Genomic DNA, 72,089 nt, shown 5'->3' with positions numbered 1-72,089 from the left:
TCCAACCTTGTATAAACAAATTTAATAACTCTTCACCCCCTATAAGTTTATAAACAGGTATCTCTCCATCTCATAACCCATCCCTTATCTATAAGCAAATCCATAAAACATCACTTTTCAATCCTGGTGTCAGCAAAAAGTCCATAAAGGGTTGCCAGAACTTTGCAAGAAAAATGTCCTATTTTAACCTTGGTCAAATAAACCAATTTTATATTCCTTACTTTTACTTCTTACAGTCTTAATCTTTAGTTCATTCAAATATTGTAGGATTTGATTTCTCTTCAATTCTTCCTTATCCCATTGCACAGGTTTCTTCAAGGCTTTAACAAGCCTCTTTTGTAGATACAATAAGAAAATATTTTCCAGATCATTCTTTCAGTTTATCATTATATTTCCCTTTTAATTTTTAAAACTTCAGCCAGTTTTTCTGAATATCCAGTAAAGCGTCCTTTTTCAAATTATTTTCTTGCCCTGTCATTTGTAGTTCCACATTCTGTATTTTCTCGTCTTGTCAGATAAAGTTTGTTCCTCATATGTCACTCCTTTATTAACATCTTTTAGACATAGTCTATCCATAGAAGCAGACATCATTACTGACAGTGTTGATAACTAATTTCTGGCTCCATTCTTCAAAGATCTCCTTTAATATTTCTGATGTTATAACATTTTGTGTCATTTTGTAATTCCCAGTATTAACAGACATCAAGAACAGGCTTGTACTTTTTTACTTCTGCTTAGAATCTTTAGTCCCCTCTAGTGTCCAGTTTCTAAAATCATCACTTATCTTTGTTATGACTTACAATAGCCAGGATAGCCAAAACAAATCTGTTTCACATGAGAAGCTGTTTATTTTTTATAATTAATTCCAAAATCTTACAGTAGAAGTCAATATTCCAAATTTATCTGGATCCTTAATCCATTTATAACTTTCTTAGATCAAAATCTTATTTAGCTTTTTGCTGTTTATTTCAAATAATCTTTAAATTCTTAAGCTTATAATTAATTTTTCTTTTGTTCAGAGTTGAAAATAAACTCACCAGATGAAGACTGTTCAGACTGGTCATTCCGAAGGTCTATATTAGCTTTAAGAGGGTAAATAGACTATTCTGGAAAGTGATTAGAAAGTGAGGTTTGCAAACTCAGTGTCCTTTAAAAGGCTCCACTATGGTTGCGAGCAAGATGGCTGATCCTGTTGTCTCCTGGCCCTCAGACCTGTGGAAAACCACTGTCCTGCAGTCTCCTTGTGAGAAGTAGCCATCCAAAGCACATGTGGGCAATCTCCTGTCCTCTCCTTATCCAGAGAGGTTCCAAGGAACTGTCTACTCACTGGTTCCTTGGTCTTTGCCTCAGTCTTTGCTTTCAAGGAGCTGTCTTCACTTTGCAATACCTCCCACAGAAGTCCGCCGAATTGAAAAGTCTACCTGAGAGTGACTCAAGCAAGATGGCTAACCTATCCCAGTAAGCTGAGTATCTCTTTTGGAGTTCCACTTTTTTTTAAAAAAAAGGTATCCTGTAAGGCAGTGTTTCTCATCCTCAGCAACCTTAAGAGATGTGGACTTCAACTCCCAGTATTCCCCAGCCAGCACTTAAAGTTGCTGAGGTTGAGAAACACTGCTATAAGGCATTCCTATACTTAGGAATTTTAAAAAGAGGAAAGGTTTCCAACAAAGCACATGCTTTGTGTTTGAAAGGTCATGAGTTCAAACATGGCAGACATTTTAAATTACAACTTGGTGGACTTTTGGAGGGACCCTGGCGTTAAACATAGCTGATGCTGTAAAATGAATGACTACATGCAGTTTTGCTGTTCTTATCTCTAAATGCAGCATTGCACAGATGAGCCACAGAAACAGCTCCACTTTCACATCAGACCTGATAATCAGATTGGAAGGTTTTTCACATGTTGCATTGAGCATGCTTAGGGGATGGAAATAGAATCATATCTGCCGGCACTGTCCTGTTCCTCCCTTGGGCATTACCTGCCAACCAAGGCAACACAAAGCTTTGTGCCTGGTTTGGAAGAATTGCTTTGGAACATGTGAGAGCATAAACACTGCATCTCTCTGTGACTTGTTAAAGCCACACGCCTTAGGATAGCATGATGGCATTGGAGAGGCTTCAGCAGAGCCAGGCACATGCTGTAATGAATTGCAAACAAGTGCTGCCTTTGTGCTCCTGTGCATTTCAGAGAATCTCTTCCAAACTGAGTCTGAAGTATTGACCAGCCCTCTTGCTAATACGCATTCAACATATATGCAAACATAAATTGTGCAGACTATCAGCAACAGTCGAACAACTCTAGTCTTGCACACAGTATCTTTCATGCATGGTGATGAATGCCTAAGAAATAGGGAATGCAACCAGCAAGTATAAGCAGGTGAGATCATCACATGTAAATCGCTTCTTATCAGAGATTCTCATCACCCAGAAATGGAGAATACTTGAGAAGGAAACCTAACAAAATCTGGATTCAATCATTACTTCTTTCTGATAAAAAGGGCCACTTTGAGTAAGGCTAGTATTTGTCCTGACAAATGATTTATACCTGTGGGTTCCTACAATTCCCATAAGCTCTTTTCATATATAAAATAAATACCTTCTGAAAAATATTTATACTGTTAACTCTTCACACTAGCCCCTATGAGTCTTCTGTCCATTTTCATACCCCCTTAATTTATAGGGCAGATTATGCAGCTCTTAATCATTTTCTACAACTCAGGAATTATCAACTCTAAGAGAACGATGTTCTTGGTATTCTTTCCTTTTGGTTCACAGATTATGGTCGGCATCTTTTTTCTCAAAACTTGGGTTGATTTCAGAATTTTAGAACCAGTTTTGGTGCTAGACCTGCAGTCAAGGTCCATAGATTTTAATTGTTACTTTTCTCTGATTGTTAACACATTTAATGCCAAGTGAATTTATTTTTTAACCAAATAGCACACTAAGCCATAGATGAACAAATCAGATTATGGCTAACCATTTTGTTCAAATCTAATCAGTATGGGATCTCACTCTTTGTATGTTCCATGTTCATATCCATGTTTTAAAAAAATCTGTAATAGTGGAGCCCCTTCCATTTGTGAGGCTACATTTCCAGACTGCAACAGCTTCTCAACAGGCTTAGGATAAACCAATGCAGAACAATCTAGAAACATGATTGGTGGATTTCTGTGGTTTCCTTTTCCTTCCTACCAAGCATCACCTGCTGGCAGAGGGATAACCACCAATCATTCTCCCTAATGTGGGGTAGAGCTGAGTTCTGCAAGTCCAGACAGCATGTTTAGCCACCTGTCAAGTTGTCCAAGTGACAAGTGTGAAAAGTAAGAAAGAATCTGACCATTAAAAAAGCAAAGGACAGATGGAAACAAACCAGCCCACTCAAATGAAGGACCCAAGTATTCTGTTAGACAGGGCAGAATGAAAAATGGCACGTAAAAAGGTCTGAATCTTGTCTTTACGTATAGGGCTAGTTTTTAATTAACTGCAGTTGCTGAAATTCTTTTGATTATGGATTCCCACCTTTCTTCAATAAATATTACAGTACTTCCCAGTTCTTGGATTTTCTTATCTAAGTAGTTCTATCTCAGCTTTGGTTGATGAAGCCTAATAAAAGTTGAAGTCAGGCTATTTCTGAACATGAGTCTAACACTCTTCTGAAAGAGTGCTAGACCCATGCCCCAAAACTGTAAACTATGACACAGGAGGAGGAGGGACACAGAGGAGGGACACTGGGGGAAGTGGAACGGACAACTGGTAACGTGCTTCCATCCTATACTAATGCTGAAAAAAGTGCCCATGCTGGCAGCAAATGACCAAGGAATCTAGTTCTCATCTTATGGCTAGCACCACTCAGAAAAAGCCAATAGGTGGCCATGGAGAATATGCAGTTGTAATTGGCCCATGCATACTAACCATACCTAGGTAGGTAAAATGCTGCTACCTGATCCAAAACAATACAAACAGGAGAAAGTATCTTGTCAGCAGAAGCAGTGAAAAACCTGTAATGCATCCAATAATGCAGAACTAGGAACACACAGCTGGAAGAACCTGGGCTTCTTTTCCAGTTTAAATTGACCTTCTTTGCAGCATAGGACTAGCATTCTTCCAAAATAGCATTAAACCCATTTTTAACACCCATTTTTTTTTTAATGCTAAAAGAATACTAAACTGTTTTTTATTAGGAGCCAATGTAAGACTTAACAAGCATTGTAAAAAGCACTAGTCAGATATTACATGGGCAGATGCTTTCGCAGATGCCAAGTGTCCAGTCTCAAAATGGCCAAGGAGAAAAGACCTCAGTGACTGGAAGGGGAAGGCATGCCTGCAGAAGGCTGAAGTGGCTAGTGGGAGCTGGGCATTCCTAAGCCTTGACCACCTTAGCAGTGGCATCATCAGTGTTAATCAGCTCTGCCATCAAAGAGAACAATAGTGTGGGAACATCAGGGAACAGGTTATCCCAAGTTAGCACAAAATGATTTTGTGAAGATGCTCTGAGTCTGAAAGCAGATCAGGGCAGAGTTGAATCCAACAGACAGTACTGTATATCATTTACAATTCTCAACTGCCTACTGGAACCCTAGATTAACAATTGACATTTCCTGATCCTTCCCAATTACTAGCCCTTCATGGTAGGCCAGATCAAGAAACCAACACTGCAGGGATTCCGGGAATGCTACTTTATTGTCGTAGGGTATAATACTAGAATCTTAAAAGCCTGACCAAGTTTCTCTCTGTCTCATCTTATACTAAATAGAATCAGGGTGGGGTTATTGTGACGTTCTCATGCTTGCTTCAAACTCTGGACTATGCCATCTTTTCTGCAAGTCCCTCCTTAATAGTTCTTTCATATTTTCCCCAAGATCATCTCCAAATTCCTTTACACTCAGTGACTCCTGGTATTATACAACTAAGGCTAACTAGATGTATGCAATTTGGTGTTATTCCCTGCCAGTACAATGCAATGGTGTTCCAACACTAAGAACATCCATACCATATGTGCTTTGAAATTGCAAGTATGGATGAAAATATTTTAGTTCAAAACTACCTCTCTTCTACAGATTGAGTGAGAAGACAAGTAGTTCCTTAGATCAAGATAGTGTAGGGTAGCTTTCTCCAGTGTAGGGACCATCCAGGTGTCCCAATTTCAATATTTAACAATATTTAGATTCGCTGAAGAATTCTGGGAGCTGAAGTTCTCACATCTTCAGGCTGGCCAAATTGAGCAAGATTTGTGTAGATCCAAAAGGCAACTGATTAGTCAGAACTAACTAAGCAATTTTTACCAGGTTTTTTAGATCCAAAATTGTGTGAGTGATGGAACATAGGTTTTATTGGTTAGCAATAGTAAATTTCCATACAGATGAAGAGCCAACAATATTATTGGGCAGGCTTCTAAGATTCTGTTATTATTTATGTATTTGTTGTTTATAAGACTTCATTAACATTTAATTAAATTAAGAATAATTGTGATATTTTGTCAGAAACAGAACCTGTAAATGTGGACACCAATTTTCCACAAATCCTATTTTTCGGATTGTACTTCATTTTTTGTGTCAAGTCTAAGAAAAGTTAACTTCATTGTACTTGCTAGTGGCTGATGGATTGATATGTATATAAAACATATAATAATTTCCTCACTAATGATTTATAGGATCTTGTAGCATCACCCAAACATCACTATGGTGCTATTATATTTGCACAGAGATGGCTAGATGACATTATAGGACACTATAAATTACTAGTGAAGAAATTGCCTATATCTAGTCCATGGAAGTATTGGAAACATTCAGCATTCAGTCTGTTCCACAAAATTTCTGCAAAACAAATTTCTGTTTTAAAAGCCACAAAAAAAGATGCATTGGTTTACACATGTAACTTTCTCTGATATACTTACTTTCAATCCATCTTTCCCTAATATATTTTATGTATGTATTTATTTATTTATTTATCAAATTTTATCACTGCCCATCTCCCCCCACAAAAGGAGGAACTCTGGACAGTTTACAATAAAAACAAAGTTAAAATTCAATACAATTATAAATACAATAAATACAAATGTAAATAAACAATAAAAATAAAAAAGTGATAAAATCCAGATGGCTGAAGGTTGTCTATAAGTCTGAGTATAAAGGGCCATTCTAGGGCACTAGCCATCCCCAGGAGTGGCTATTCCCCTTCCCGCTCCAGGCCTGCTGGCAAAACCAGGTTTTTAGTTTTTTACAGAAGTCCAGGAGCGAGGGGGCTTGTCTCACCTCCGGGGAAAGAATGGTCCAGAGGGCAGGAGCTACTGTAGAGAAGGCCCACTTCCGAGACCCCGCCAGATGGAATTTTCTTACAGATGGGGTCCGTAATATGCACTCTCTGCATGACTGGGTGGGACATTTTGTACCTAGTTTTCTTTATAATATACATGCTAAGATACAGCACCTCTTATTTATCTTTTTGTATGCAATTATCTCTAATATACATTTGTCTGCATGCAACTTTCCCAAACATATGTTTTGAGTATGCCATTTTTAAGCTGAAAATTGACTGAGTTGATAAATATTTTGTAACAGATACTAGTGAATTCCTTGAATTTTTTGCCAGGTTGTGCCTCTCTCTACATATACATATACATATACATATACATATACATATACATATACATATACATATACATATACATATACATATACATATACATATACATATACATATACTTGTAATGGTCCCCTCATTATTCAAAAATTCTCCTTAGTTTTTGTGATATAAAGAGTTGCTGGTGGCTCACAGTATCTGTATACTTGATCAAATAGCAGCTAGTATTCTAACTAAAAATTACTTCGTTTCCCACTTGCAGAGGATAGTTTGGCTTAAACTAAGCCTATTTATAGTTAAATAATTGCCTTGAGGTTCCAATACATATGTTGCTTAAAATGCCACACCACAGTGCCCTCTGCTGGTACAGAGAAGCTAAATTGAACACAATCAATGAAATTAGCTATATTTTTAAGCAAACCTGTCCTACAAAACCTAATATTTTACAGCAATCTATTCCTAATCACATAATTAATGTTTCCCACCACTTGGGGAAATTACATCTCCTCTTGTACTGAAAATACAAAGGCACTTGTGCAAGAGCTTTGCTGTTTAAGTATTTGAAAAGCACTATGCCAGTTGAGAATCATTCTTTTCACCTTTACAGCAGAATCCTGTAGAGGATTCATTTCCAAATATGCAAACAAAACAGCAGTAGGCATTTAATGTCAAAGTCAGTATTCTTGGTACTGAGGGAAAACTCCAGGGGACAAATGACATGTGAGTTATGACCTCATCATGCAAATGACACAATTTACATTTTGCATCAGACACAGCACACAACTGTATTATTTGCAGGTGATGTCATGACACACATGTTGTCCTTTTGACATCACAGAGGCTTGCTACAGTTGCCTAGATTGCTACTGCAGTCTTTATTCATGCAAGGGAGAGAAAGTTTCATTTATTTGTTTACCAAAAATACCCCCAAATGTAATTTCCTGCCATTCAGTCAAGTCACAGTGGCCAGAGAAGCTCACAATAAGAAATAACAATAGAAACTTCAGTATTAAACACTAAAACAACTGCAGACCAGGAGACAGGGTCAGCAGTTTCTCAATAAAAGTAAATGAACTATCATATAAGTAAACAAAACTTTTTTTTTCCTGTCACAAAAAGGGGTTAATGACCTACAGCGCAGCATGCCTCTCTAGAAAGAAAGTTTCTGGTGCTACCCCTGAGAAGTCTCTTCCTCTGGCCACTATCCATCTCACCTCAGAACAAGGGGACCAGGTAATAGAATTAATTATGTGTTTGTGCCCTAGCATGTGCACTTAAGTTAAGGAAAACCCAGAAGCTCTAGCTTTTTATGTATTGCCTTGTCTCAAGAGGAACCAAATTTATCAGAAAGAACCTAGGGAGTTAGATATTCCCTAGGGGGAAGAGCAGTTTAGTCCAATATGTGAAAACGTGTATCTAAGTGCTGGATTCAATCTTAAACCAGCCTTGCAACATAGGATTGCATTTGAAACTGAACATGGGACTTGGAATAAAGTCCTGAGGAATTTAGTCTGTACTCTTTCCAAAGGGGCATAAGAACAGTATGAGCTCATCTAAGCACCAAATAATAATTATGCCCAAACATGGGCTGGATGCACTTGAAGTATGCAGAAATATACGATGCCCCTGCTTCTCTGCCACTTTTGGGAGATGATGTGCAAGGTTATTAATCCTGGCAACTATAGGATTGATATAATAATTAAATTATGATGGTGCTAGAATGCATCCCTGCTCTGTTAACAGGGATCTCCTTAGTATAATGGCTTTGGGAGTTACATCTGACCTTTATAGTTGAGTTGTCATATAATTTATAGATAAGCCGAAGGAGCCTTCTGTTTACAGTGGAATCTTGCTGCTAATGCTGAGGAGATGACAGGGCAGTAGTTAACTGGAAGATTCTGATTATCTTTCTTGCGAATATGAACTATGAGGGCAAGGCCCTGATCTTGGGGAATGATCACTGTCTGATCAATGTATGTAAACAGGGAGGCTAATACTGGAATCCACCAGTCCAAATTACTTTGGAGAAACTCAGAAAATCTTTGCCTAGCAGAAATCAAGATATGTTATATCCTCAACCTCTTAAGGAAATTACCTAATAAAAATTAAGATCCTGTTAACCTGGCTGCTTGTGATCTTGAAAACTCTATGCTGTCTTATGATAATTGCAATAAATCCTTGGATTTAACAAACAAAATCTGCTGATAGGGAATGTGCTGCACTGGGGCAGATCTGCTGCTTGCTTATGGATAATAATATACATCTTTTTGATTTGGCAGGTGACAATAGACATCAACAATTGTATTGCTCTTATTCATTCCTCTACTTACTTTAACATAGATATTATTTATTACATTGGGAAGCTCATTCTCTTGAATGTTTGAGGGGTGAATACTTTTAACATAGAGTGTAGCTCTTCCTTTTATATTACCTCTGCTCCTTTTGGAAAAAAATGTATTATTCACTTCCTATGCAGGTAGTCTTCGCTTAACAACCATTCATTTAGTGGTGGTTTGGACTTACAACGGTGCTGGAAAAAGTGACTTGCAACGGTCCTCACATGTACGACTGTTGCAGCATCCCTGCATTCACGTGATCACAATTTGGACATTTGGCAACCGGTTCGCATTTATAACCGTTGCAGCATCACATGGCCATGTGATCGCCATTTTCGACCTTCCTGGCCAGCTTCTGGCAAGCAAAATCAATGGGGGACTGCGTGATTTGCTTAATGCCCACATGGTTTGCTTAACGCCTATGGTGATTCACTTAACAACCAACACAAAGAGTTGTAAAATTGAGTCAGATTCGCTTAATGACCGATTCACTTAGCAACTGAAATTCCAGTCCCAATTGTGCTCATTAAGAGAGGACTACCTGTATTCCTGTCATGGCATATCTAGTAAATCAAGTTGGTCTTCCTAAACTGAGAGTTCAAGATCATTTTCTTGCCATACTCTTGGGCATTCGTGTATACACAATAAAGGCCAAAATCCTTGTACTCAGTATTTCTGATTTTTCTTCAGATATTTTAAGGGTGCATTACAACAACACTGCCTCTTTTTACAGTGCACAATTGCTTATCTGAAATCCTAACATGGGTTTTGTCTCCATTCCTGATCAAGTTCACCGTGCTTGAGCTAAACATACTTTTTATGGTTGTTGTGAGGTGCAGCTCATCTCAGGGAAGCAATCCAGCAATTGGAAAACACATGTTTTCCAAACTTCCTTGAGAAGAAGTGGCTCTTAAGATGTAGAGTGAATCATTCACTCCACATCTCAAAAGCTGCTTCTTCTCAGGAGAGTTTGAATGATTCCATATCAAAGTGACATAAGAAGTGATCTTTTACCAGGCCAGGTGATTTATCTATGTCATCCTTTTGATCATTTTGCAGTAGCTCTCAAGCTCTAAAGCAGAGGTCTTTCTATCATCCACTACTAATCCTTTCTCCAACTACAGATGTACACTGGCATCCTTTGTATGTACTCCACACTCACTTTCCAAAATGTCTGGAGAGATGCCTGCATTCCAAAGTAACATCAAATCTCATGTTCGGGCAGCTTCAGCCTCTAAGTAAGAGATGTGCCATTTCCTTTGGCTCCATGGCTGTAGCAGACCTTGCCCTCATGTTCAGGCCTGCATTCCACAAACAGTGGAAACAGACGCCAGAGGGGACCAGATTTGGGAGGACTGTGGCCTTTAAGGGTTGAACAGGATCTGTTAAGCTTCTACAGGTAGTCCTTGGTTAACAACAGTAATTGGGACTGGGATCTCCATCACTAAGCAACACAGTCGTAAAGTACAATGTCACATGATTGTGCCAACCTACAACGGCAGTTCCGGCGGTTCCAGTCACAGTTGTTAGGCGAACCCCATGCAGTTCTTTAGCATGATGTCACATGATCACCATTTGCGACCTCCTTCCAGCTTCCCTATTGACTTTGCTTGTCAGAAGCTGGCAATGAAGGCCACAAATGGGAATCATGTGACTAAAGGACACTGCGACCATCATAATTGCAAGCCAGTTGCCAAGCACTCGAATTGCAATCATGTGACCTCAGGGACACTGTGATGGCTGCAACTTTGAGGTCCGTCCGTAAGTCTCCTCATTCAGTGCCATCATAACATCAGTCACTGAATGAATTAACTGTTAACTGAAGACTACCTCTACAATAGTCACCCCATTAAAACAGAATAAAAGTTTGGGCTTTCCCAACTTGGGGGAACACTGGAAGCTGCAAAATGGGTGCTGATAGACACAATTGTTGCTCCCCTGCTGTTTTCAAAGCCATTCACCTTGAGACATACCCTGGCACCTTCTTCCCAAATAGCTTGCCATCTCTCACAAGCAAACTGCTCAAACATGTGGTTATAACATCTAGGCTCTCAAGATGACTACATTTGCTATACTCAAGGTTATATATAGTTCTGAAAATTCTTTCTTCATAAATACAACTTTAGTTGGTAAACCTAAAGAAGGCTTTGAAGTAGAGTGTCAGGGAAAGCAGGCATGGGGTAGGGTAGGGGAGGTATTTATATGATGCTGCACATAATTGTTCCTGATTTGAAGGTGGGTTATTCTTTATAGACACTAGCATAAGCCAATTGTGCTTTCATTGTTGTTGTTTTCTATACCAGCTACTCTTTTACTATACTTTATGGAGCTCAAAGAGGCATGATAATGAGCAGGAATGTTGCAACTGTGCCAGATTCATTAAAAAAGGATTTTGGCTCATGAGTAAGACTTGCTTTGGGACTGAAATAGGCAAGGGGAGGTCCCTCCTCCTCCATTTATTTAATTTGCATTGCAACATTTATTTATTTAAAATTATCTTCCTGCTGTGCCTTCTACATGAAGAAACACCTGTGCAGTTAGAGGGCTGACTGACTTATCCAAAAATAATTTTCCTGTGTGGCTGCAACCACTTAAAAATATGTTATTCCTGGGCGAGCTGAATTCATAAGGGAGACATTCCAGATCTTTTAATAAACAGACGTATTAGATGGCTTAAGAGACTGGCAACAGGTGGCAATATTTTTTAACCTCTTGTGATGTCAGTTCAGATATAGTGCACTTCATATACATTATAGCAGTGTTTCTCAACCTTGGCGACTTCAAGCTGTGTGGACTTCAACTCCCAGAATTCCTCAGCCAGCTTTGGCATGTCTGGCATGTCTGGACAATTCAGCTTTGGCTTCCGCCAACAAAACTGGAACATCAATAACACACTTTTTACCTGCCCAAGATACCAAAACATTTTGCTAAGTGAACAACCACTGATAGTCTTATTTGTTTATTTATTTATTCATTCATTCAATTTCTAAAGCCGCCCATCTCAACAAGTGACTCTGGGTGGCTTACAACAATAAAAACCATAAAACAATTACAATTAAAACAATTACAATAAAAAAATTAATATACATGGCTGCCAAGTAAACAATGTAAGATGTTAATACAACCAAGAAACGGGACCATTACCACACTTGGGTAACAGTGAAAGGGTTACCATCACGAAGTAATCAGGACACAACTGCCCAGGAATGGTCAGTTGGGTGATTTATTATTAGTAGTAGAGCTTGTGACTTGCAAGAAAAAGTCTCGAGTTTAACCTACAACATTTCCAAGTACAAGCTGGGGATTAGTAGGTATGACCCCCCCATCAGTGAACTCATGGCTGACATTTATGTTTCCACACACGGTCACGTAGAAAATCACATCCAGGGTTTTTCTCCTAATGAAAGTTTAGAATTGTTTATTAGAGTATGTTCTGCATCCAGGCACATTTGTGTATTTTTCTTGCACCCATGATATTCCACAGTCACGTACCATGACATTTGCAAGCCCACCAAAGGGAGCAAGTCATCATAGAATGGAGGATTTGACCACCCCAGTGTAAAAGAAGGAAGTAGCTAAATCAAGCTCAGGACACTTTATTTCCCCCCAAATATTTTCAAGATTTAACTTCTGATCACAATATGCCAATTTGCAGTAGAGCAGCCTAGAAATAATACTAAACAATAAATAATCTAGTAGAGAGTCTTGCAATAGTTAAAGAAGCCTCTTTTACCTGCTGCTTTCACAAGTGGCAGATTCAGTTGTTCCCACCTCCTGCCCAACTTCTCCTCCTCTTTGCCTGGCCCTGCACAAGAAGGTCCAAATGCTGAGAATGTCAACTATAGCATTATGAAGTTCAGTTCAAATCGCATTACATCACTTAAAAGTGCTGTTTCCTGAGAGGCACACGGGTGAAGGGCTGTGATGCTCAGTGCAGGAGAGACACCAGGGGAGAGAATGAGGGGATCAATACTTTCCCACAGGGAAATCAGACAAACTCATCCCTCCACCTCAAAGATCCCCTATTTCCCCAGTGGAGAGAAATTTACTCTCAAAATTAGATTCTTCACCACTTGGGTTCTTTATTTTTACTTCTATTTATATTATTTTTACTGTATTTTATTCTTTGTATTTATTGTGATGGTTTTAATCGATTGTTGTAAACCGCCCAGAGTCCTCCGACGGGAGGAGATGGGCGGGGATAAATTAGATAAATAAAATAAAAATAGATTTTTAAAAATGTTCATTTGATTCCTTCAGTACTAGCACTTCTGCAGTGGAAGTGAAGAAGAATAAACCTTTTAATTTGTGTGTGTGTGTGTGTGTGTGTGTGTGTAAGCACAGATTTTTAAAAATTGGGTGCTTATTTCAGAAAAATTGTAAAGTCATATTTTTGCTTTAAAAGTCATACTTTTTGCTTTAACTGGTCATATTTAAGTGGTTTTAAGGTCATAAATGCTAGCATATTTCTAACATTTTTAGGTCATAGAAATCCTCACCCTAGTTATCACCTTTAAAGCCCTACATGGCATGCATCCAGGTTGCCTGAGGGACCGTCTCACCCCCATTATATTGACACATCCCACCTGGTCAGGCAGGGAAGGCATGCTGCAGACCCATCTATAAAAGAATGTCGATTGGCATGGCCCAGGAAGAGAGCCTTCTCTGCCATTGCCCCTGCCCTATGGAATACTCTTCCCCCAGAGGTGAGGTGGGTCCCCGCTCTCGCGTCCTTCTGGAAAGGGGTGAAAACCTGGCTCGGCCAACTCGTGTGGAGTGTGAGAAGGAATAAGCAACCCTGGGGGTGGTTAGCACCCTGAAGATGCTCCTGTAAATTAAGAACTTTTTAACATTTATACCTTGGTCTATATTACTTATTTAAGAATATTGTTTTATTGTATTTTAATTGTCAATGAAGATTCTCAGTCATCCAGGTGGAATTGTCTGTAGGTTGAGTCATGGCAACTGGATTTCTTTCTTTTTGGTTGAAATGTTTCACTGCTTGTCCAAGCAGCTTCTTCAGTATTTTAAGTGTTTTTTTTTTATTTTAAACCACCCAAAGAGTCACTCTTTGAGTGAGATGGGCAGTGACTAAATTTGAAATATAAATAAATAAATAAATATAAACTGAACACTTAGCAAATGTTTAAGTAAGGAGTCAAACAAAGATATGTGATATCCCCTTCATTGTTTAACATAGTTATGCATAATTGTATAAGGAATGCTTGTAGTAACATTAGATATGTGTGAGTTGGAGATGTGGATGTATGTATATTTTTGTATGCAGACAATGCCATGTTTCTGGCTAAGAACTGGAATCATTTGCAGCAAATGTTACCTGGATTATACAAAGCAACATGAAGCATGAATCTGAAAATTAATATATCAAAGATACATTGTTGTTTGATTTAACAGGAAAAATGGAATGAATGACTGCAAGTTACACATAAATTGTAAAGAAGTAGAGCAAGTAGATGAACGTGTGTACCTTGATAGAATTTTACTAAAGATGGGGAAATGAATGGAGAAATTTAAAGATTTGAAAATGCTGGTTCAAAGGTAGGGGGATATTATGAAGTCTATTGCAAGGAACAAATGCTTGTCAACAGAAGCAAAAATGGCTTTGTATGAGTGGGCTTCAGCCACTTTGTTGTGTGGAAGTGAGAGTTGAATATGTCTGAAGAAACATAAAAGTAAGTTGAATGCAAGAGGAATACATACTTGGAGAATGTGTGTGATAAAATAGAAAGAGACTGGATCAAGAATGAAGGGGTGTTGAATGAATGTGGATTGGATATGAAATTAAGTGACCAATATGAGAAAAGTCAACTGAGGTGGTTTGGTCATATGGAGAGGATGGATGAAGATCAAATTGCAAAACAAATACAGTATATGAAGGAAGAGTAAATGGAATGAGAGGAACGAAAAGGCTAAGAAAGTTGTGGTTGGATGGTGTTACTGAGATCTTGAAAAAGAGAGAGGAGATGTTTAGAGAACAAAAGGCAATGAATGAATGACTGCAAGTTACACATAAATTCAGTATATCAATGTGATAGAAGCAAAGATACGGACACACATATTTCAAATCAAGGAACATAATATGACTATGCAAAGTCCCCGTGTTGTTGTTCTTTAACTTGTTGATCCTATTTTATGCTACATTGTCAAGTTGGCATGCACCTGCTTTCTGCACCTATAAACCAATTGCCCATGATGAGCCATAGCTGTAGAGATGGTCAGCAGAGGGATTCTGCACTTAGATGTCCTTTCCTTGTCTAAAAGCCTTAATTTTGCATGTGTTTGGATAAGATGCCTCCTACTGGTAAGACTGATACTGTGAAAACTTTCATCACTTCTTTCCCTTCTCAACTCAATTCTCCTGAGAACAGACTGTAAGCTCTTAGCTATCAATAGACTTAAGTAACTCAGGTTTTCATATCACTGAGCTATTTCGTAAGTACAGCTTATCTTCCATTTCTTCCATGCATCATTTCATCATTTCATCTTATCATTCATATTGTGTGATTTGTTGCTGTTGATATTTGTATACTACACAGAGTTTAATGGTGATTTTCAGGTTTTTAAATTATATAGTATCTCTAATCTGTTACTAGAATATTGGAAAATCATAATTTTAACACATTTGTAAATCCTTTGTTTATTCACCTGATTCTATTCCTTCATCTGTTGTTGTTTTTCTCTTTTCCTTCTGTGTGTATGTGTGTGTGTGTGTGTATTTTTTTCCCCCAGAATGCTCAATAAAATATATATTAAGAAAATGGCAACCAAGACCGTATTATTTTCAAACTGCTTGGACAGATAATCTGAATGAGGAATGAGGCCACAGAAGAGCAGTGCTTGCAGAATGTATGGTTCTCTCTGGTCATTCCATTTATTAAGCTACAACGTAGCTAAATTTTCCACTATGGTATATTTGATAGGCAGGTCTTGCTTATACTGACTCCATCTAACAAGAACATCTGTATGAGTCTCAAATTTGCAAGTCCCTATTTGTTTCATTCATACATGAGATTTTGAATCTTAACGGTACATTTAAAAACACAATGCATACAAATCTGAGTTTGTATACAGTAGGAGTGCGAAACATTTTTTCTCATTTTTTTTCCTCACATGTCCTCAGGGTTACTTGGTGGGGCCTGTGTATTGGCAGTGAATGGAGGTAATGTTAGGAGTGGGTAGAGCAAAACCAAGAAGTGGGTGTGATGCTTTGTCTGTCTTTTTCTGGTCATCCTCTTCACTCAGTAGGCTGCCAGGGAAAGGTCAGATAATTCCTCCTAGGCACCACAACTGACTGCTTCTAGGGGACTTCTGGTACCGACTGGACACTGCATGTTGTCCAACCCTGTTTCAGAGGCTTTGCAACCAACAGTAGTATCAAAAGAAGTTTTTGTCCATAGTTCTGTTGCTTCAGCTGTGCACCTGTTATGACCCTACTGGACCTGGTGATGGTACTTCATGGATTGATTATTGTAATGTGCTTTACATGGGGCTGTCTAAAACTGCAACTGGTACAAAATGCTACAGCCACACGGCTGGTGGGACAATCCTGCACACTGTAAAGTTGCTGTATTGCTTACCAGTATTCCTCCAAGCTTAAAGCAAAGTACAGGCTGTTACCTTTAAAGCCTTATGTAGTGCTTTCTTGTGCTTTCTGGTTCACAAGTTCACAAGTTAGAATCCATTAGGGGCAGACTACAGATGTTTGTTTGTTTTTATCCCACCTTTATTATTTTTATAAATAACTCAAGACAGCAAACATACCTAATACTCCCTCCTCCTCCTGTTTTCCCCACGACCACCACCCTGTGAGGTGAGTTGGGCTGAGAGAGAGTGACTGGCCCAAGGTCACCCAGCTGGCTTTCAGGCCTAAGGCGGGACTAGAACTCCCAGTCTTCTGGTTTCTAGCCCAGCGCCTTAACCACTAGACCAAATATTGTTTATTTTATATCTCAAATTTGTACTACTGCCCATCTCCCCCCAAGGAGGGACTCTGAGCAGTACTTACTTATTGTTAAATAAGTAAGTAAGTAAATAAATAAATAAATAAATGTGGTTGGAGCACCTTGCTCAATGCAGGCCAGAAACTGGATTAAAGGGGAGCAGGTGTTACTTTGCTAGTGCCAAGGTCTACTGCATTTTTAAAAGCCACTTGAAAAGTTGCCAGAGACATATTTGATTCAAGCATTCCTTAAGCTCCTAGAGCTAAACCAACAAGTGCCCCCTTTTCCACATCTGATATATTTTGAGACAAAATGGTTTTTTCAGGGTTTTCCTGAGCCTTCAGGCTCCTCCTGATCCTTTTTCAAATTACCGCAATGACAGTAAACCAGGGAGAATTATGATTAGGTTAAATTCTCTGCAGCTGCAGAGGATGAATGTAAATTTTTCACTTGAAGAACCATAACTTCTGGACTGAATTTTCCTACATGACACTATGACCTAAAGAGAGGAGAGGAGAAGCCTTGGAGCAACATCAGATGCTATTGAGTTTCTTCCACAGGATCAGCCCCTGAGAAATCTGCAACTGCCCTGCCCAATTCATCTGCCATCAGAGGACAGAAATTTTATAGGAGCCTTGAGATAGGGAGGAAACAAAATGGAACAGCACACAAAAGAATCTAAAGCAAGCTTTCATTTTATTATTTTGGGTACCAAAAGGATTGTAAAACTGCCTTATAGCCAAAGGACTGCAGACTTCACTTTTTAAAAAAAGCTGACTAATATCTCTTGGCAACAACTCATTAATTTTCTGTCATTCTTCAAAGAGACAGTGATTCTTCACTGAATGTGTGAATACTTCCTTGAATTACTAGTCAAACACAACACAGAGTGTTTCTTTTCTGTCACTTTTGCAAACAAAATCTATATAATAATGGGCATATACCAAGGAAAGCCATTTAGACCTTGAAGATGACATGCATAGAGGGGCATCACACATACCAAGGGACACAGATATGAAATAGGAAGACAAAGAGTCTGGTACCACCTTCAAGACTAACCAAATTTATTAGGGCATAAGCTTTGTGAGCAGAAGGACCTCATGAAGCAAGCTGCTACTCACAAAAGCTTATGTCCTAATAAAGTTGTTTAATCTTCAAGGTGCTGGCAGACTCCATGTCTGCTCTGTTGCACAGACTGACACAGCTTTTCTCCCCTTCTCCATTATGAAATAGGTAGTAGTACTTTTGCTGTTATGAAGGAAAACAGATACTACGTACTTGACAGGAAAAAAATCATGAGAGTTTGTATAAACATTTCTTATATTCTTTATTCGGTTTCCACATGTAAACAGAAATGAGATCTATAAATCCATTCATAAAATATAATTGTGGCAGGAGCACTTGAATTGTCATGGAGCAAGTAGAACCAGATGGGGGATATCTATGTTGGGATAAAAATGAACCTCAATTTTATGCATGCAGATTATGAAAGATTTGGCACAGCACAAGGTGTTGTGTTAGTCCATCTGCTGAATAACTGGGGAATGGCCAGAACTCTGGGTGCATGTCACTGTTTGAGCCAAACACATGATTAACTAATCTATTATTTAGAGCATGCTAAATTTTTTGGCCGGTAAGTGGCAGTGTTGCCTGCAACTCAAGTTTGTTTGCAAATACTGTAATGTTCTCCCATAAATAAAAGCGGGTATATGAAATTTGCAAACACCTTGGTACCTCGGGAAAAAAGGTGAGAGAACCAAAGAGAAAAATAAAATCGCATCTATTAAAATTATGACTGCAAAGGCAGAGAAATAATTGCCTTTAAAACCAGTCATTTATTAGTTGTACTGGATCCTGTAGTACAGCTCCTGCATAAACGTGCCATAGCAGATAGATCTTGAATGAAAATTATACTGTCAAGTATTAACTTAAGCATTTTTTTGAACCCCACTGAGCTCAATGAAGCTTAAGAAGACTTGGTTACGCTGCACTTCTCTCCCCCAAATGAAGGGGAATAAAATGAAAGAAAGTGCAAATATGAAATCTGCTAAAGAATTTAGCCTTCTGTTAAAATTAACCACCGCTGAAACGCAAGCCGGTAAATTATCGAAGTCTCAAAGCCAAAAAGTTGGAAACAACCACATATAAAAGCAATTAAAATAAAAAGATATTACTAGTATTTTATAACTGCCTTTCATGAACAGCTAAATGACTTTCCTTTTCGTGACTGCTAGAAAACATTCGCACCGCTGTTTCCGCGGCCTGTTTAATGTGACGTCAGTCCGCTAGAGTTGCAACGCAAGGCGACTACATCAGTCGTGCCGGGAAAAAGTGTCTTCGTGTTCTGTAGTCGTGGCCGAGTGGTTAAGGCGATGGACTAGAAATCCATTGGGGTCTCCCCGCGCAGGTTCGAATCCTGCCGACTACGGAAGGAAAATGCTCTTTCAGAACATTTATTTTGACACGAAATTGCCGTTCAGACCGATTTTCGGGAAACAATGAAAATCGCCCACGGTTCCCCCTTGTGCTTCACTTTATTAACCAGGTTCTGGGAGAGGCCAGGCCGAGGGGGCGTGGCCAGCATGCGCGCGGCTTTCCTCCCTGCCTACCATCCGTTACCGTGGCAACGGGAGAGCGAGCGCGCGAGCCGCGGAGACGGGCTAAGATGGCGGACGACTTGGATGCGTTGCTGGACGAGGTAGAGAACAAGTTTTGTCGTCTCTCGAGGCGGGACTGCTCGGAGCGGCTCCGAGCCAGCCAGGGGCGGAAAAGGGACCGCCTCCTTGAGAAAGAAGAAGAGGCGGAGGCTGAGGCGGCCGCGGCGGGGGAGAGGGCCAGGTGAGCAGTGCGCATGCTCTTGCCTTCCTCCTCTCTCCCCACCTCCTCGGCCGCTGAGGCTGAGAGGAAAGGCAGGTTGCAGGAGACTGGAACGACACTTCCGGTGCCGCAGCGATGCTGTCCCCAACCTGGCGCCCTCCAGGTGGGTTCGCCTAACATTTTCAGTCAGCTCAGGGAGGGCCCAGGCAACGGAAAGAGGGCTTCCCTTTTTAAGCCTTTTGTTCTAAACTTTGTAAGCTGCAGTCATAAGCACACGTAGGGGTGAGTCTCTGAACCCTTGGAGAGTTCCTTCCGAGTAATGGTTGCTTTAAAAGACTCACTAGTTCTTTAGTTTTGGAAAAGGCCATCAACAGCTGTTCTATTTACTGATGCTCTGGACTAGCATATGACAGTGCTCAATCGGGAACCAAAAGTGGGGACATACATAATTCTATGGTTTCCCCCTTATCTTTTTGGATTTTCTCCCAAACCGCCATACTTCTTTCTGTGCAATTATTGCTACCCTTTTTAGTTCTGCTCCATGCTAATAATATTCAGAAACAGCATCTTTCTCCCTTTCCTGCCTGCTTCAGGCAATTTCCCACCCCACCTCCAATCTACTATTGCCCCTATTAAATAAGATCCAGGGATCATGCACCCATCATGACAGCTGATCCAGGACAGCCCTCATATATGCATTAGTACTCACACAGCAAAAACTCTGCATTTCTGGACACTGCCTTTGGTCATGATGCATGCCATATATACAGTATTACTTATATTTGTTCATAAAGAGGTGTGGGTTTTCTTGGTAGGGTTTTTTTTTAAATGTGAAGCCTTTCATAGGGGAATAATTGACTTAATATTTCCTGCAGACATATTCTACATCAGTTATCCTTGGTCCTACCAGTAACTGGCAGCTGCTATTCATCACCTGATTTTATTTTTTGATGAACTTTTGTCACATCTCCTTTCATGTTTAGCACATCCCAATATACATATTCCAATGCTTAACAAACATCACTTATCACAACTGCCAGCTCTTTTCTAAGGTTCGTCTTGGATCACAACGTTGGCAGAAGCAATCTTTATGTGTTGATTACTGCCAGACTGAAAAAGTGGGATAGCACTGCTAACCTCAGTGCACCCATGTAACACCACTACTGCACAGGCTGAACTGGTTACCAGAAGGCTTCCAGGTGCGATTCAAAGTGGTGGTGATCACCTATTACGCCCAATTTGGCATGGGGCCAGAATATCTGGGACCATCTATCCCCATTTTTCTCTGCCTGCTCAAGATCAGGCAGAGAAAACAAAATCAGACGGAGTTGGCATGCTTCAGATCCCATCTATCAGACAGCATCATCTTATGGGATCCAGGAAGCATACCTTCCCAGTCACTGAACGTGCCCTGTGGAACAGCCAAGATTCAGATGATGCCAATCCTGCTGGCTTCTAGAAGAACCTCATTCTTCTCACTGGCATTGGGCCAGATGCTCTGTGAATTGTTAGTATGTAACATGTTATCCCTAGCACTATATGCGTCTTTGCTGGGTTTTATGTATTCTGACATTTTTAACCCTTGTTAGCTGATTAGAATTGCTTGGTGAGTGAACAGCCATATAAATTTAATACATAAATATACAGAAAAATATATTATGACAGCCTTGTAATATAATTTAGCTTTATTGTTACTATAAAGAAGTTCAGCAAGACAAATAGACTAATATTAAAAGAAAAGACTTCAACAACCTTATCTTACAGGCCAGTTCTTATCTGTTTTGTATATGGAAGTCATGAAGCTGAAAGAAATGTACTTCTGAAGTCCTCAGAGTTGTTATCCTCACGTAGTGTGGAAAAGGGTCATGCATAATGACTTAGATTCCAAATAATATTAGAAACTGATACAAGGAGGAAAGTATTCCTGTAGTCTTCTTATTTCTGTAAAATAAATCACATACATTTATAAGCTCAACCTGCCTGCCCACTGCAAGCTTTTTTTATAGTAATTTTATTAAAGATTATAATTACAACAGTAAAAACTAATACAAACTAAAAAAATGATAAAAGAATAAAAAGAAAGAGTAGAAGGTACAGAAAAGAAAGAAAAAAGGAAAGAAATAGAAATAGAAAAGTAAGAATATAGTAAAGAAAAAGAAAAGAAATAAAGAAGTGACTTCCCACCTTCCTCACAAGTATAAACAATTTTAGTAATTTATTACCTCCTCTTAAAATAAAACAAATGATCTCTTCTTCCCATATCCCATCTCTTGTTTTTTGTTGTTTATTCGTTTAGTCGCTTCCAACTCTTCGTGACTTCATGGACCAGCCCACGCCAGAGCTTCCTGTCGGTCGTCAACACCCCCAGCTCCCCCAGGGACGAGTCCATCACCTCTAGAATATCATCCATCCATCTTGCCCTTGGTCGGCCCCTCTTCCTTTTGCCCTCCACTCTCCCTAGCATCAGCATCTTCTCCAGGGTGTCCTGTCTTCTCATTGTGTGGCCAAAGTATTTCAGTTTTGCCTTTAATATCATTCCCTCAAGTGAGCAGTCTGGCTTTATTTCCTGGAAGATGAACTGGTTGGATCTTCTTGCAGTCCAAGGCACTCTGAGAATTTTCCTCCAACACCACAGTTCAAAAGCATCGATCTTCCTTCGCTCAGCCTTCCTTATGGTCCAGCTCTCGCAGCCATATGTTACTACAGGGAACACCATTGCTTTAACTATGCGGGCCTTTGTTGTCAGTGTGATGTCTCTGCTCTTAACTATTTTATCGAGATTTGTCATTGCTCTTCTTCCAAGGATTAAGCGTCTTCTGATTTCCTGACTGCAGTCAGCATCTGCAGGAATCTTTGCACCTAGGAATACAAAGTCTTTCACTGCTTCTACATTTTCTCCCTCTATTTGCCAGTTATCAATCAAGCTGGTTGCCATAATCTTGGTTTTTTTGAGGTTTAGCTGCAAGCTAGCTTTTGCACTTTCTTCTTTCACCTTCATCATAAGGCTCCTCAGTTCCTCTTCACTTTCAGCCATCAATCTCTTATCTATAAACAAATCCATAAAGCATCATCATTTCAGTCCTGGTGTCAGTAAAAGTCCATTAAGGGTTACCAGAAATAACAAGACATCTATTTTAACCTTGATCAAATAAACCAACTTTATATTCCTTTCTTTTACTTCTAACAATCTTAATCTTTAGTCCATTCAAATAATGCATAGAACTTGATTTTTTTCTTTCTTTTTCTTTTTCTTTTTTTTTTTGTGTCCCTTATCATGAGATTCTTCAAAATTTTAACAAGACTCTTTTGTAAATCCAATATGGGAAAATTATCCAGGTCACTCTCTTGGTTTATTGTTTGTATACCCCTTTTAATTATTAAAACATCAGCCAGTTTCTTTTGTATGTTACATCTTTTTCTATATCATTCTTGTAGCCTGTCATTGTAAATCCACTTTCAACTCATTCCCAGTCCTGTCAGGTAAAACTTGTTCCTTTTCCATAATCTTTTAGACACAGTCTCTCCATAGAGGCAGATGTCTCTGTTGACACTATTAATTTCTGAGTTCATTTTTCAAAAATATCCTTCAATATGTCCAATGTTAGAATATTTTGTTTATTCTGTAATTGTAAGTTGAGTTTATGTGTTCTTCTCCTTTAATTGTAATCTTTAGTTCTTTCTAGTGTCCATATTTAAAATTTCATCTTATTATGTGATAAAAAATAATTCAAAACAAAAGCATTTTCCCATGGGAAGGATTCTATATAATTAATTCCAAAATCTTATTTCAAATTTATCTGGACCCTTAGTCTGTTTGTAATTTTCAAAACTCAAAGTTTTAATCACCCTTTTGCTGTTTATTTAAAAAAAATTAAGTCCTTAAACTTGTATTTAAAACTTGTTTCATTGAGGATTGAAGGAAGCTCACCCGGTGTTGTAAACCTTGTTGATCCAAAGGTTCCTAAGAGCTGAAAAGCAGTTAACAAGCAATTTCCAAAAATGATTAGAAAAGGAAGTATGTGAACTTAGTGTCCTTTCAAAGGCACCAACCACAGTTTGAACAAGATGGTAATTCACTCATCCCCCAGAGGTCTAAACCCACCAGAGGGTGCTGTCTTTTGTGGATTTGTGGGTTGTTATTGTTTTTTTTGACAGAACAATATGACTACATTTTTTACCAAGTGATTCTTCTCTTCTGTTTCTTAGATTTACCAAAATATTGACAAAAGGAGCCAATGAAGAAGAGGACATAGATGAAATAATTAAAGATATAGATGAAAATACTTACGCCAGAAATTTCACAGTAAGTAAATCTCTGAGAAAAGAAAGACACACAGGTCAATCAGAAGGGGGGGGCTGTTACTATTGTGTTTTTTCCCTAAGCCATCACCTTATAATTATACAGCTGGTTAACTTGACCTTTGTTCTCTTTCTTTTTGTTAGAAACAGACTCCTGGATCATTAAGCTCGGCATCTGAAAATAACAATACCGCCACTCAAACCCATGGTAAGAAGTAAGTAAGATAGATTTACATCTAAATAAATGTTTAATAAATGGCTAACTTCAATTTCATTGCATTGGCAGTCAGTCAACAAAGGGCTCTTGGGTTGTCCAGAATTTTTGCACCTATTTTGCAACAATTGTGTGCATAAGCACTCAAAACTGAAGGTTGAGATAAGCAAAACAACACAGTGTGGAAGGAACTGAAAGCAGGGAAAAGATGTGGTTATTTCAGCTATACATACTTAGGCTAAGTTACAGTCACTCCATCTTCCCATAAGCATGCTGGCTAAGAATCTAGAGAATAGGGTGACTGATTGGATGGATGGATGGACTGATAACATAATTTTGTACATGGAAATAAATTCTATTATGATTAGTGGAATTTCCACTATAAAATACTGTATACCTGTCTTTACAAAAGTAAGTTCGATTTTGTTCAGTGGAACTCATTCCCAGGTAAGTATGCAGCCTTAGTTACAGCAGACTAGAGAACATAGATCCCAACCCTTCAGGGCCATTTGGAATTTTGAAACTGTGTTATCAGCACTTTCACAGAATAGTTGCCATTGTGGCTACATCCAGCCTTACAATGCCCATGTAAGGGAAAGGATTAGAATGTAGCCACTCACCATTTTATTTTCTAAGTGTGCTTCTAGGTTTTATGTGGGGCCTAGAGGCATTGTGAAAATACAAGCTGAGGATAGGATTTAGGTTTATAGCACCCTAGCTTCCTATTCATATTTTTAAAATTAAGGGCATCATAAACATTTAATTAAGGAAAACAGGGGATTCAGTGAACATAAAGTGAGCATAAAGCCCCATCTCTCCTGACCTTCTGTAAGATACTGAAGACCTGGGTCTGCCATGTTGCTTGGGGCAGGAAGGGGGGTAGTCATTCTTGGGGATGGCTGGCGCCCTAAAATGGCCCTCATATACTCATGAACTGAATTAGAACTTTTATTGCCATCTGGATTTTATTTTATATTTTTATCTTGTATTTATATTTTATGTATTATTTATGGTTTTATTGTATTTCAAATCTTTTACCTTTGTTGTAAACCGCCCAGAGTCCTTCCTCTGAAGGGAGATGGGCAGTGGCAAAATTTGACGAATAAATAAAATAAAATAAAATAAAGTGCTGGCAGATATGCTTTTTTCCTTCAGATGCCAACTGGGGAGCCAGATGACAAATAGATCAAGAACTACTGGTAGATTTTTGGATGATCTCAAATGGATCTGTAAATTTGTTTTTTTTTTAAAAACTGATTCCTAATTGTTGAAATCATGGCAACAACAAAATGTCTCAACTTCCCCCGAAATTATACAATTAAATGTATACAATGAAAAAGGGGAGAAACAAAGGATTTTGTCTGGAAGGGTACTATGAATTTAGTTCAGTTCTAATATTCAAAATGTATTACTGGGCCTTAATTCTAAATAATAAATAATTATACCTCATTCTGATAAATCTCAGAGTTCTAGAACATTCCCATATTCCCATAAGTTAATATTCTGACCACCCCAAAGGTTGGTCAAGGTCTACAGAAAATATGAGTTTTGTAGCATGAAGGCAATAAGAGAGGCTCTGCAACTTAGGTTTTCAGGGCAACGGTTCCAAACATATGAGCCAGCAAAGGTCACAATTAGCACTTTAGCAGCCGACCTAATCTGGATCCAGCTCTCTGTCTCTGACAGTTTTCTAAGTACTAGCATCAATTATTATTTCAACTGAGTTTGATATTTTATGACTAGTAGTTTAAGTTCATAATTTAATCTTCTATAGTGTTATTTGTTGATTAACAGGCACTTTTTTGCTTTTGGTTAATACATATAAACTTGTTCTGATTTGCCATGCTTTATCATTCTTCCAGGAGCATAGGTTTGTTGAAAAGCTTCCCCTGTTAACTATGATAATAAAGCCTAAGAAATCAGATGTTTATAAGGAGACTGTGGTTTTTAAAAGACTCCCAATTTTAATTCTTGTAGATGTTGCCCGGTATACCTTGGTGGAAGTACAGCACCATATGGTATTGGAACAAATATTTCACAAAGGTATGATTTCTTTTTAATCAATCGTGTTAATTATATCTCACAATATGAAGGAATGTAGGATGCTGCCTTCTACTGAGTTTGAACATTAACTGTCTAATATAATCTAGAGCAGGGGTGGACAGGCTTTGAGAGGTCAGGGTTGCAACACTGGAAAACCCCAGAACTAGTCCCAAATGCTGCCTTAGCAGGGCTTGTTTAGGATTTCATGGCATCCATGATAATTACAGGTCTGTCTCAAACAGTCACCATTCCCATGCATACAGTGGGGGACACCCTTAACTTAGGTTTTGCCTCAGCTTGAAGAGATGTGGCCTGGGTATTAGGGAACTTATAGTTACTCCAGTGTCATGGCTAGACCACCTTGTGGTGAAGTTTAGATCCAAAGGCTCTTACTAACTACCACACAGTCACAAATAGCCAGAGAATGGTGTCTGCAGTGTAGGTATCCCTGACAGAGACCAATTATTTTCATGCTTGGCTGTCTCAATTCAGGACCTGGTTTTGGGATAGAATCGTGTATGATTATCCTGATAGATTACTTCCTGTGGGAAAGGAATAGATCTTGCTTGACCTCCCAGTAGCTTTTGATGCTTATTGGCCATAATATTCTCCTGGACCATCTCCGTAAGTTGGGAATAAGGGGCACTATGTTACAGTGGTTCTGCTTCTTCTTTGAAGGGTGGTCTCAGAAAGTAGTGTTGAGTGATAGTCCCTCTCTGGAGGCAGTCATCAGGGGTTTTCAAGCTGAATGTCACCAATATGTAGATGACACTCATCTCTATTTATCCATAAAAATCTGAATCAGGAGAGGCTGTGCCCATCCTGAACCAATACCTGGCTACAGATAGTGGTAAATGTAGATTGTTGTAATGTGCCATATGTGGGAATACCGTTTCCTTGGTCTGGTAGCTGCAGCTGGTGCAGAATAGAGCAGCCAAGTTGCCAAGAGAAGAATCTGGCTATACATTTTTTACGTCTTTGTTGAAACAATTGCGCTGGTTACCAGTTAGCTCCTAAATCAGATTGTTTATATTCATAGTTATATTTCATAATTAAAAGGCCCTAAACAACTTGGAACCAGGATACCTTCAGATTGCATGTAAAGTCCTGTTACATGTACAGAGAACAACTGAATGCCAAATGACAGCTGCTCTCAGGTCGTCTCCTCTTTGGTGATTTCAGCACCCTGGAATGCTCTTCCCCTTGAAATCCAGGAGATATCTAGTACTTTAGGCACCTGCTAAAAACGGACTTCTTCATCCAGACCTTCCCAGTGTGAATCTTGGAAGAATGTTGTTGTCCCCATCACCACCACTTCAATGAATGTGCTTTACTGAGTAGTTTTTGTATTGTTCTAATGTATTCCTTTTATACGAATTTTACTATAAACCACTTCATTATGTTTCACTGTAGGAAGCAATATATAAATATCTTGCAGGAGGAGGTTATACTTGTCCCCATAAGGCTAAGTTACATCCAGTCCTGACCTGCCCAGCGTCTTTACTAAATTGATTTATCGGTGAGAAAAGGACCCCCAGTTAATCGAACAACAGTTGTTGAACATTTTAACATTTCAAATAATTGCAATTTAATTGGGGGCAGGGGGGTCATATTCATTCTGTTTAAATAAACCAAGTGACATTTCTCCCTTTCTTTCAATAGAACTTGTGATCAGTTACGTTGTACTGCATGTGACTTCCGTGTTTTGCATTATAATGACTATCAGTGGGATAAATCATGTGATTACCTTTTTTTTAGGTATGTATTATGGACAATATTATCAAGAGTTCTAAGTGTATTCCCACTGGAAGTTTATTGGTGTTTTTTGATATGACAGATATTTCCCCTTCTCCCAAAGCTATTTGTGGGCAAGATAAATGAAAATTTTGATTGTGGTTCTCATTCATGTCAAGTTTGTTTCTGGCTGTTTGCAATCCTAAACACATCTACTAGAGACTAAATTCCATCAAGCCAAGAGAGAAAGAGAGAGATTTTTAAGTGTATGGGATTATGATTAAATAATAAATACATAGAAAAGCTGTTCCTATAATATAGTATCAAAATTATGCCTGTACAATGGCATGGGGTTACTTTTTAACTTTTTTTATAGGCAGCACCTATAAATAGCTGAACTTTCCCACTTTCAGAATATCTGGTATAAAATATTGATTCAGTGGTTTTCCATTGAAAGAACAAGGGAAGGATTTCGGTCTTCATCAGGGTGATGAAACTGTTGGCCACTGTTGTGAGTTGCAGTTCAGCAACAGCTAGAGGTCTCTTCTGCCTTGCAAAAAAGAGCAGGTTCCTTTGCCGCTTCTTTGCGTGCATAAACACACACTTATGCAACCGGTACTATTTCTGAACAGTGACAATCTTTCCAGAATCAACTTACTGTAGTATTCAGAAGTTGACAGAAACTGGAGATTCACATCCTTTGTGTGAATGAAAGTGCTTCTACTCAGTGGCTCTCTTATTCTAAGCAGTGAAGCAATGATACTTTAAAACCATTCCAGAACCTCAGTTGAAATAAAATGTTCTTAATTCTTAGGAATAACATGCCTGAATTCAGCAAGTTGAAAACAAAGATGCTAATGAAGAAGGGATCACGGGCCTATGCCTGCCAATGCACTTGGAGATCTATAGATGAATTAACAGATCTAACTATGGACCGACAGCTCCGTTGGGTTTGTAGCAAACATATTGGCTGATGTTGGCTTGCTTTCTGCAGCATCCACATCTGTATGAAAATCATCTGTTCATTGCTTGGCATCATGTAGGATGCCCTGAGGATCACTGTGTAGATCTTACTGCTGTTCCAGTATAAAGTGAGCATTTGCATCATGCACTAATTTGGCTATAACTGTCCAGAGGCTTAACATCTGATTGCTTATAGAACCAAGCTAGCAAAATTGTTTTAGTTAAATGTTATATTGATAAAGGTCTTTGGATTTGACAGCTCCTTCCATTAACACCAATAAAAGAATAATAAAACTGAAAAGGAAGAATGCTTCCCAAAAAGAAATGTGAAGTAAAATCTTATTCTTTGACTAGAGCGCTAGCTTAATATAGTTGGTAGTTATAATATCTGAAATAGAAAATATTCAGACACTTAATATATTTCAAAGGAGATTCTGACAATTTTGCTTTTATCTGGCTGTTGTTATAGTCAAATTAATGCAGCCTTACAGCAGTATTATCCTAAACCTTGTATGAGAAGCTGAATTATGCAATTAAAATAGCAGGCTAGTTCAGACTGACAAAGAAAAAGATACTGCAGCTCCAAAATTCTGAAAAGCATAATTGCTAGTTACGAACCATATTCATAATGCCGTTTTAGTGCATACACACACGGAAGTAAACCCTACTGGCACTTGCTTCCAAGTAAACCTGCATTGAATTGGGCTATATGTTGTTTATGCTCATTTCACTATCTGGTGATCTTGCAAAGTTTTTCTAATACAAATCAGCATCATTAGGAGCCAGAAAGCTTTCTGAAATAATATTTTGAATCAACTATGTTTCTTTGTGAAAGGCAGGAGTATGCATAAAATAGATGGAGGGTGACTTCACCTTACAATCACTGCACAGCATTTAAGTTAATCAGAAAATGGTCAAATGCCTTTTTTATTATCATTGTTAGCACATTTGAGTGTTTTCTTTAAAACTTAAAATCAAAATATTATATAAAGATTGTCCTGACTTATTGCATCTGTTTTCCTCTTCTTAAAAAATGGTCATATCATGATTGCTGAGTTGTATTGACCTAATATGTCCTAAATGTAATTCTTGTTTATATATAATTTTTCCAACCTGTAATATGTCACACTATCCAATAATATGTTCACTAATTTTTTGTAGCACTGAAAATTTAGAAATGAATTGTGGTTTAAAGATTTATAACAGGCCAGTAGTAAACAATATGACTGAAATAACAGCATGCTAAAACAATAGCTATAGTTCATTATTTTATCAGAAACACATTACATACAAATAGGTGCCATTGATTTCAGTTGTTTTTTATATTGTGGAATATGTTTAGAATTATAATACAAATAATTTTGGTATTATTATACAAATAGTAATACAAATAAAATAATCTGTTTAGAATCATAATACAGATAAATTCATAGCTAAGACTGTACAACATGGAAATCAGTCCTTGCTCAGATTTTTTCTGTAATGTTACAATCATTAAAACATTATATTCTTGGCATTTCTGAGTAAAATTATTATATTTCATATATCAGTTACTTAATGCAGTTCTGTTTATTGGCCCTGATGTTACAGCATTACTTAGATAATAAATGTGAAACTTGTGGAGCATTTTACAAGAAAGTACTATATAGCTGCACTATTGTTAAAAATAATAATAATAATAATAATAATAATAATAAATAGTAATACCAGGTGAGTTGGGGGAATATAAATACTAATATTCTTTGAATTTGTTAGTCACTCAGTTGGACCAATTTTGCTGCCAAAGGTGGGAGGAAAGGGAGGGAAAGACAGATTGGTTATCAGATGCAGGTTACACATGAGACAGCTTACAAGTACCTAATTCAATTAACAATTGAAAATCCATTGCCTGAAACCTTGATGTGAGTTCAACAGTTTCTTGCTCAATGGTCCCACTTTTCCAAAACAATCACTTTGATATCTGCTATCGCGTGTCCTGGGAGGCTGAAATGCTCTGATGTTATTTTGTCCTGTTTTTGAGTTGTGATGTCAAATTCGTGTCCATTTGTGCAAAGTTTGTCCCATTTATCCTATGTAGAACAGAGGGGTATTGCTGGCAGATGATGGCATATATCACATTTGAGGGAGAACAGGTATAGGGGCCTCTAATCTTGTGTGTGTACTTGTTAAGGCCTGTCATGGTTGGTGTAGATGTAGAGGCAAAGTAGACATCTGAGTTTGTGGCAGGGATTGGTTCCCATGTTAGCACTGTTGTTCTGTTGTTTCTTATGCTTATGAGAATCTGCATCAGATTGGGTGGTTGTCTGTACGCAAGTATGGGTCTGCCACTTGTTAATAATGTGTTTGAGTGGCTTGAACTGTGAGCTGTAGGTAACAACCAGTGGTGTTCTATTGTTCTGTTTCTGTGGTCTGGCTTTTAATAGTCCATCCTTGAGAATTGATCTGGCTGTCTTGATTTGTCTATTAATCTCCTTGGGTGGGTAGTTCAGTTTTCTGAATGCCTGGTTTAATTCCCTCACTTGAGCAGCTCTGTCAAGTGAGTCAGAGCAAATGTGGTCATAGCATAGTGCCTGACTACAGATGATTGATTTGGTGGTGTGTTCTGGATGGAAGCTGAAAGCATTTATGTATGCATGTAGGTTTCCTTTATAATGTATTTATGTGACCACTGTGTGGTTTTAGGGTAACATCAAGGAAGTGGACTTGTCCTGTAGATAGGTCTAGGCTAAGGTTGATGGCGGGGTGGTAGTTGTTGAAGTCGTGATAGAATTTGATGAGAGATTCATTTCCATGGGTCCAGATGATTAAAGTATAAACCAATAAACCTCAAGTAAAAGTTTATTAAACCTCAGTAAATGTAGGCAAAATAGAAGCATTAAAATAATAGAATTACCAAAGATACATGATTTATGTTGTGAGATTCCATGTTCTCCTCCTCTAACCCATTTCTCCAGTTTTAATCATGCTCATATCCTTGTTCTTCAATTGCTGTTGGAAATATAAAAGTCAGTACTGGTACAGATGCTGATTCCAACCCCATGCAACTAGTAGGAATTTGGGGGGTATTGTCTACATACCAGATCCATAGTTTTGGTTGTATGTGTGGGTGTGCTATAGCTTCTAGATGCTGCATTATAGTCCTGCTAAGAGTCCTGAGAGTGGTGGTCCCCTGGGTGTACCTCTGATTTGTTGGTATATTTGTCCATCAATCTGAAAGTAGGTAGTGAGGCCAAGGCTGATGAGGTCCATGATTCTGGGCAGCATATTTAAATTGAAAAGAATATTCCTGTAGAGGACAGTTTTACCCTGAATTTGGTCTACTTCATTTTCAATATAATTGGAGTTCCTCCCTCAAGCCATTCCACAAACTGTCAAGTTAATATGAATATAGCATTATGCATTCAGGATTTTTGTAATAGAAATATGTCAAACACGTTATCCAGCCTGACAGAATTGTGATGGGATATAATTGAGAAGGGAATACAGTGTATCCTGCCTTGAACCCCCAGAGAAATAATTAGATATAAAGCTAGGGAATAAGTAATTGCATTTTATAACCAAAATAATGTAACATAGGACAGAAAAGATCAGTGCAGTTTAGAGTTAATGAGAGATCATTTTCTACCTCAATACTCTTCACTTAATGTTTATTTCTTAAAAGATGTTTTGTTAAAATTAATTTGTTAAAATTAAATTATCTCTTCCATTCACTAGGCACTAGGAATCAGTGATGGCTTTCCACGGAGGAGAGCAGTGGGGCAATCATTGCCAAATCCCCCTTACCTCCCTGCATCACCTCTCATGTTAGCAAATCCTAAGGGCCCCCAGTTCTCCAGAGTAGCTTTTGCAACAGATATAAGGGACTACTGAAGAAGGGAGGAAGGGTGAGATGGCCTTTCTGTCTCCTTCCAATGTAAGGAGGACTCTGTAGAGCAAACTTAGAATCCAATGCAATGATAATGAGTAGCTAACAAGCAATTTTCTAAACTGGAGAAGGTTGCTTTGCTCAGAGGAGCTAGATGGACTCTTAGGAATTTTTTAGATGGAGGCTTTGCACACAATCCAATGCAAATATATTTTAATCTATTTCAATCAGTGGGCACAGTGCATTAATGAGCTATCCTATTTACCATAGTAGGGAAGATCTGGAAATTATTTGGATAATCACCCAAAGACTTGTTGGGATTATTATTTCCCCCTTCTGAATAATAAAATTGTTTGGATACTAGGATGCCATCTCGCCTACTCCCCATCCACCCACAGCATGCTCCATCAGTCACATGTCACTGAGTTTTCTTTGAGGTGAAAGGAGCATCCAAGGTCAGATTCCCTTTCTATGGGCAGGTCTTGCCCTTCCCTTGGAGGTGGTGGTCTAAACTATTCTATGCTCCTGATAGCCATAACGCTGCATTGTACTGTGGCATTTGTTTTGATAGTAATTTTGTGTTGTGTGTCTCTCTTTCACACACGTACACTGATACATCATAAACACCAGTTAAGACACAAATGCAATTTCCTATATACTTGCAGAGCCCATTTTGAATTAAAGAAAACAACCATTTTTCAGAGACCGAAATTGTAGACCCTATTAGCATTTATTCTGTAGGGTCAGAGAAAGCCCACAGTTAGGAGGTCTGTTTTATACAGGGAGTTAACTACAAAAGTCCTTGTACATAATGAGATGAAACTCAGTCCTTGTTTCACAGTATATTTTAATTGATCCATTCAGCTACTTTAAAAATGCATGCACAGAGCTATGGACAATTGTTCTGTCCCGTGGGCAGAGATTATATTTGTCAAAGTATATTGTAACTGGCTAAACCACTTACTCTATATCAGAGATAATTTGGAAACTAGAGAATCCTGGATTAAAGATGCAACCACATGAGTAAAAGGTGCTCATTGTATAGGAGAATGATATTCTAGACACTGAAATAAATCTAATATAATCCTTGGAAATTAGTTGTTTGTGTAATTGAGAACTGAAATTCATTTACAATCCTGCTACAAATCCCATTAACTTCAACAAAAACTGTCTAGCCGTGATACCTATTTGATTTGGGAAGTTGCAAGAAGGGCCTGCGTTTTATAAGCTGCAGCCAATTCTTGTTTTCAGTAACTAAAATTAGTAAGTAAAAGGTTAACAAGCGGAAGAAGATGTTTCATTTTATACTCTTGTTCTATTGGCCTATGTTAAAAGGCTGTTATCCTTTTAATCAGAGATTGGGAGGAGAATTTTCAAACACAGAAATACAAAAATATTAAAAGAAATCTCACTATAATTACAGTTAGTATATCATCTTCAGCAACAAATGTTTCGTGCTATGGAGGCAACCACTTGTTGGAGGTTCCTGATGGTGTGACAAATTAACTTTTCCCCAGTGACAGTAAGTTTTAGTGCAATCCACTTATCCTTGAGTCAGCAGAAAACTTTGGCTGTGCCTGTTGCTATCCCTATTCTACCACTATTGCTTCTGACCCAAGTCACTGCCGGCCACCTTGCGCTCTTCCAAAGCAATCTTTCTCAAACTTTTGACCCTGGAGGAACCCTTGAAATATTTTCCAGACCTCAGGGAACCCCTGCACATTCAGGCTCAAATATAGGCCAGAAGTTACAAAACTATTATATTCATTTCATGTGTAGGCATGTATATATGCACTAACTGTCCTTAAACAAAAAATAAAGAATGAAACTTAACTCTTTAATGTGAAGTTGCCCAAATTTGAAATAATTTTTTAAATCAATTGTGATCTCTCAGGGAACCTCTAGTAACCTCTTACGGAACCCTAGGGTTCCACAGAACCCTGGCTGAGAAACCCTGTTCCAAAGTAATAGGTGAAAAAGCCTAAATGAAGCTGCCCTTAGACCAGTGTCTCTCAACCTTGACAACTTGAAGAGATGTGGACTTCAACTCCCAGAATTCCCCAGCCAGCAATGTCCATACCTCTTCAAGTTGTCAAGGTTGAGAAACACTGCCTTAGACAATGCTGGAGGAAGAGGTGAAACACTACTATCAGTAAAGCTGAGAATGATTTAAACTTTTCCCATTTATGGGCTGATGATAATAAGGGGACATGGAGAAAAATTGTGTTGCCATTTGTGTTGTTGTTATACATTTGTGCCATGGGTAGGTTCAAGTGGGGAAAGGCCCAAAAGCTGACTGAAGCTCAGTCTGAATAGCTGCACCAGACAGAAAGAGATGCAACCTCAGTGGCATAATTGTGGAGGAACAGGTTGCTTAGCAAAATTGCAGGCATCTGGGCTGCCTTCTTTCTCTCCCATTTGAGCCTTTCCTCCAGTGTCAGCACAGCAGAGTTGCCAATAAAGCCACAACTTTGGAATAGGTGGGGGAGGAGAATGGAGGAGACATGTGTTTTGGAGCTCTGCAGCCACCAGCAAACAGTACAGCAGCCAAACGAAAGAAAATGTTTTTCCTTCAGAAGGAGTGGATGGTCTAAAAGAGAAGAAAAGAAGTACAGTAGCCCAGCAAGGTGAAGCACAATGTAAAAAAAGGTGCAAGAGCTCTACATGCTGACCATTAACAAAAAAAGAAGAAGAAATCTCAGAGAGAGGGGAGTTAAGACAGAACAGGCTTAAGAAAGAAATGATAATGCATAATAGTATAGAGCAGTGTTTCTCAACCTTGGCTACTTGAAGATGTGTGGACTTCAACTCCCAGAATTCCCCAGCCAGCCATGGGAGTTAAGTCCACACATCTTCACATGGCTATGGTTGAGAAACACTGGTATAAAGCATAGTACATAGGTAACCGTACTAGAGTAATAAGTAATAGTATAAACATTGCCATAGTAATAGTAATTAAAGAATATATAGTATATTGTAATAGTAATTATCATAGTAATAGTATAGATATAGTTTCAAAAAGGTTTCAGCTTTAGCCAACTCCAACTAAAATAAATTCCATTTTCTCACTCCATTAGTCCCACTGTCAACTTTGTCTTTTTGGGATACATGTGCAAATAGTCATGAATGCATAGAGGCAGTCCCGGATCACAGACTGCAGCTAATTTGCCTATTCTGATCTTACATCAGGTCCCGCTACAGAAACGTAACTGATTCTTGACCATTAGTGACCAATTCACTTAAGAGGATGGCAGAGTTTGTTTGTTGAAACAAAAAGCAGCAACAAGTCCCAATGTTACCATGAGGGGCAGACTGAACTTCACATCCCCAAATGCTTTATCAAAAAGAAGCCCATCGGGCAGGCGGTGTACAAGGACAAACTGTTCCACAGAAGCAGGACAACTGAGAAGGCCTGACTATAGGGTCCCTGCAGTGAACCTTTCCTGGACCCTCAAGAGCCCTTCTCTCCCTGATTTAACTGCAGAGTCATATCAGAGCAGGCGGTCTTGAAAAAATCCAAGCCCCGAGGCAAAAAGAGCTTTAAAGGTAATAATCAGCAACTTAAACTGCATCTGGAAGCTAACTGACCACCAGGGCAGCTCCTTGAGTAGAGATTTTAACACGGGCAAATGTAGGTGGACCCATAGCCACCTTGGCAGCATGTGTTGAACCAGCTGCAGATGGTCTTCAAGGGCGATCCCACAAAGAACAAATTGCAGTAGTCAACCATGAGGTGACAAGGGCATGAATGTCTGTGGACTATGCTTCCTAATCCACGAAAGGACACAACTGGCATGCAAGACATAATTGTGCAAAGGCTGTCCTTGGCCACAGTTTCCTCTTACTGCTCAGACAGTGAACTAGTTTGGGAATCAATTCTATACAAGGGAAGCATGACCCAATCCAGAGCTATAGATGGATCATCTTCATAGCCGCTTCATCTTGCAATGAAGGATAGCAATCTATATGCAGCATGTTAAAAAATCAAACACAAACTCATATTGTTCCATTAATGTTAGAGCATAACTTTCCTTCTCCAAATAGTCATCAACTGTTTTGTAATGAAATAAAGTGAAATTTGGCCTCAGATGATGCATGCAAGATCTTGTGACTCGAATGCAACTTAGAGGATATTTCGCTCTGAACATTCCTGAGCTAAGCTGTGCAGACAGACTACAAACCAGCTTAAAAACAAGACTGCAAGGATGAGAAAGAGACCACAACACTCTCAGCCAGGTCCTGCACTTATTGCTTCTGACTCTGTTTTCCCCTATTCTTTATCCATCGTGTATACCAATTACTGCTATTTTCTGGGTTTCTTTTTTTATACTGAAGAGTCAGTTCTATTGATAGTTCAGAGTTGCTGTTTTTGATTGAGGGTGTGTTTATTTAATGGTCAACATGTGAAGCTACACATAACTGCCAGACTTCAGACTCTGTTAAAACCAGATTGTGGTCACTCCATGTCATGCTTTGTGCCTGAGTGTGTGTACTTAGGACAAGAGAGGCAACCTTGTAGCCTTCAACATAATTTTGAAAGCCCTTTGCAAGCGGTAAGTTTGGATTTCCGCTGAGAGCAATCTTGTTCTCCAGAAATCTGCTGTTGCTGGAGGAAGAGTTTTAGAAAACAGAGAAAAGGGAGAAGTCATGCTCACATCTGGGTCTTGTCCCTCTCATCATCTTATGGCCTTCAACAGATTCCCTCTAAGATAATGTGGGTCACTGACATGGGGGAAAATAATCTTTTTGTCATTTTCAGTTTAAAAGGGAATGTTTTTATATTCATATTTGGGATTTCCAGATCAGAGGCTAATGGGGAAGGGTACCATATCTTTTTTTAATCAGACATTTTACACAAAGTATACAAATTGAAAAGAATAAAAAATGCAAATAAAGAGATCTAAAGTGTTGTAGAAATTAGAGTTTTCCAGTTATCATTAATTATGAATTATAGGTTGTTATATTGCTTTAAAAACTAAGAATCATTACTAAGGTTTAATGACAATAAGGCAGTCAAAAAAGTCAAGATGGCAGCTGTGATAGCAAAATTGAAGCCCTGTCCCTTTTTTATGGGTATTAGCGATGCAGGTGAAAAAGGGATGGGCTTCAATCAGGCAGCCATGAGGTCATTCTGAATGTTTTAACTCCCCCCCCTCCCCAATGCCCTTGGGTAGTGTCAGAGTAAATCAAAATCCAGGTACATTTTATGCCTGAATGCATACATGCACACACATGCACATCAGTTTTTGCTACACTTTGCAATTAACAACAGGAGAATCCCGTTTTTGTTCTTGGGCTACAAGCAATTTAGAATTTCTCCCAAGGGATGTGATGAGATTCAACCTGGAAAACCACCTCTCCACCCTTCTGGCTTCATTCCAGTTTCAGCAAGGAATGAAGGGTGGGGGGTTAATCTGCCATTTTTATGACAATGTAAGTCTAGTTTGCAAATTGTATTAAACACTGATACAGAGAAATGAGAATTTTTTTGCAAAAGCCCTGTGGCATTCAGGAATGTGGCACATGTTCAAAAGTTACAGTATTCAAATCCACAAAACAACTCAAGTTCAGCGAGCCAGAAAGAAAACAACTTGTGATCTTTGCCTGGACAGAAGGAGCTCTGATTTCAACCTCCGAAATGATTTGTTTCTTTTATACACCTTCACCATCTCACTAGAAACCTCTTTTAAAGTTAAATATTTCCACATTTATACCCCTCAAATATTGCCAGACATAAATACAACAAAATGGGACTTAAAGCCAGTGTATTCAAGCAACAGCATTATTCCAGAGAAGCTTGACTCGGAATCTAAATCTTGGACATGGGATCCTAGGAACAGAAAATGTGTTGGAGAACAAAGGGCCTTCTATGTAGGAGGGTACAACTTACAGAAACTCAACTAAAAATTGGTTAAGGAAACATCTAAGGGAAATAATATAATGACCATTTCTTCTGATCATACCTAGCTAGTTTGTTAAGTTGCAAGGTATTATACATTTGGCATCCTTTACTGACACAAAAATATTTAGATAATTTCCCTGTGTATTTCAGCAAGTCAATCATTTGAAAATGAACAAGTTTTCAGACCGGTTGCCACCCTTAATTTTAAGAAAAGAACGTATTTCCCTCCAGAACAGGCATGATCCCAGCAGCATTCCAAAATCCTCATACAGTTCCATATTATCTGGTTAAGATAATACATATTACTAAGGTACAGCCTAACTATTGTTTTTACATAACTCACAATGGGCTGGATTCCTGCATAACACTAAATTATAAATCACGGCTTACAAACTATAATATCTGAGTCTACACACTGCACCAAGAATTGTTCTGTTTTGTTTTGGCTTGGTGTCTTGCAAGCATGCAGCCTCTGGTAGACCAGGGTATCTTCTCCAACATCCTTGGGAGCAAGAACATGGGCTTAATCTCTTAAAGCAATCTTGCATTCTTGCATTCAGACAAGGTACCAAGTTGCAGCTAATGCTCCTCTCATCAGAGAAGATGGAAACACTGGGCCAAACAAGTGGTTAAATGTTTCAGTGAAAAGAAACAACCACCCAAAACTGGTGAGGAAACACACTGGCAAACAAATACTTGCTATCTATTACTTTGTCACTGAACACACCTTACTGTCTCTTTTCACCACAAGTTCAAGATTTCACGTATTATGACCCAATTTTTTTTTTTAATTATTTATTTTACATATAGGAATGCTGTCTTCAAAATAGACTTCTTCCCCAAGAACATGATCTGCACTGGATTTCAGGCAAACCTAATTCAATCCATTTGAGTTCCACCATTTCTGCCAGTTAAACAGATACCCCAGTTGTATTACTGAACTCAAATATCCTGTATATTCCCAGCTTTTTTTTTTTTAAACAAAATCACCAACTGACAAAATCACCCTTAGAATGCCTGCATTATATTAGGATTTTAAAAAAACCAACTCTTGGTGACCCCATTCACATACCCAAGCATTTTTCAGTTTTCTTGGCAATAGTAGGGCTGGATTGCCATTGTCTTCTTTAAAAAAAAATCCCCGTCTAGTCTACTGCCTTGGAATTTCCTGGTGGCAACTCAAGCAGGCATAGCTTCTGAACCCAGAAATGGTGAGCCAGGAGCTGTCCCCCAATAAGACCATAGTAGGATAGTGAGTACAAAATTACCTAAAACATTAAGCAAAGTATATTACAGTATTATAAAAAGGATAAAAGTCACTGCCTTAGGAGGGACTTGCAAAAATGAAATGTTTGGCATTTAAACATCTGCTTCAAATTCAAAATGGTTGTTCCAACCATTCCAGAAAAAGGAGAAGGCCCATAACAACGTATGTGAGAGACATACAGTACTATGGAGTGTGAGGACTGGAATGGGGGGTCTGAAGCCAAGAGCCTGAGATCAGACTGTTCCAATAACGATGTGCAGATGTCAACTGGTTCTACTCAAAAACAAGAGGCTCTCAATCCATCAGGGCAAGTAGGAGACGTCAGATTTGAACCCGCCTATGTTTATGGCTTGAGTCTTACAGCTTGCAACAGCTGGTCTTCTGAGTTGAGGGCTTTTCTAGCAACTGCAATAAAAAGAGAGTCATGTCTTTGAATTCATAGATATAAATCTTCTACTTCAAGCTGCAGTCAGGATGAAGCCAGACAGAAGATAGGGAGTAGTTTGCCTTTATTTCAGCCCATGTATCAAATCCATATTAATATGTGCGGAATTGTGACATTTGACTTTTTTTTTTGAGGGGAGGGAATGCTAAAGCAAATTATTTGCAAATATCTGCATTAGTTATGCAGCCATTTGTAAGGGTAGTTTCATTTTTCCAAGATAAATTATTTTAAAAACCATACTCATTTTCTGAAATAAATTATCTCCAAATCTTGTAACTAATGTTTAACTATATCTTTTTCACATTGCACTTCTAACTTTTTTTAGATACTATAGGAGCAAGGAAAAAACCTTGCTTATTGATAATTGTTCTCAGTTTCACGCAATGAAAACAGCTCAGTCTGACAAAATTACAAAATCATTTATTAAGCCTTTTGCAAGCTTGACTTAATACACAAGACAGATTACCTTCCAAAATAAAATTATGAGCGGAAACATAAAATTGGTAACCTTCTTTCATACTCTTAATCCTAGGATTATTTTATTTTACAATGTTGATTGGTAACAGCATCAGGGATTAATTGCAACATATCCAAATTTCATTTGTATCCAGTGACTGGATTTGAGGGTTGATAGAAAGAGCTTGTTGACAAATAAATGGAAGTGCTGAAGCATATGTGCAGCATATAAAGATAATTGGGCAAATATAAATATTACATTCATACTGAATACAGATTTTTGCACAATGTAGGTAAGCATTAAGAAAGTTGAATTATATCAGGGTAACCTACAGTTCATATCTGGGCTATGGAGAAGGGAAGATTTTATCTAATCAGTAGAAAATAAACTGTAATATATCCAGCCAACTCCAATGATGCTTTCATTGGCTTCTTCCTAAAGGAGCATGCTCTGGAGGTCATCCTTCAAACTATCCATTTCCAAGCATCAGTGGTAATTATGGAAATACTATAACACAGATAAGCAATCATCTTTAATGCCTATTGCAAACACAAGATAAGGCCTTGATCAGACATACAGTAAATATATGGTTTAGCATGAGAATGAGCTTCAGTGAGCCCCAGATGCTCTCCCCTCCTTCTAATCTTAGCCTCAAAAATTTAAAATTAATTTTTGCTTGCCATGTTATCTGAACTCAATCCAATTTCACTCTATAGTTTAGATGGTTTGCCTGTAAGATTAGCCACAATATAGGGTTCAGACAATACACTAAACTTTGGTTTACAGAAAGAGGAAACCTTCAATTTCCTCATAGCTGCATAAGGACAAGTCTCACCAAAGTTAATTATCTGAGTGAAATTGCGTATATTTTAGTACACTGGAAATGGTCATTCTATTAAAAATACCCTTATTATAATATAAATGAAACTTTTAAATATTGTGTTCTCAAATCCCCAGAATTTTAGGATTTAAGGAACAGGGGAAAAAACTGTGGGAGACCATAGATTATGTGCATGAGCGTACACCCCTCTGGACTGCTACCAGAATTCATACAAGGGCTCTTTCCTCTTAGGCATTTCAGTATCCACTGGAAATCTATCATTCTGAATTCTCATAATCTATTCAATACTGCTGCTGCTGCTGTTGCTCCACAGACTCAAAGCAAGTCAACTGAGCCCACTCTTCATCACCTTATGGCTATACCCATCTGATTTTTTCCCCCCAAGTCAAATATTACCCCTTTATCCAACCAGATTATAGAGTGGGAGACAAGTTCACAGATGCAGATCTGATCGTTTATTTAATAAATATAGTCAAACAGGCAGAAGAGAAAACTGCAGAAACTGTGACTTATTAAGCACATTACTCAATATAATTTTTGCACAAACAGTATTCAACATGTTATTTATAAACTCTCAGGTGCTACTGAATTCCCACACAATACTGTGAAGAGACTTCTACATAAAACAATTAAACATACTATTATATAAAAATAGAGATATGTCTTGGGATTTTACAAAACGTCATAACTAAGTTGTCATTTCCCTAAAATTGACACCATTATAGAAAGAATATTGTAAAAAGTAAATTCTTTACTGGAAACACCTTTTTGTACTATTTGTCCATGTCTTGGATTTATATATTTAAAATAAAGTCACCTGCAATTCGTTTACATCTTGAGGTCAGCTGTGTACATACGGGTTTTTTTTTTTCAAATGAATAGCTAGCCCATTCTCCCAATTTGTGCTTTTAGAACAGTCTATTTTTTAAATCCACTTCCTAAAGTTTAAAAAGGTTAGTGAATTAGCTAAGGATTTAAATATCAAATCAAAACATTGCAGCAAATAACATGATCTGAGACAAAAAATTTCAAATAATCATACCCGATATTTATAAACATTTAAAAATATCATACGTTTGAAAGTAGTCTAGATACCAAATCCATGTGAAAGTTTAATTTCTTAAAAGCCCCCATTTGTTTTATTCATTTTGTGGGAGCATTAGACTTGTGATCACCTCACAATAATTGTTGCGCAATAGTAGTGAATGTGTCTTCACCTAGCATCTTAATGAAAATGACTTTGTGCAAGGAATTGCTGGACAGCCCTCTATTCTAGGGATGCAATCACAGTCCTTGCTACTGAAGTCCCATTACACAATAGCAATTAATCCTAACAGCACCAACTGTTTCTTAGTTTATCGCATGCCAGAGGATGCAAGGTTATTTTGTTCCTGCAACAGTGTAGTCTTTACAAGGCACTGCTTGGTATGTGACATTCTGCATTGCTTTTTAAAAGTTACTAACATTTCAGAATGAATTTATATTAAGTAGAATCAAAATAAACTATCAGTTTCAAAGTTTGGTTAGACATCCTTTTCAATCTGCTAACCAATCTACCACAGCTTCATGCAGGTTTAATTTCCCCATTCTAATATTAAAAGAACTCATAGTATGGGACGCTGGTTAGTACAGACTGAAAAGAAAAACTAGTGTGCTATATTTTCTAATCTTCCTGTTCAGAGAAGGGGAAGGAGTGGCTGATCTATTCACTCTTAGAGAGAAAATCAAGTATACGTGGCTGGAAAATATTTGCAATAGTCTATCCCTGCAGAAAGAGTAATGACATATTTAGGAGATTCAAATACTGAGGCACATATGATTCAAAGGTTTTTCAGGCAAATTTAATGGCTACGGTAAATTTCTCAGAAGAACTTGTAACTAGAGGCTTCTCATACAACAACTCAAGTCCAAACACCAACTGTAATATTGAAGCATTATCTTCCATTACTTAGTCACTGCTGTCGTCATCGTCGTCATCATCTGATATGTCATTTAAAGGAGGCTTTGGAGACTGACTGTAAGAGTCTGATCTTGTGGGCTGGCATGTTGACATCTCTCCCATGGAAAGGAATTCATAACAAAAGTCACAGATTCGCACAGGCTTGGAAGACTGACTGGGAATAAGAAACCTCTTTTCAGAGCAGGGTCCACATACAACAAATCCACACTTCCGACAGTGGTGTCGACGATTCACAGGGGTAAATTTCGCTTTCTGGCAGCGCATGCATACAGTGGCTTCAGAGTCGGGCACCCAGACAGCTGCATGCTCATTACTGGGCGTCTTCCCACTTTTGGACAGCAAATCAGAAACGCATTTATTTATGTGATTCATCCATTCAGATTTTTCTGTGGCAGTAGCAGCATATACTGCAAAAGATTTAGTTGGAGTCTTGATAAGCCATCCATTCCGCAAATCCCCTTCATCTTGGATAGACTCAATAGTGACGTTTTCCAGAGGAATGATATGTTGCTTATTATATTTCTTTTTCTGGATAACAATGTTACCATATACAAGGATATCATTGAATAAAAAAAACTGCCTTGCTTTTGGTTTCTTCCTACACAGCTTTGTTAATACCCCTTCACCAATGAGGACACGGCCAGGAATGGTCAGAGGCTGACCAGCAGCTCCAAAACAGTTTTCCACTATGCTTATTCGCCTAGTATTTGCTTCACTGTTTGCCAAGCGATCCACCATTTTTCACTAGGTTCCTACAACACAGAATAAAAAATACTATTAAGGCACTGCAGCTGTTCAGCCAAAAGCTGTAAATTAAGCACAACATATGTAGCTGTCATATATCCCCTCCCCACCCCCTATTTCAATACATACAGGATCCTTTCAAAAAATAGAGGGAATTTCTAGCATCAACTAAAAACCAAAAAGCAGTCCAAGAATGGGAGACAGGTTTTCTATTCCAGGTTTTTCTATCCTGTGTAGGTATAGAGAATAAGGAGGTTGGCCTTAAGGGAGTCATGTGGGAATCATTACCTAGGCAAAAGGGGGTGAAGCATTTTTTAAATCCAAAACAAGGTAATGTTCAGAAGCAGCTCAGGCAGATGCTTCCCTAATACACTGAATTATGAGGAAGAGGAGGAGGAGCAGCAGCAGCAGCAGCAGCAGCACTACCAGCCTTGCGAGATTCTGTTGTTATAGCCAATCTCCATACAAGTAGTTTTAGCCTTCCTGTGGAATTGCTTTCTGGGTCTGGTCTACCTAGTGGGGCTGAAAGTATAGTATTGGAGGAGACCCTTATTGAATTTGGTAAGGGACATTGCTACTTGAGAGCTGTGATTTGAATTGTTCAATTAACCAAAAACACAGACATGGCTGTGTACGAAACAAACCAGGCAGACTGTGATCTAACAGAAACAAAATCCATACCATATTGGAAGTTCCAGATTTTAGTTGAGACCAATTCCAGAGAGGTCTTGTGAGGCAAGTAAGGCAAGGCTAGTATGCCTCTCTCCTCTTCCCACTCCACTTTGAGTAGCCTGTGTGTGTGTGCCCCTTCCAAATTTTCTCACTCCTTCCTCTTACTTCGTTTAGCCATGCACTGATGTTCTCTATAATTTTTGACATGCAGTGTGGAGGAAAAAAAAATTGTGCTGGTTTTCCCAAACTAAGTACAAATTTGTGTGCCACTATACAAGCAAATTGTAAATATATTTGAAGCAATATGGTAGAATATATACATATTTCTTAGTTAAAGTATAGAAACTAGAAAGTATAATATGTCACATACTGTACATGCTTAAAAGTTGTTCCTTCAGATTATTTTTTACCCCTGGCAACTGTCCCCTGCAGTTTTCTTGGCAGCATTTTTCAGAAGTGGTTTGCTGATACCTTCTTCCTAGGGCTAATAGTGGTGACTGGCCTTGTGCTTAAGGTGGGACTACAACTCACAATCTCTTGGTTTCTAGCCTGAAGACTTAACCATTACCCCAAACTGGGTCTACATGTACATGCTTACAGATTAAAACATAAGCTTGCTAGTCACTGATAACTGATAATTACAATCAATATTTTGTAGCATTTAAAATTGTTTCAGTTTGGGGGGGAGTTGAAATTGTAATGAAATAAAAACGTAAAAGACAAAAAAAAGCATTATACAAAAAGCACTTAGATAGCCCCTTTCTTTTTTTCACCATTCTTTGCTTCTTCCCTGGCTGAACTAAAGCTTAAACTTATTTAAACTTCAATTATTATTAATTTATTGAAATTTTTGTAAAATTAACAATAATCATTGATCCTATGCAGCCCCAAACTTAAAAAATAATTAAACCTTTTTGGGAGGGAGACGGGAGGCAGGCAAAGGGGGCCTGTCAGGAGCCACTTCAGTACAGAGCAGGGCCATGGCATGGCTTAATAGGGATCCCACTTTTTAAATTAATTTTCCATGCTGAATCTGACAAATCACTATTTCCAACTGGAAGCTCAGATTTCAAAATGGCTTTCAAGTCAGAATTATAACGTTTCCTCTTTCTGGTTCCTTTGTCTAATGCTTCTTACAGTATTTACATCACTGTATAGCTGCTCGACAGAAACAGGACCTGAACTGGGAAATGAGAATATAGTACCTGCAAAATCAATACACTACAGCAGCCTCTTGAATTTGAATAATAAAAGAAAAAGCAAGGATCAGAGTATAAGTGCTGGAGGTTTGGTAATCAGTCAGATCTGATGAAATTTTGAATAGGTTAATCTCCTTTAGCACTTGTTGAAGGAGAAACAAAAGAATTTTCAAGGAACCTAATATGTTTATACAGACCATATTTGTTCAGTTTCGATAGCAACTTTAATTGGGGTTCTGACTGAAAAATAACAACCTTGTGAGCAGTGTTTTTCAAATCAGGATAATCAAAGTATTCTAGAAAAGTGGATGCCAAAAAAGTAAAGGAAATGAAATTCCTTCCATCTATTTTTCAGCTGCTTTCAAAGAAAATATATAGCTTGCAAATTATTAAAACTATTCCTGTGATGAATGAAATTATCCTGAGAAAAAGGTTTGCTGGACCTTTCTAAACACTAAAATAAGAAACACCCATCCAAAAGAAAGAGGTATGCCTGTTCTACTATTTTAGTATGTGGTGCCAAGTTTTAGTATACTGCCTATAATGACTTTCTCATTTACCTCCTTTTATGAGAAAGCAACACTATCTGACAGGATGGAATTACTGGACATTAGGCTGGTTTTACAACTGTACCTCACTTTAGTATTTCATGCCATCAAAAAGAATCAAGAGATTTCTGTATACAGCATAAGGCTGAGAAAGACTTTTCTACCTGACATCTGTATACCTGTACACTCAGATTCAATCTTCCTCAAAATCAAGAATTCCAGTGTTATATTTCCTCCCAAAATTTCATTATTCCCGTTGTGTTTATTAAGCCTTCCATAATATGTTGGATTTGGTCAAAGACATTTCATACTCTTGTGCCTTTCCCTATCCTCTGAAGAAGCAAGGTAACAAAAGAAGTCAGAAACTTGCTAGAGAGATTATGATGGCAGAGTTTGTCCCCCAACAGAAGTCAGGGTAATAAACATCCCTAACAACTTTTTCATGTTTTGAAAGATCCGAAATCCACATCTTCTCTTTACATATATGAACGGTCATATACATCAACAACGGACATTGCTTTTATTCAATCCTTCTACTTAGGCATTTCTCTATATGAGAATTTTAAACGAGTTTGAAAGTAGCTCCATGCACCTGTGTTCCTACAATTAGCATGGCTTAACTCTCCAGCACCAGCTCAGTTGCAGTGGAGTTGAAATGACTGTACACAAAGCTAGGTTGTTTTCTGGTTTTTAAATGCTATGGCTCTGTTCCCCCACCGGAGGGAACTCTTGGCTCACCTCTCCAAGCTCCTGAGTTTTAGCTTTCATAAGGGGAATATTAGCTTGACAGATTTGTTGTTCCTCCTCAGAAACCCAGACCAAGCAGCAAGACTGAAAGTGTTTTGTCAAGTCTCCTCCTTCTCTTCAGCAAAGAAGGCTCACTTGTGGTCTTTTTTTCTTTTCCTTCTCTCTTTTTTACACAGAGTAGGAGCGAAGGGGATTTTGTTCTTGCAGGACCTACAGCAGTCTAGGACAGGCACTGATAGCCACTCTTTGTTATCAGCATCTCAGATCAGCAGAAGTGAAGACACTCACAGATTACCTTCAAATTGCTCCTGATGAGTTGGAATGTGAAATTGCCCTGATTTTATTCCTGTTGATGTTCATTACTTACATTTGTATGTAGATGTGAATTTTTTTAACATACAATGCTATTCCACCTCCTGTTCTATTGCTTTTCTTTCTTGTGAACCATCAGTATCCCTCAACTGCTGTACTCCATACGTGAAAATAACTGCATCAGACCTTATACCTATTAAGTCATATTTTCCTTCCCATATTAAGTTCCTTCAGCAAAGGATCGTTACCTTGTCGTGGTGCTGGAGCTTGAGCACCTCAATGATGCCATGAGCTAAACCGTGAAGGGCCACCCAAGACGGGAAGGTCATGACAGAGAGGTCAGACTAAATGCGATCCCTGGGGAAGGTAATGGCAACCCACCTCAGTATTCTTGCCGTGAAAACTAAATGGATCAGTACAACCAGAGATATGTCGGTATACCATCGGAAGATGAGACCCCCAGGTCGGAAGATGGTCAAAATGCTACTGGGGAGGAACAGAGGATGAGCTCAACTAGCCCCAGACGTGATGACGCAGCTAGCTCAAAGCCGAAAGGACAGCTAGCGGCCGACGGTGCTGGTGGTGAACGGCGAATCCGATGTTCTAAGGATCAACACACTATTGGAACCTGGAATGTAAGATCTATGAGCCAGGGCAAATTGGATGTGGTTATTGGTGAGATGTCAAGATTAAAGATAGACATTCTGGGCGTCAGTGAACTGAAATGGACTGGAATGGGCCACTTCACATCAAATGACCACCAGATCTACTACTGCGGACAAGAGGACCACAGAAGAAATGGAGTAGCCTTCATAATTAATAGTAAAGTGGCTAAAGCAGTGCTTGGATACAACCCAAAAAACGACAGAATGATCTCAATTCGAATTCAGGGCAAGCCATCTAACATCACAGTGATCCAAATATATGCCCCAACCACAAATGCTGAAGAAGCTGAAGTAGAGCAGTTCTATGAGGATCTGCAGCACCTACTGGACAACACGCCTAAAAGAGATGTTATTTTCATCACAGGAGACTGGAATGCTAAGGTGGGCAGTCAAATGACACCTCGAATTACAGGTAAGTATGGCCTGGGAGAACAAAACGAAGCAGGACACAGGCTGATAGAATTTTGCCAAGACAATTCACTCTGCATAACAAACACTCTCTTCCAACAACCTAAGAGACGGCTTTATACATGGACTTCACCAGATGGACAACACCGAAATCAGATTGATTACATCCTTTGCAGCCAAAGGTGGCGGACATCTGTACAGTCGGTAAAAACAAGGCCTGGAGCTGACTGTAGTTCAGATCACGAACTTCTTCTTGCACGATTTAGGATCAGACTAAAGAGATTAGGGAAGACCCACAGATCAGCTAGATATGAGCTCACTAATATTCCTAAGGAATATGCAGTGGAGGTGAAGAATAGATTTAAGGGACTGGACTTAGTAGATAGGGTCCCAGAAGAACTATGGACAGAAGTCCGCAACATTGTTCAGGAGGCGGCAACAAAATACATCCCAAAGAAAGAGAAAACCAAGAAGGCAAAATGGCTGTCTGCTGAGACACTAGAAATAGCCCAAGAAAGAAGGAAAGCAAAAGGCAACAGTGATAGGGGGAGATATGCCCAATTAAATGCAAAATTCCAGAGGTTAGCCAGAAGAGATAAGGAATTATTTTTAAACAAGCAATGCACGGAAGTGGAAGAAGACAATAGAATAGGAAGGACAAGAGACCTCTTCCAGAAAATTAGAAACATTGGAGGTAAATTCCAGGCAAAAATGGGTATGATCAAAAACAAAGATGGCAAGGACCTAACAGAAGAAGAAGAGATCAAGAAAAGGTGGCAAGAATATACAGAAGACCTGTATAGGAAGGATAACAATATCGGGGATAGCTTTGACAGTGTGGTTGGTGAGCTAGAGCCAGACATCCTGAAGAGTGAGGTTGAGTGGGCCTTAAGAAGCATTGCTAATAACAAGGCAACAGGAGACGACGGCATCCCAGCTGAACTGTTCAAAATCTTGCAAGATGATGCTGTCAAGGTAATGCATGCTATATGCCAGCAAATTTGGAAAACACAAGAATGGCCATCAGACTGGAAAAAATCAACTTATATCCCCATACCAAAAAAGGGAAACACTAAAGAATGTTCAAACTATCGAACACTGGCACTCATTTCACATGCCAGTAAGGTAATGCTCAAGATCCTGCAAGGTAGACTTCAGCAGTTCATGGAGCGAGAATTGCCAGATGTACAAGCTGGGTTTAGAAAAGGCAGAGGAACTAGAGACCAAATTGCCAATATCCGCTGGATAATGGAAAAAGCCAGAGAGTTTCAGAAAAACATCTATTTCTGTTTTATTGACTATTCTAAAGCCTTTGACTGTGTGGACCATAACAAATTGTGGCAAGTTCTTAGTGGTATGGGGATACCAAGTCATCTTGTATGCCTCCTGAAGAATCTGTATAACGACCAAGTAGCAACAGTAAGAACAGAACACGGAACAACAGACTGGTTTAAGATTGGGAAAGGAGTACGGCAGGGCTGTATACTCTCACCCTACCTATTCAACTTGTATGCAGAACACATCATGCGACAAGCTGGCCTTGAGGAATCCAAGGCTGGAGTTAAAATCTCTGGAAGAAACATTAACAATCTCAGATATGCAGATGATACCACTTTGATGGCTGAAAGTGAAGAGGAACTGAGGAGCCTTATGATGAAGGTGAAAGAAGAAAGTGCAAAAGCTGGTTTGCAGCTAAACCTCAAAAAAACCAAGATTATGGCAACCAGCTTGATTGATAACTGGCACATAGAGGGAGAAAATGTAGAAGCAGTGAAAGACTTTGTATTCCTAGGTGCAAAGATTACTGCAGATGCTGACTGCAGTCAGGAAATCAGAAGACGCTTAATCCTTGGAAGAAGAGCAATGACAAATCTCGATAAAATAGTTAAGAGCAGAGACATCACACTGACAACAAAGGTCCGCATAGTTAAAGCAATGGTGTTCCCTGTAGTAACATATGGCTGCGAGAGCTGGACCATAAGGAAGGCTGAGAGAAGGAAGATCGATGCTTTTGAACTGTGGTGTTGGAGGAAAATTCTGAGAGTGCCTTGGACTGCAAGAAGATCCAACCAGTCCATCCTCCAGGAAATAAAGCCAGACTGCTCACTTGAGGGAATGATATTAAAGGCAAAACTGAAATACTTTGGCCACATAATGAGAAGACAGGACACCCTGGAGAAGATGCTGATGCTAGGGAGAGTGGAAGGCAAAAGGAAGAGGGGCCGACCAAGGGCAAGATGGATGGATGATATTCTAGAGGTGACGGACTCGTCCCTGGGGGAGCTGGGGGTGTTGACGACCGACAGGAAGCTCTGGCGTGGGCTGGTCCATGAAGTCACGAAGAGTCGGAAGCGACTAAACGAATAAACAACAACAACATATTAAGTTCAAACTCATCATTATTCCTATACCTTAACACAGTGGTTTTCAACCTTCTTCATCTCACAGCACACTGACAAGATGTTAACTTGTGCAGTCACACATCTCATAAGCCAGACTTCAGGTTGTTAAACTGGAAGTCCTGTGACATCACAAGTTGCTGGGGCTTGGGAGGAGAAATGGAGGCAGTCCACCCCTGGTGATGTCATGGAGGCGGGGTTCTGGCTATGCAGCTACGCAGAAGCCCATCTCCATGACATCACCAGGGGTGGACTGCCTCCATTTCTTCCTGTCATTTACTTGTGGCTCACTGATGCAGCACACCTGAAGACCTTTCGTGGCAGCACAGCAGTTGAAGACCACTGCTTTAATATATAACCAATAAAGGATATTAACTTTGACTTGTAAAGTTCTCCCTGATTTTCACTGAATAGTTTACTACAGTGTTTCTCAATCTCAGCAACTTTAAGATGTGTGGATTTCAACTCCCAGAATATCCCAGCCAATATGCTGCCTAGAGAGTTCTAGGAGTTGAAGACCATACATCTTAAAGTTGCTGAAACTGAAAAACACTGGTTTACTAGACCCCAATTTAGTTATTCTCTCATTTATTCCTACAGAGCACAACCCCCTATTTCTGGGCTTTCACATCTAACCCCAAGTACACCACTAACACTTTATGATACAGCACTGATCTCCTTTTAATCCAGATGTCCTCCCTCAGTAATTATGTCAGGAATGCTACACTTGAACCCTTCACTGATCAGGGACTAGACTAGATTATCTGAAAAGGCCATTTGAACTCTCTAATCAATTCTGCTTCTAACCTTGGAAAGAAAAAGTATTACTGTCCAACCCTTTTCTTAAATACAAATTAATTACAAATACAACTTTATCCAAGGTATGTGGAAAACATCTGCAAAATCTGACTTTGCTCATTATTTCAGTGTTGAATTTACCTACCTAAACCTCAGGAACTTGACTTGATTATAGCACAGGAAGAGGAGAAATTGACTTTTATTTTTGTTAAATATCTTACAGAAAGAAGAAAGCATAAATAAGTAAAATTGAAGACTAAAGAGACCAAGATTATAATTATTCACTTCACAAGGGCATAATATAAATTATGATTCAATCCAGAATATGGAGTTTTAAAATTCCTAGTTTATAGAGTCAAGAGTTCAGTGTTTACAACTAAATGTTATCAGTTAGAAATTATATTTTGGGGAAATGGGAATGGACAAAGGAAATAAAGGAACTATGACCTGAACATCAGTTCTTTAATAATTCTTTTATTCAAATACAGAGACACAGCCCAAAGTTCCAATTACCTAATGCAGCCACTTTTTTTTCCTGTCAAAGAAAAAAAGCACCACTTTAGCATGCATAAGCATACAGGTGGCATGCAGATGGGTTTTAAATGAAGATAATAGGGTTGTTATGATGCTAAACTACAATTACATTAATGGAATGCTACATTCGTAGACAACCACCACCTGCTTCCAGGAAGTTTTAGAATCCAGGAAAATACTTGCTTAACTGATACTCACTGATAACCTTGATGAGTTTGTCACTAGGCTAACATCACACAATGCATTAAACCATGATTTATTTTAATTCTGTTGAATAAGCCACAATGGCTGGTTTCACTGATGCCCATAAACCTCAGTTTACAAACTATAATGACCAGGCTTATACAATACTGTACATTAAACCAAAACCAGACAAGCCACATTATGGCCTACTGTAATGTATGAACTTTCCCTCAGAGTAATCTAACTATCAGGGTGACTTTATGGAAAATATGGAAGGAGATTACCAATAAACCATCTCAGGAAAGGAAGGAGAAAAATGCAATAAAATGAAATTAGAGTAGACCTACCAAGAAGGCAAGAATAGAACTATATAATCTATAGAAACATGTTAAATTTACTTCTGTGCACTTTCAATCAATTATTCATCCACTTAGCAGTAAGCAAGTGCTCAGTGTATACTTCAATTATTTAAGAAGGAACACATACAGTATTCATTATTATCTAATTACTGCAGCCTAACTTAAATGCCAGGTATGCACAAGAAAGAAAAAATGAGTGTCTGATTATGTGGATAGCTGGATAGAAGTTTGTCCAGAAATGTTACAGTATTAACTCAGGCTTTAAAAGGTTATTGTTTATATGTACATTATAAGGATTCTGCATTATTTTACTATTATCTTTTCTAAGAACTTTAGAATACTTTCTTTTGATAACTACCTGGCTTTCCACCTTGTTTTCTTGCCAACTTAGACTAACATGACTGTCCTCCTATAACACCCTGTTTTCAGTAGTTCCAATGTAGCAGGTCACAAATCAAACTTACTATGAATAAGAGGTTATGCCATTTTGATATAAAATATTTGTCATAGTAGTCACAATACACCAATTTTTTCTTTTAATTTTAAAAAAGATTATTTGTGCTACATTCCATATGTCTGCCATGACAGAACTTTGGTTGCCTTGACAGTACTTCACAGAGCTGTTGAGACAATTCCCATGAGTCATGAAAGTAGACAAGAGGCAAAGGCAAAAGCCACTCCAACATCCTTGATCTGCAAATGCTAAGTAGAGACCTGAATAAGGCCACTTGAATGTGAGTAAAATACCTTCTAGCTCAGCCTTCCTCAATCTTTTGACCCTGGAGGAACCCTTGAAATATTTTCCAGGCCTTGGGGAACCCCTGCACATTCAGGCTCAAATACAGGCCACAAGTGACAAAATTATTGTATTCGTTCCATGTGTACGCCTGAATCTATGCATTAACAGTGTTCTTAAACTTAAAATAAAGAATGAAACTTACTTCTTTAATGTGAAGTTGCCCAAATTTGAAATAATTTTTTAAAATAAATCCTGATCTCCGAGGGAATCCCTAGTGGCTTCTTGCGGAACCCTGGCTGAGAAACCCTGGTCTAGAACTTTATGTTTAGTGAGGAAGGGCAGGGAAGGAGAAGATAGCTGGGGGAAGTACAAATGTATGGGCTATATCCCTTGCAATTTCATTATCATGTCTGCACACATGCAGAATTAGTATGCCAAATTCTTTGGCTGATGGCATCTTCTTGCATAGATAATACACACCAGATTAAGTGAGAAATAGGTAAATGGAAAACCATACAACTAAATCCCCATAATTTCTATAGCAAAATTAATTTCCCTACATAGCTGGGGTTCTTCATTAATTTCAATTAACATTCTTGTACTCAAGAACAACTAACAATCTCCTATTACTTAATTTCTAAGCATTCAAAATATTGTATTTTAAGACTTCACTGGTACCTCCTTTCCACAATCTGATCACAATGTTGGGATTACCTGGGAAAGTTCCATTAGTAATACCCACAAAAAGTTGGTTTTACAGAGAAGGCTTTGCAGCAATACAACATTCCAGTACTGTAACAAATTCATGATCCTCCACTGACTTTGATGCTACTTACTGTATACAGACCTTTCTCTTTTAAATCATATCAAAAAGATTAATAGCAGTGTTGAGCAGGAATGACCAACAATATGACATTAACTTGAGTAGCACACAAGGAAACCTATACCTCGTCCCTGGCTGCCTTACCAAATTTAAAAATAAGGTGGACATTTGACCATTTCATTTATGGAATAATGTCTATTTATCAGTATTTGACACTGTAACCACAAATTTAATATTGCATATTGCCTGGAGTTGCACAATGTGATAGCCAATATAGAAATGTTTACATACATACACACATTTGTCTAACACCCTCGCACAGTTTGAAAAGACGAAAATCCATTCTTTAAGAGGTTCTTTCAGATAGCAATGGTGTCAGAGACATTCACAAATAAACTTTTACTTTATATTATCAGAGCAACTGCTCCATACTTGTAGCCCTTTTTTTGCCTAATAATATACCCACTTATACAAGCTAACAATTGAATTGATCCAGCTTGTGCCTGGCAAAATGTGTAGCTGAAAAAAAAGGGGGGGAACTGTAAAAAAAGAGGGGGGATTGCCCATTGCCACAGTAATAGGACTAAGATCTCATGACAAGATTTACCACAAAGGTAGAACTTAAAAGAACCAGAACCACAACACGGTATAATAGTCGAGAAAGCAGATCTAGCAAATGAATGTAAATATAAACCAAAATTCTCTACTAAGGGGAAGCCACAGGGTATGTAACCATGTCCTCAGCTTTTTTCTGCATTTTGAAGCACATTTAGAGGTCTAGAAACTATTATTTCACATTTTCATACAGAAGCTCACCAAAAGTTTTGAAAGTCACTGAAAAGGGAACAGATACATCAGTACAGTATTTTCTACAAGATCATTCAAAGCAACCCTCTAATGAGAGGAACAGCACACTGTCATACCACAAAACTGTGATAATTAATCTTTTCATAGCATCAGTCACCAGTTTCAAGATAAAGTGATGTCCAGTACAAACCTTCAACACTATATTGCCTCTGAATAGATATTTTACATATAGATGCATGTTTTCCATTTCTTCCTTCTATTAATCAGTTGTCAGTGCTGTCCACAGGAAGGGTCAAAAAAGTCAAGATGGTAGTCACAAGTGCTTCAATCACTATTTTGACTTTTCTTGACCCCCCTCTACAGATGCTCATTTATATGGTACATCTAACAGAGTAGGTTTTCAACAAGTTTCTTATAAGAAAGTAATTAGTAAATCACTACCACATACATTGATATGGATGTAATCTAAGCAAAGGGCAGAATTATACAGAATTACACAAACATTCACAATAAAATAAATGTATCGCATAATGTTCTTCGTTTAATTTGCTACACTGAAATTTTAAATTCATGTACATATCTTGCTAAAGGATGAATATCAATCACTGAAATCAATTCAAGTATTTTCTAGAAAACCTATACAGAAAAATCAAAATGAAAATCAGGTTATTATATATGAAAAGGGTTTAGCTTTATCCTAACATGAAGAAATCTAAGTACTAACCATAAAAAGTTAAATTAGATCCTGCTTACTTTCCTCATAATTTTCTTAGTGGTACCACTTAAAGCATTTGTTATATTACTGTTCCGTATCTGTGCCCCTTAGCTACAGGGACTGAAGTGGAATCTTTTGCTCTACAGCACTTGCTGGAAAGCCCTAGATTAGGCTTAATCTAATCATCTCGGAGTAATGCAATCACAATGCTTGCATCCCTTAACCAATAGCAATAGTTAATGTCACCCATAACTATACTTAATGCATCAGTATTAACTATATTTAGCACAAACCCTAGGACATTTCTATCTCACATTTGCAGCCATGGTTGAAGCTGGTTAAATTCCTTCTTAAAGTTGCTTCTAAGTACACATAGCTTCTCAAATACTTTTATACAAGCAGAATAATATATACAAATGTAAAACTGTTAATAACTGAAAATGCATAAAACAAGTGAACATGACAAACTGAGCATATGCACACACATACACAAAACCTGGTTTACACAACTCCTCTAAAATAAAGTTGTATAATTTTTGTTGTTTTTAACTCTGGTTGTTTATTGTTTTTTATTCTGTTTTAATCGTGAGCTGCCCAGAGTCATGTATATTAGATGGGCAGCCTACAGATTTACAAAACAAAACATAAATATTTTATCAATATAAATTGCCCTGGTTTGGTTTTATAGAAAGCATATTTCAGGATCAATATCAGCGCCTATGTTTTGTATAAGAGGATTTTTAGGAAACAGTGACCATCATGATGCAGCTGATGTTTGTCAATACAAATACTACAGCCAAATCCAAGAAAGAGACAAAAAATTCATGCACAGCACCCCTGAGTAGAGATGCAGTTCCAGAATTTCTCTGAAAGTTCTGCTGCTTTATGCTAACAATTCTCTTTTAGAAAGAGATCTGGTCTGTATTATGATTCCTATATTAATAGATGTTTTAATGTGTTACTCTATTTACTGCAGACTATACATATCTAAAGGTACATACAGGTAATCCTCATTTAGCGACCGCAATAGAGACTGGCAGCTCTGTTAACTGAAGCAGTTGCTAAGTGAAAAATCATGTGACCACGACTGTGCTTTCCTATTCCTCACTCCCTTGCCCTTTGGAATGCTCACCCCTGAATACACCCTAACCCTAACCCTGCACTGGGATAGCTGGCTTGAAACTGACAAGACTAATCAGTTTTACACCTTAGGCTTCTTTTGCCTCCTAACCACACATCTGCCCTTTGGAATGCTCACCCAGCACTGGGATAATTAGCAAGAAGGGAATTAATGTTTGTATTTACATTCATTGGAGAGGAAGGGATTACAAGAGAGTAAGCAGGCACACAATAGGGAATACACATCAAAAGGAATGCGGTGGTGCCAGCAAGCACACTGTGCAAACAGCCCAGTGCATTCCCCATTGTGTGCCTGCTTGCTCTCTTGTAATCCCTTCCCCTCCAATCTCTCCGCTCTGCAAGCAGAGGGAGAAAAAACCAAACGATTTCTGCAGGCAATTTCTCTTGTGCCTGAGTCTTTTTCTCTCCCCCCACCCTCACAAAGCAGAGATTGTAGAGGAAGGGATTACAAGAGAGTAAGCAGGCACACAATGGGGAATACACCAGGTTGTCTGTGTAGAGTGCTTGTGGCTCCCAACCCTGAGCATGCTCAAGGCTGCTGGCATCACCACATTCCTTTCAATGTGTATTCCCTACTGTGTGCGTTTATCCTCTTGTAATCCCTTCCTCTATAATCTCTCCGCTCAGCAAGTGGAGGAAGAGAAAAACAGGTCAGGGACAGGGCAAGGCATACTGTCTATAATGGCAATCATACCATCACATTGTTTTTTCAGCACCGTCATAACTTCGAACTCACCCTGATGACACTCAGAAAGCTATTAAAGACCCAGTTATTCTCCCAGGCTCTGGGCAGAGGAAAGGTTGGATGGACTTTCTGTGGTTTATGATGTTTCTGGGGCCATTCACAATTCTTTTGCTTTGTTTTGTACTTTTTCTTTATTTTTAATTATTTCTAATTGGGAGTTGCACAGGCTATAAATTGTATAAATAAATAAAAAGAAAACAAAAACACAATACAAACCAAAACAAGAAGGGATCCAGTAGCTCAATACAAAAAAACAAAAAGTAAATTGACACACTAAACCCTTGTCTTATTTTAAGTTCAATTTTATTTTTTTTTCCAAATGGGCAAATCTTGATTAGTCATGTTGCCATCTGCTTGAATCAATTATTAAGACTAACACACATGGCTTCTCCAGGAAGAGGTACAGATCCAACAACTGAGCAAGATGGGACAAGAGGGACATGTTATTCTCTTATGAGTTATCTACAAATTTGTCTGGAGAAGCCCATAATCTCCAATTTTTGGAAGAACCTCTATACATTATGCCAGCCAAAATGACATTAACAAGCAATGGCCTGCTAGATCAGTCCCTTGGCCCACCTAGTTCAGCAGTCTGTTCTCACAGTGGCCCATCAACTGTATACTGAAGCCCTCTAGTCTCCCAGCAGATGGCTTTCAGAAGCAGTCACTGCCATTAAGGCTAATAGCCACTGATCCCCAGACTTCCATGAATTGTTCCAACTTTTTTTTTTAAGCCAGCCAAGCTGGTAACCAGTACATCTCATGGTAGCAAATTCCAAAGTTTAATTACATGTTGTGAAAAAAAAAAATCTGTTTGTCTGATTCTTCCAGGGTTCAGTTTCATTGGGTAGCCTCTGGTTCTAGTATTTTGGGAAGGGGAAACTAGTGTCTCCTTGTCCACTTTATCCATATCATGCATAATTTTGTGCACCTCAATCATGTCCTCTCATTTGCCTCCTTTCTGGACCAAAACTCCCCAAATATTGCAATCTTTCCTCATAGGGAAATTGCTCCAGCCCCTTGATCATCTTACTTGCCCTATGAACTTTCTCTAGCTCCACCATATCCCTTTTGAGGTGTGGCAACCAGAACTGCATATAATATTCCAGATGCAATTGCACCACTGATTTATATAAGGTGTTATTATATTGGCATCTTCTATTTTCAATAGTTTATTATCCAAACATGCTGTTGGTCTTTTTTTTAAAGAGCAGATGGACACTGTGTTGACATCTTCATTGAACTGTTCACCATTACTCCAAGATCTCTTTCCTCATTGGTCACTGCTAGCTCTGATCCCATTTGTTTGTATGAGTAGTTAGGATTTTTGGCATCAATTTACACTTGCACACATTGAAGGACATCTGCCATTTTGACACTCATTCCCCTAATGCGGAGAGATCCCTTTGGAGCTCTTTGCAGTCCATTTTTGTTTTTATCACTCTGAACAATTTTGTGTCATCAGCAAACTTGGTTATTCCACCTAGTCACACTTGATTCCAGGTGATTTATAAATATGTTAATAAGCACTGATCCTAGGAAAGAACCTTGGAGGAGTGTCTAGCTACAACCCTCCATTCTGAGAACTATCCACCTACTCCTACTCTGTTTTCTATTCTTTAGCCAGATGCTTATCCACAAGAGGACCTGTCCTTTTATTCCATGGCTATTAAGCTTACTGAGAAGTCTTTGATGAGGGAAATCTAATCTTGAAAATCTAAGTAGGTGATGTCTACTGGCTCGCCCTTATCCACATGTTTACTTATACCCTCAAAACACTGTAGTAGATTAGTTAGACAGGACCTTCCTTAATGTAGCAATGTTGGGTATCTGAGCAAGACCTGTGTCTCCAAACATGTGGTAATTTTATCTTTAATAGCAGTTTCCAATATCTTCCTTGGAACAGATGTTAAGCTGACATGCCTGTATTTCCTAAATCTTCCTGCGAGCCCTTCGTAAAAACTGGAGGTACATTGACCACCTTTCAGTCCTCAAATACAGAAAGTATATAGAGAGGTTGTATATTACAGTTAGGAGGTCCACAATGTCAGCTTTAAACTCCTCAACAACCTTTGGCTGGATGCCATCAGGCCTGATGATTTGATGTTCAATTTGTCAATACTGCCTAGCCCTTCTTCTTTTGTCACTATATGGCTCAGTTCTTCTGATTACCTTCCTGTGGAGCTCAGGCTCAGGGATCTTCCTTAAGTTTTCCTCCTGTGAAAATACAGGCAAAATAGAATACTTTCAAGTTTTCAAATATTCCAGAATCGGTGTAGTAACAAGGAACTCTAAAAATTGGGCCATGGTAGTTTCAGCTCACTGAGTGCTTGATGAGTAGGTATTATATAGCTTGAGTCAGGGAACATCTCCATTATTCACTGACCACTTCATGGCCACACCTTGTTTGTATAAATGACATAGCTATCTGACCTGGATATCTCTAAATTTGCATTTGGATTCCTAAACAACACATAAGTGCATTTAGAAGATAAACTAACCAATAATAACTTCACGAATTTCCACACAACTTAAAACAGATATCCAGGTTAAACCATTCAGTATTATGCTAGAATGTACCCATTAAGAATCTGACAGGTTACAGAATGCAGATAAGGTCTGAAACTGACATGAAAGATTAATATTTTAACTATAGTGAAGCCATTCAAATTTTGGAAAATGATTTAATAGCAAAATTGGACAAAAATAGGAATGTATAATATTAAATTCTACATTGGAATTATCTGGAAATTAACTCATTTTTCAGTGTAAATCATACGAGTGAGAAAGAAAAAGAGAAAAACATCCATCTTCCTCATCTTTCATATGAGTGAGAAAAAGAAAGAGAAGCATCCATCTTCCTCCACAGCAGGAAAGAATGCCTGTGGGTCATTATGTCCCTCTATCTGCACCTCAACCAACAGTTGCCCTATCAAAATTCAGGAACACATAATCAAATGTATGAAACAAGATTTGCCACTGCTTTATGGCATGAAAATTTAAGTCTTCTGATAACATACCTAGAATGGGAGGGGAATGGACTGGAAGAACCAGGCTTACTACTCAAATGGCATAATCATTCTAAGGCTACCAACTGTCAAAAACAATTTTTAAAAAAATATACACCCCAATTGGGGGGAAAAAAGAGTTCCTACTCTATAACATGTTGTTATATTCCCCTCAAATCTTAGCTGACTTTTGGTGGCTGTATGAATAAAAGCTCTCCAGGTTTCCCAGTCTCTCATCACATTGTGCAATTCTTGCAGGTAAAAACTGCAAGTAATTGATTGTACTTCAGTTAGATTTACTAAATGAAGTACAATCAATTAAAAATAAATAACTCAGTAGTAGAGAGTAAATTATTCATTTTATAAATTGTTTCATAAGCCATAGGATATCCACATTTGGGACTGGTAAATTAAGGTCTTATATTGAAAGCTGTTGTGGGAGAACACCAATAGAAACTATCTGTTCAATCATGTCCAATTCTCAGAGGCTTCCTGGACAAGTCCCTACAGTTTTCTTGGCAAGGTTTTTCAGAAGTAGTTTGCCATTGCCTTCTTCCTAGGGCTGAAAGAAAGTGACTGGCCCAAGGTCACCCAGCTGGCTTCATGCCCAAGGTGGGACTGAAACTTATAGTCCCCGGTTTCTAGCCCAGTGCCTTAATCACTACACCAAACTGGCTCTCAAATAGAAACTAAGCCATGATAAATTATATTTGTCTATTATCTAAATGAAACTTGCATGTTCAGGTGACAAAATATCTTTGAATCCCAAACCTTGAGTTTTCCAAAGATATCTGACTGGCCAATATTCGAAAGAACTCACCAGTCTAGTAAACTAATAATAATAATTAATATTGATTTTTTTTTATTAAGGAGTGTTTTAATGTTTGTTTTTATTGTATGCCACACAGAATCACATTCTGTGAGATGGGCAGCTATATAAATGTGAGGAACAAACTGGATTATCTGTATCCAAAAGAGTATTTAAGTTATAAAACTAAGTGAAAATTTAATATACTATTCTAAGAATTTTTTTAAATGTTACTGTAGAACTTCTGTTACTGTTTGTCACTGTTTTGTTACTGTTACTTTTGAGTTGCTGCTTGAAGAATTAAACAGAACTATGCAAGATGTAATCAACACTAACCGTCTTCAAAATGTACTTCTACTTTCTTCTTTTTTAGAGTTAGGAGATATCTACTTAGATTAAGATTATGATGCTATCCATTCAATCGTGTCCAATTCCAGGCGATTCTATGGACCAGTTCTCCACATTTTCTGGACAGCAACAACCAAATAGTGGCATCTATTGAAAGAGCTAGAATTCAGTCAATGAAAAACCTAACCCAAAATTCCCAGTATTCTGCAGTGGAACTTCTGATCACTACTCATCTCTTAAAATAAAATCCATTTTATTAAAATACGTTGTTGTGCACTGGGCTAGAAACTGGGAGACTGTGAATTCCAGTCCCACCTTGGGCATGAAGCCAGCTGGGTGACCTTGGGCCAGTCATTTTCTCTCAGCCCTAGGAAGAAGGCAATGAAAAACCACTTCTGAAAAACCTTGCCAAGAAAACTGTAGGAACTTGTCCAGGAAGCCTCCAAGAATCGGACATGACTGAGATTAAAAAATACAGATTTTCCATTACAAATAAGATAATGTACTATATTATTACGGACAAAGGAAATCAATCTAACCAAATTCTATATTATAAATATTGGAGGTATCTATTGTTTTTCCAGTCCTCCTGTTAATCTTAATAAAGTCTCACTTTTCATCAAGATTATTATTAAATGTTTTCCTAAAACGTGCACTGGCACAAGAGGAACTTCAGTGCCTAACTTAAGTTTTAGCTGTATTTTAGGAAAGCAATACTCAGATTGGCACTACTCTAATTGTTTTAAGTTCTATTCTACTGTATGTTATGTGTGTGACCCATTTGCCGACCGAAGTGTAAGTTCTTTGCAATGCACAGGAAGTTTTCAATTAACCATTAACCAGGAAACTACAATTACCAAGTTAAAAAAACCAAGACCTTAAAACAGAACGTTTTAAGATCTTTTCTTATTCACAGTAGTCCAATTTGGGCAAAACAGTAAAGTCTGATTAATTTTAAACCTCTGAGTTTGAGTGTGGATCAGATTCTTAAACCAACATATGGTGTTTATAAACCAGTTCAGATTACAAAGACACAATGGCAGTCACATGGTGATACAGTAAATACAGATGTTGTTCAACAGATATCAGCAACAGGTATCAACAGGTACACTGGCTGTTTCTGCTAACAGCCTACTAATATTTGGACAGATAAAAAGTAAACAGATACAACAGACATAAAATTTCCCTTTCTGCAAGTGAATTAGAGACTATTAAACTGATTTCTGATTATCTGCAGCAATACAACAAAGCCAGCAAACTATGCATCCATATTTCACAGGTAGAAAAAAATAGCCAGTCATACAAATGAAATTTATGATTTTCCAAAGTCTATGCTATTGCAATAATTAGATGATAATAGTAGATTCATTATTTATGTTTTTTGTTATCATAGCACACAAATTTTAATTTGTAAGCTACTTACCTGGTTTATATATAAAGCAGAGGCTTTCACTACAAGCTGCAAGAATGATCACTCAATGGCTAAAACTCACAGACAAATCTATATGTGAATATGCTTTTGTAAGAAGAAATGCTGATCTCAGCAGTATCTTTTTAAAAGGAAACAAAACTAAACATAGGTCACTGCAATTATTCATTATATTTTATTTGCCTATAGTTGAAACACATGCTGCAATCTACTAGAACAAGAATCTGCCCATTTACTTATGTTAATCTTATGTACTCCAATGGTTGGCATTTTCTTCTATTTCTTATGTACAGATGAAATGCTTTTGTAGCCAAAACATCCGTATGCAAAAGGGTTTGTGAAGACCCAAAATTTGCAGAAGTACAAAAAATATATACTATGGGCAAAAAAATGGTTAAGAATTTCCCCTTTGAAAAAAGGCCAGCAAAGATAGTTTACTCAATTTCACATACATTTTTACAACCACAGTTCTTGTCCTATTGAATAAAAGAAATTAGAGTAATTTTCTAAAACTAAAACACTTAAATAAGACTGTAAGATAACCTATACATACAGAAAAAAGGAAATTATCAGTTAGTTTAAAGCATTAAAATCAGTACAGCAATTGAAATATTGGTTCATTTTTATGAACAAGAACTGTTGTTTTAACTAACATATAAATCGGTTAACAAAAAGCAACCCTACAGAAAGCCTGAAAGCTGTAAAACAAAAAAAGTAAACCATTTGAATGAACTATGTCCATCTGTAAGTACTACTTAAGCATCTTACAAAACCACCTCTAGACAGCTGTACCTTTAAAAATGGGGTTATGTTTATACAACATGTAAGCTGGGACTTTAGAAAACTTTAGTTCATTGGTTAAAGCACAATTATCTGAATTCACTCAATTATATTGTAATTTAGTCTGTTGAATGAACCCAGCTAGTGCAGTTTTGCTGATAATGTAACAGTGTTTTATTTTGGGTGATTTTTAATGTGCAACCTCATATTTTGTAAATATTAATTCTTCTGCCTCACCTTAAGTGCTGTTTTAGAGGTTACGTAGGTTTGAGTTTCCTAAATAAATAAGGAAATGAAATTTCAAACATAATTAAGGCTGATAAGGAACCAGCCTTTTTATTTAAGGACAAGGACAGAGACTGGTACCCCCTCTCTCTCCAGGGCATCTAGGGAGGCAGTTACCTTTTTAATGCCGGCATTTGAGAGCTAATTCCTCAGCTAGGCCCAATCTCATAGGAAAAAAACAAAACTAAATACAGGAGAGCTAACTTTCTTCAAAGTGGAATCCACGTCTTAGCTAACCCTGTTGACAGGCGCAGGAAGTTCCCTGCCTCCTGACAAAAAACAATCGCGCTCCATCGCGAAACTCTCGGCGAGAAAAGAAACGCAACACACGCGTACTTTTTTTTTACAGACGGACTTTTTGACTTCCTTCTCCTCCCCAGAAATGTTGGTCACGGGAGTTTTTGATTCTAGTGCCAGAATGAAAAGAAAAAAAAAAGCGGAGGGATCGGGAGGGACGGCCCGTTGACCCGGAGAAAGTGGGGGAAGAAAAACAATGTTATCTCGTTCACCGAGAGGAAAGCGGAGCGCGCGATTTTCCGGCCCGGGAGTCAAAGGCGCAACGAAGAACCGAAGAGGCGCTCCCACCGCTCTTTATGGAGACATTTTGAGAGTGCTCTGAGGCGACAATCCGGCTGCAGAACTGAAGGGACGACTCGTTTCCCGCTTCGCGCGAGCGGTCCTCCGAGGGCGCCCCAGGGAAGGGGGCACTGGAGGGAAAGGCGCTGTCACGAGGGGGAAGAGCTCTCCAAGGCTCGGCCCCTCTCCCGCAGGTCCCCCGCCACCCTCGCTGCGGCTAGGCGTCCCGAGCCAAAGCCAAATCAGGCGCCGCCGCCCCGACACGAGAGGTCTGGAGATACCTGAACTCCCCCACGGCCCCCACCGAGGCTCAACGGCCCCAACCGAAGGCACCTTCCCTTCACGAGCAACCGGAGGGAAGAAAGAAAGAGAGGAAGAGAAGGAAAGAGCCCCCGTCCTGCCTCTCCCGTCCTCTCACGACCGAGGCTGCCCGGGCTCCGCCGAGGAACTCCCCCAACATGGCCGCGAATCCCCCTCCGACCGGGAGACAAACTTTCCTGCGCTCCGCCGCCCCTCCGTTGGGCGCTTCTATTATCTGCCTCGCTTCCCGACGGACCCCCGCCACCTCCGCTCAAGCACGCCGCTTACTGACAAACCGAAGCGCGCCTTCTCCAGGTCCGCGGCTGGCTGCTCTCTCTCCTCGGGTTTCCTCCACCGCCACTGGGGCTAATCTCGCCACCGAAGCCCCGCCCGCCGAGGCGCGAACACACCCAGGCCGGCCTCCCCGGGCGAAAAGGAGCGCGAGCTTCGACCGCAGCCTCCCACCAGCTCCATTCCCCAATGGAGCCGAGAGGCGGAGCCGACGCCATCTTGGGGGAAGAGGCGGCGGCGGGAGCGGATTGGCCGCTGAGGGAAAAGAGACGCCCCCACCCTGCTGTGGCGGTTGACCCCCAAAAGCGAGGGGGTGGGCTCTTCGTTTTTAACGGCGCCGGGCGTGGTTGTCTTCCCATTTGTCTGGCAGCGATCCCTCCGCTCGCCTTTGACGATCCCTTTGGGTGACGGGCGCTCCTCTTCTCAGCAAGGCACAGGACCTTAGCTGCGCGTCCCCTGGAAGTGTTGGGTTAAGTATAAACTTACTTGTAGGGAAAGCTGCGCAACCTACGTGGAAGGGGCAAGCCAGCCCTGAATTAACCATTAAGCAAAATAAGCACGTGCTTAGGGCATCAGGGAAGGGGGACACCCCAGATTTTTCCTCCGTAGTTCTCATGCCTTTCGCTCTTTCACTGCCACATTCGACTTCAGTCGACTTTTTTTGTAATGGTCCTTTTCCGCTGGGTTCAACTTCAATCTGCATTGTTTGAAAAAAAAAGTTTTCTTTGGCATGGGGAGCGATTGAAGTTTAAAAGTTTGGTTTGAAGTTGTGGACAGGTATCCCGTTTGTTTCCGTCTGTGATGTGTGTGTTGCTGCGCTGGAGTGGGGGCACCATTGGGCTGTGCTTGGGGCAGTGGTTCTTTAAAATATTTGGTTTCAGGACCCCTTCCCACTTTTACAAATCAGGGAGGACTCCAAAACAGCTTTTGTTTATATGGCTTATATGGGTTTAACGATATTTACCGTATTAAAAATTAAAATCGATGCATTCGTAGAATATTAATTTATTGAATCATGTAAAAATAATATTAAACCCGTTAGATATTAACATAAATAAAATGCTTTTCATGAAAAAACCCTATACAGTACTTTTTTTAAGAAATAAAAAATAATGAGGAGTGGCATTGTTTTAAATGTTTGCAAATACCTTCAATATCTGGCAAATAGTTTTGATTCCGTGGACTGCTGAGAGGGTCTTAGGGAACCCCCAGGGGTACTCAGACCACACGTTAAGAAACATTTGCTTAGGGCATCATTTGGCCTTAATCCAGCCCTGGAGCAAGCCAAGGGGGTTTCATGGCTGTAATATACAGAGATCTGAGTTGATGGGGTGGGGGGATTCTTTTTATGAGCTTTCAGAGCAAGAGCAGGTTACTGGATGCAAGCCACCTCTCCATTTATCTGAACAGCCAACAAAGCCTCAAAAAGTAGTTGGAGAAGATAGCAGTGCAAGGCAATCCACTATGGCTCTGCTCAGAAACAAGCATGCAGGAGTGCAGGTTTATGACTGAATTATCCCTGCGTTGCTCTCTCTCTCGCAGAAAGTGTAAGAGTGCTGCCAATCTTAGAAGAAATATGATAGATAAATAAAATCTGCTTTATATGGACGTGTACTGAATTTGTTGCAAGCCTGAGCTAGAGATGACCTTTGTGTGTATGTGGAATTTGCAGCTTACAAGGAAAATCAGCGATTATAGCTATATTAATATATTTTTATCCTTTCCAATTTTGAAGATTGATGGATATGACAAAGTCTATTTTGGTGACGTGTGGTTGTACACCTGTGGAAAAGGCAGCTTGTCTTGAGTGCAAAGGGGAGGACAAAACAGGGAACACACAAACAAAGCAACTCTAGTTATCCTGTAACCTAACTGTTGCACACGCAACATATGTTGGGGTCAGCACCTTGACAACAAGGATGCTTTTCTCTTTGATATTGCATGCACACAGGCATCTTGCCATGAAGGATTATTTTGGTTGGCCTACTAGAGTGCCTCAGTTCTTGACAAGTGCAAGTTTGAGAAGTTTAAATAGTGTACATTCCAAAAGCAATCAAATCATTTTTAAAAATTGTAACAAAAATAAAGCACAGATTAATATCATCTAAATGTTGGCATGAAGAATAAAAAACAACCAAAGAGTTGCTAGAATCACTCCAGGAAACTTGTATAAACAATTCAATTATAAGCTTGCTGGAAAACATGTTAGGGTTTTATTTATTGTCCACTGAAAGAAAGCTGCAACTGTCATGAGCACTGATGGTGAGCAGGAGGGGGGCCCCTATCCAGGGGGGAAAACGCATGCGTAGTAGTGAGGAGTTGAGCAGTCATTCAAAGAGACACAGAACAGACCCGCCTTGACTTTTGGGGTTTATGTGTATGGGTTTTCTCACGCTTCTTCAGTTTGTTAGGATTTTCTGTCTAACGTAGCAGTAAAACACTAGAGACTTATTCCTCTTCTCAGCGTGGTTCCTGACTGTTAGGACAGCAACCATACCTATACTGTATATACACTTGACTGTAAATAAGACCCACTGAAAGAAATGCAGTTTCTTCTATCAGTAAAAGTATTGTTTTTTAAATATTGGAAAGTAATAATTCCATTGTACTCTGTCTTGGTCAGGCCCAACCTTGAGCATTGTGTGCAGTTCGAGGCAACATTTAAGAGTTGCAGAAATACTGGAACAAGTACAAGAAAGGGCAGCAAGGATGGTCAGGGGAATGGAAATGAAATCTTGTAAGGAGAGACGGTATATTTAGTGTTAAGAACAGCTAGCTGAGAAGGAATACAATAGTATTCTTGAAAGGATAGCACAAGAAGAAGGCCATGACCTGTGCTTTATCACAGAGTACAAAAAATAGAATGGTCTTAAGTTACAAGAAAGGCAGATCCTGGCTGTCTATTAGAGAAAAAAGTCCTAGCAGTTTGACAACATAATTAACAAGGGACATTACGAACAATCTGTCTAAGATGCTTGAATTTGGATCCCTATACTACTGAGAGCTGGGCTTGATGCCCTAAATAGCCATGTCCTGCTCTATGATTCTATGGATATAGAATATTTCTGAATAAATATGTGTAGGACTGAGCTTTATATAAAATGTTAAACTGGGGCCAGATAGACCTTAGCTCAAATCTACAATCAATCAAGAACCTCACTTGGGCCAGTCAACCCTTATTGGGGTAGTTGTGAAACTAAAATGACAAAAAGACTCTATAAGCTCCCCAGAAGAAAGGCAGGATATAAATGTAATAAATATTTCATACCACTGGAAGATGAAGAAACAGAAGATAGAAGAAAGTAGGGGATACTGAAAGATAACAAGGACCAATAAGAAAGGAAAACCTTTAGTAGAAAGAAACATCAGTGAAAAGAACCTATTAGATAACAGATTAAGGAAGGAGCAATCATAAAGTACATGTACTGCAATCATTATTTGAGTGGATACATACAGTATAATCAAGATACCTTGTAAGTATCATCCTAGCAATTAGTGAGTAAGGAGGAACTCCAGAATTGCCATATTTGCCATGAGGAAGAAAGTGAGAAACATTTTTACCATATTAAGAAGAAAAGTATTAACATACAAGCACTTGTGTTAGTATATTTAAAAAGTAGAAACAGATTTTTATAAGAATAGGACAGTGGAAACAAAAAACTGCTAGAAAGGTTTATGAAAACATGTCTTAGTTTTAAAAAAAAAAACCAAGTAGGTTCTTACAATTTCTTGCAGTGTGAATTCTGTGTCATCCAATCTTCACTTAATTTAAAGCAAGCGTAACTGTGTTAAATGAGTTCCCCACAGTCTGTGAGCTCTCCACTGAGAGAAGCAAAGGGGAAGTGAACAAGAAAAAGAGGAAATAATCTCTCTGCTGAATAGTGAAGGAGCGTAAAAAAGAGGAGCAGGTTTTGGGCAACTCAGGCATGAATTTCCTAAATTATATGGCCCTAGATATTATCTTGAAGAAATATTACACATCAACCCAGTCCACCTGTCCTTGATTCAGAAGAAAACTATACCAGCATAACATTTGCTGTCTCCACTCATGATCCTGCTGCTGCTATCTCTGTTCCAGCTTTCTGCTGAATCACAGTACTTTGATTTATCATGTTCAGGACATGTTAAGTAAAGTGGTGGATTCCCCCAGCTTGGTCTGTACATGCACACATGCCCCTCAACATTACCAGCCACTAGGAAAATAGTTGAAGCTAAACAACCAATGTGGGTAATTTTCAACAATGTAATGATGTGCATACATCTTCTCATGCCTCTGCTATATCCAGCAGGCTTGTTGACAAAGATCTCTGGACTTGGGCTCTTTTCCTTTACCATGCTCTGAGGAGAATTAATGATCTCACATAACTCTGCACATCTGCTGAAAACTGCTCTTTTGGGTGAAGGGTGCCCCAGGACTTGACGGAAGAGGCCGTGCCCACACTATCCTGAATTAGCAATACAAAGTAGGCCATGGGCTACTTGACTATACTGCCAGTAGCACAACTTGAAACTGCCACTGGTTCCTTTTGGCTTAAGGGGAAATCCTAACACTTGATTAAGAACAATTTAAGGGTGTCTCACACATGTGTCAATGATGAGATGAAGACAACAACATAGTGATGCAGCAGAATAAAATGTCAGGGCATGCTTGTACATTGGTTAGATACTACAGTAATGAGGGGAAAGTCCTTAGAGTCTTTGGAGTAGTGAAATTTGCATAAATCAACTTAAGGATGAAAATGTAATGTTAGAATCCCAAACCTATCCCAGGAAAGAATGCGGATATTCATTAGATAGTTATGGAATGCAGACTGGCTGGATAAGAGGCTAGAGCCAGCCAAGTAGAATGGAGTGTTATGGAGGCAGGTAGGCCACCTCCCTAGGACAATGAACAGAAACGTTTTTACTCTGCAACGTTTTGTTTCACTTGTAAACAGTTTGTTCAAATTGACCCTGACTCAGTGCACTTTGTAGAAACCACAGACATACAGCATACAATCTCTAGCCACAGTGACAAGCCACACTCACACATTGTATCTTCAATATCAAACCACAGGCAATTTTTACACCAGCAGAACCACAGACCCTCAAAGTTACACAGTTCTTAGGTCTGGAAATTCATTCAGTTTTAATTGACTTATCTTAAATTTGAATTTTAAAAGATTTAAAATTTTCTAAAGACGGTTATTGACACTCTAGGAAAATAGTTAATTTATTCATATAATATACACACTCGGTGTTCATGATTAGCAATGTGTCCTAACACATCCTGCCTCATTTTATATCACTGGTCTAAGGAGCACTTCAGTACATGTTACCACTCACTTCACTATGCTTTTTACCATGACGTTCCTTATACACTTCTCAGTCTTTACCCCTTAAAGGTAATTCAAATCTTACCTTTGAATTTTCCTTTACTGTAAAACAATCACACCTTAATTTCATCATTGATGCACAGACATTTTTATCCCCTCCTGCCAGCTGTAACTGGTTATTTTTTGTTATCTTTCTAAACCAAGAACTATTTAAAACAATGATTTGAAAGTATGTTTCTTTGGTTATTGTGCTTTTAAAGATGTTTAGCCAAAAGTCTCTTTGTTTTTACTATTTCCAGGGACACCAGTAAAGGAATTTCTCACCACTAAGTGCTCAGTCATGTTGGGCTTAACCAAATAATAGCATGCATGCCAGAGAGATTCACAACATTGAAGATATATTAGGAGCTAAAATTTTACAGGGTGGCAATGAAGAGACTATAAAGAGGCATCTGTCACTTTTTACTGACAAGGAAACATAAGGCAAATTTTTCATTGCTCTGCGAAAAATGTGAAAAGGTACCAGACTTAAGGATATAAGGGGGGGGCCTTGCCTGCACCCTTCGGAGGCAATCAACTGTTACAAAAAGGGCTTAAGTTATAGTGTAGATTCAGTTCAAGCCATGTCAAGTGTTCTGGGAAGCTTCAGCCACATTCTAGCCTACCTAGGGTGCCTGATACACAACCGCACTTTTATTGCTTCACTGCTATATTTGAACACATCTGGAG

General features: G+C 38.7%; 2 protein-coding genes and 1 non-coding gene across 9 annotated transcripts; 2 read left to right on the top strand and 1 right to left on the bottom strand.

Moving 5' to 3' along the window:
• Nucleotides 1–19,222: 19,222 nt before the first annotated feature.
• Nucleotides 19,223–19,304, top strand: TRNAS-AGA (transfer RNA serine (anticodon AGA)). Its single transcript has one exon. It is a non-coding gene; the product is annotated as a tRNA-Ser (tRNA).
• Nucleotides 19,243–30,504, top strand: CFAP418 (cilia and flagella associated protein 418). Of its 3 annotated transcripts, none has more exons than XM_063299517.1 (6): nt 19,243–19,574; nt 23,900–23,996; nt 24,137–24,200; nt 26,184–26,249; nt 27,912–28,007; nt 28,798–28,952. In XM_063299517.1, exons 1-6 carry the CDS (start codon nt 19,375–19,377, stop codon nt 28,824–28,826), a joined length of 552 nt encoding a protein of 183 aa, XP_063155587.1. In that variant the 5' UTR covers nt 19,243–19,374; the 3' UTR covers nt 28,827–28,952. The 3 variants fall into 3 exon arrangements, with proteins under 3 accessions (XP_063155587.1, XP_063155585.1, XP_063155586.1); XM_063299515.1 differs by having other exon boundaries at nt 19,248–19,574; nt 24,137–24,207; nt 28,798–30,504; XM_063299516.1 differs by having other exon boundaries at nt 19,442–19,714; nt 24,137–24,207; nt 28,798–30,504.
• Nucleotides 30,505–42,155: 11,651 nt separating this feature from the next.
• On the bottom strand, nt 42,156–66,169 carry PLEKHF2 (pleckstrin homology and FYVE domain containing 2). 5 transcript variants are annotated; one of them, XM_063299523.1, is made up of 2 exons: nt 66,043–66,169; nt 42,156–44,435 (listed from the first exon to the last, which is right to left on the bottom strand). In XM_063299523.1, exon 2 carries the CDS (start codon nt 44,419–44,421, stop codon nt 43,672–43,674), a length of 750 nt encoding a protein of 249 aa, XP_063155593.1. In that variant the 5' UTR covers nt 44,422–44,435; nt 66,043–66,169; the 3' UTR covers nt 42,156–43,671. The 5 variants fall into 5 exon arrangements, with proteins under 5 accessions (XP_063155593.1, XP_063155594.1, XP_063155595.1 ...); XM_063299524.1 differs by having other exon boundaries at nt 66,051–66,168; XM_063299525.1 differs by having other exon boundaries at nt 66,047–66,143.
• Nucleotides 66,170–72,089: the final 5,920 nt, after the last annotated feature.

This window comes from Candoia aspera, chromosome 3 (assembly GCF_035149785.1).
Source record: "Candoia aspera isolate rCanAsp1 chromosome 3, rCanAsp1.hap2, whole genome shotgun sequence".
Classification (NCBI taxonomy): Eukaryota; Metazoa; Chordata; class Lepidosauria; order Squamata; family Boidae; genus Candoia; species Candoia aspera.
This window is presented reverse-complemented; position numbering and strand designations above follow the sequence as displayed.

What these genes read in the sequence shown, in the direction of transcription:
- CFAP418 (XM_063299515.1), top strand. Translation starts at nt 19,375, where the DNA reads ATGAAAATCGCCCACGGTTCCCCCTTGTGCTTCACTTTATTAACCAGG. An exon ending in TGGATGCGTTGCTGGACGAG is followed by an intron (nt 19,575 to 23,899) that starts GTAGAGAACAAG and finishes TCTGTTTCTTAG; the next exon opens with ATTTACCAAAATATTGACAA. An exon ending in TGTGATTACCTTTTTTTTAG is followed by an intron (nt 28,008 to 28,797) that starts GTATGTATTATG and finishes CTTAATTCTTAG; the next exon opens with GAATAACATGCCTGAATTCA.
- PLEKHF2 (XM_063299523.1), bottom strand. Translation starts at nt 44,421, where the DNA reads ATGGTGGATCGCTTGGCAAACAGTGAAGCAAATACTAGGCGAATAAGC.